Source organism: Aegilops tauschii, chromosome 5 (assembly GCF_002575655.3).
Source record: "Aegilops tauschii subsp. strangulata cultivar AL8/78 chromosome 5, Aet v6.0, whole genome shotgun sequence".
NCBI lineage: Eukaryota > Viridiplantae > Streptophyta > Magnoliopsida > Poales > Poaceae > Aegilops > Aegilops tauschii.
The window spans coordinates 574,929,300-575,001,388 of NC_053039.3; the positions used below are offsets into that span (position 1 = coordinate 574,929,300).

The 72,089-nt window shown below is 42.3% G+C and overlaps 2 protein-coding genes across 2 annotated transcripts; both read left to right on the forward strand.

The window, feature by feature from the left end:
• Positions 1-7,476: 7,476 nt before the first annotated feature.
• On the forward strand, positions 7,477-13,768 carry LOC141022206 (ABC transporter G family member 3-like). The gene is made up of 6 exons (XM_073498488.1): positions 7,477-7,690; positions 9,412-9,443; positions 9,826-9,954; positions 10,387-10,473; positions 10,641-10,913; positions 11,199-13,768. Exons 1-6 carry the CDS (start codon positions 7,477-7,479, stop codon positions 11,460-11,462), a joined length of 999 nt encoding a protein of 332 aa, XP_073354589.1. The 3' UTR covers positions 11,463-13,768.
• Positions 13,769-35,194: 21,426 nt separating this feature from the next.
• On the forward strand, positions 35,195-43,409 carry LOC141022207 (ABC transporter G family member 3-like). Its single transcript, XM_073498489.1, has 6 exons — positions 35,195-39,637; positions 41,359-41,390; positions 41,772-41,900; positions 42,333-42,419; positions 42,587-42,859; positions 43,146-43,409. Exons 1-6 carry the CDS (start codon positions 39,424-39,426, stop codon positions 43,407-43,409), a joined length of 999 nt encoding a protein of 332 aa, XP_073354590.1. The 5' UTR covers positions 35,195-39,423.
• The last annotated feature ends 28,680 nt before the right edge of the window (positions 43,410-72,089 follow it).

Here is a 72,089-nt window from a genome sequence, read left to right on the forward strand (position 1 = left end):
AAAGTTCGAGTATGCTAGCTGTCTTTGTGTATATAATCCTGGTACGGTCTTTGTAAAAGCAGGTTATATTTTGGAGTTTAGAAAACGTCATGTTTCGACCATGAAGCGGCCATCTTCGGGTGCCGCTGTTATTTATTTTGTATAAATTTTCTGTGTGAAAGTTACACTTCGCTCGAGGTTTGTCTTTTCCGACGGGTTGTGTGCTGGTAACGTCTAGTTCGATTGCAGGTTCTTTCGTGTGTCGAGGGATTATTCGTTGGTTATCGTTACCCCATCTTCCGGTTACGTGTACTGCTCGCGTAATTGAGAGATTTTATCAGCTGAATTCGGAGGAGTTCATTGCATCGTGAAAGATTGGGCCAAATTAGTAGAACGACGAGGTTGGGCTTTCATCAGTTGGTATTCAAAGCAATGGTTGTTCACGGTAAAATTGTTTTCTTCCAATTACAATTGATACTTTTATTTATCATGAGGAAAGATTGTAGTTCGCAAATGGTGATGGCGATGGAGAAGGATCCATTGCGCGTCTTGCCTTGGTACCAATGCTTTATGCGTGTGCATGTCGGACCAACTAGTTGTGCCCCGTTGATGAATTGCTATTCCAGTATGAATTTGGTGAGTGAGATAGTAGGTTATGCTTTGAACTTGCCGTTGATTGAACATCCAGAACCATACGAGCTTTGGTGGAAGGACAAGTTTTATCAAGATCATGCATCGCGTCGAAGGAGTTTCACTTTATGCGGATATGGTGATCTAGTTGTGTGTGATGTGCTTCCTATGCATATGCATGTGTGTTCTATATTGTTAGGAAAATCATGGATGGACATGAGACAATTAACTTATCATTATGATGGTGAATTTTCTTTTGTACGAAAGGGTCGACTTCGCCTGAGGTCTGTCATTTCCGATGGGTTGCGTGCTGGTTACGTCTACTTGGGCGGGAGGTTCTTGTGTCGAGGGATTGTGTACTACTAGCGTAATTGGGAGATTTTATCAGCTGATTTCGGAGGAGTTCATTGTATCGTGAAAGATCGGGCCAAATCAGTAGCACGATGACGTTGTGCTTTCATCGGATGGGGACCAGAGGAGACTTTGGTCGGCTGGTTCAGCCCAACATCGGCGACGGCTCTCGATGTCATTACCCTCCTTGTAGGCGAAGCCGACGTCCCTCCTATCCAGCCTCGACCACCTCCCGGAAGAGAGCCCAAAACCCGTCTTGGATTGGGCATTGACGGCCTGCACGTAGTACCCCTTCATTGGGGCGCCATCTTGGGAGGCTTGGGTGTTCGGGGGAGAGTTGCTATGGGTGGTGGAACCTACGTGGCAGGGGCTCCAGCGGCAACAATGGTGTGGAGGTTGGCAGGTGAAGCGCTGTCGCATTTACCGCGTCGACGACAGTTGATCTTGGCAGCATGGTGCAGCCTAGTCTTGGCGATAGATGCGTCTGAATGGACGAGCGCAAGGCGGCAGCGTTGTTCGTCGCCGTGGAGGCATCGATCGATGGCCGGCCTGGTAAGGATGATGTAGATCTCTTTTCTGGAGATGGGTCAGCGGTTCGATGGTGGTGACGGCTTCTAAAACATGTGTGTGTGTGGTGCATGCATTAGATTTGCTGCACCGAGTGTAGGCTCCTCATATGTCATGCGGGCAGATCAGCGGTGACCTCAGTTCTAAATGGTGGGAGAGAGGGCACTCCATATTGTCGAGTTGTTTGGTGTAAGTGGTGGCTTCGGATGGCTTGATGTATGTTATTGTCAGATCTTTGTTGAATAATTAATAAATATGAATGTATGCACCGACTGATGGAGAGGCCGGGGATTTAAATCACATTTTCGAAAAAATGTCACTAACAGAAGGCAATTTCCGGGAACCTCCAGATGGTGGCGTGCGCTCCGCGTTCAGCTACCGGTGTTGGCCATCTTGACCTTTTCCGCGGAATATTTTGGACTTAGACTGGCCATAGTGGGAGTAACTTCAAGAGTAACATCGGTTCCAACTCAGCAAATTTGCCTATGTGACAACGAGTTAATAAGGAGATGGGTGAATTGAGTAACTTAGCTAGTTATCGTAACATCACATATCCCAAGACGATACGAGTGTATAACGTAATAAATGAAGCTTTGCACGACACCACACATATGTTACTACCCACTATAGAGGTACTACCTACGTCCTGGTTTATTGGTCTCTATTGTATTCTTTGCCATATTTTGATCTTAAATTTAACAAACAAAATGTTCATGCATGTCATAAAAAATTATATCATTGAGAACTATGTTTAGATACGAATGGAACAATATAATTTTTGTTTGACATGCACTAACATTTTATCAGTTAAATCTTTGGTCAAAGTTTAGCACAAATTACAAAGGGGGCCAATAATCTAGGACGAAGGTAGTAATAAGATAGCCTAGAGTAGCGTGTATGTTATGGCTAGTCTCACTCATAGGAGCAGACTTTGTTATCCAGATCCAAGAAGGATGCTGTGCGCCTATAAATACCTATCTACTCTAGCTAGGAGTTCGATCTAACACAACCATCATATCCATATCCAGCCCAACAAATGGCGCCTCTCAAGGTGACTGTTGCCATGTGTGTCGTGCTGGTCCTGATGATCCAGCTGCAGGCGCCGGCGGCTGCGCAGGAGATACCATGCGACCAGTGCGGGCCGGGATGCGCCCAGGCGTGCAATGCGCAGGGCCCCTACTTCTGCAACAGCTTCTGCAACATCTTTCCCACCCTGTGCAACTACTGCTTCCTCATCCAATCCGGCTTGTGCATTCCCGAGTGCGCAAACCTCTGCAGGGTCAACTGCGAGTGATCGACCATGCAGGAACGCATCGACATGCATGGATTCGAGGGTGTCGATGAGCGTGCCTGCGTTGCCATTGTTATATTAGCTGCTCTATGTACAATAAGTCGATGCCGGTCAGGCTGCATGCATGTATTGCGTGCGAGTGCCTCGACTTAGCATTTGATACCGTGTTTAATTTGCTACTATTCCCTTCACTCAACATATTACATATTACCATGTTGTGCATCCAATGCATTTATGTTGTACGCCCACCATTTGGTTATGAAAAAGACTCGTTTGGAAAATCACATATCTACCAAGGCAAAGTTCAGGTTGCACCTACTTGTGTATAGTTCATCTGGAAAGGTCAAATGTTCTCTTGTTTGGAAGAAACAAAAAAGAGATTTTTTTTCATATAAGGATAACACGAATCTTGATGCAAACCGAGTGGTTTAGATAGATGGTACGCTGGTATGGGGGTACTAAAAATCCACACTCGAAGTATTCCTATATGCACATCATATAATTATCGTTTCTACCAAGTGTTTGGTTGTATAAGTAAATCAAGTAACTCCCACGATAACCCACGTAGCCCTTTTAAAGATAAAGAAGAGAATTATTCCACGATCTTTACTTGTGTTGTAGGTAAGTTACTCTTTTAGTATATATGATTCCTATTAAATCTATTAGGCTATGAAATTGTTAGAGTACCGCATGGGTTCACTCCTCTCGAACACCAATTTGGGTTACAAGAATTTATACAGGGGAATTGCTCATAGAAGTTCAAGAAACCGAGGAGGAAGAGGGGTGGAAGAAAGGTAGGAGAAGCCAGGGGAGCCGCCAATGACGTGATCCTACGCGGATTCCTTCTTCGTTGCTTCCTCCCCTATACTTGTAGCTCGTAGTAGCCGGTGATGCTCAACCAGACCCGGCTAGTGTGATATCCAAGGGCAAGCCCAAGTATATGTATGGGCTAGGGGAGGTCCCTAACACCCCCCTCCTTGAAATGCTGCTTGACCACAAGCTGACGCACCGAGGACCACCCGGTAAACATATATATGGGCTAGTAATGCATGCAGTATGTGCGGCTTCTACTAACGCACTACGTGTTGAACATCGCCCGGCACTCTTTTCACTCCTAAACAACCCGTGAAACCATTAATTATGTGTGATGAGTGCCATATATATGTTTGTTATTATAATGCACTTGTTACATTTTCTTTATAACTACTACTTTTTACTAGTAAGACATCATTGTAATGTGGTGTCTGTATATGTTGTATGTGGATCAATGTTAAAATTAGTATTTATGTATCCATGCATTTTGATGATGTGATCAAGGCGCAATATGCTGCAATAGCATCAATTTGAAATCAATTAATAGCAACTAGTCGTCAATCCGTGCATTCGCACGGGCCGGTTATGTATTATTTTCCATCAATCTATATTATGAACAACTATGCTTTTATGATATGAACCACTATAATTGAGATGTTCGTGAAGCATATAAGTTTAAAAACATAGAGATCTACAAATGGAGGTATGCATAAAGTTACACAAAATTAGAATCTAAAGCCAGAATAGTAATATGTTTTTATAACATAATATCACATTATATTTCTCAAAGTTCACTACATGAAGAGGAAATCATGCGTAAAACATATATCATAATAATATGTTTGTCGGTTTCACTTGGGAAGGATGTAGAGCCGCCTAATACACTGCTTATTTCCTCATGCATATGGTGTGATTTTTATTTTACATGTAACTATTTAAAATATATTTAAACAACACAATTCAGATAGTTGAGCAATGTGATTTTCATTTACCTAAATATTTGCCATGTACACTTAATTTAAATCAAATGACTTATGGTAATGAACTTATAAGACTCAAGCCATAGAACAGTATAATTTTTATGTGATATCTTTTAGTCAATGGATGACACACATAAAACGTGCAGGTAAACTTGTCTAACTTTGACACATATAAAAAGGATTCATTTCTTCTGGCTGCTAATACACGTGATACAGAAAATTGATGGCTAGTACTATGATCATACTACCCTACAACATCAGTCTCTGAACGGCAATGATGCAAGCTATCTTGATTCCTTTCGGATCCGATCTAGCAAGAAGCTAGCATGCTAGCTCATCCGGCAACATGCACAGGTAGAAAACTGACTTGTTTTGCCCTGAACATGCACGTACACAACCTCCTGAATATGCACTTGATCAATCCTTGCGGGTGGGGATGCAACACATGCGATCTGTTCATAAAAAAAAACCATTAAAGGTTGGAAGAAATAAGAATTAAAAGAGTGTGCACTGGACGGCAGGTGCTGATGCCTACATCCAATTTTGATGCGGCCGTGCGTAGACGTGATTGTAGTCTGGACGGATTCTTGAGAAAGAAGCCTCCCTGTATAGGTGCATGAGATATCAAGGCCTGATTACCCAAATAGAGAGACCTAAGAGAGAGAGAGAGAGAAAGAGAGAGAGAGAGAGAGAGAGAGAGAGAGAGAGAGAGAGAGAAACGTGAGAGATTGAGCTAGCACAAAAACAATATGATAGGACAGTAAAAAGAAGGTGTTTCTAATAATTAGAAAAATACGTGATAGAGATACGAGAGAGACGTGAAAAAGAGAGAGATACGTGAAATTAAGCCTTCAACCGTGACCCACTTGATGTAACGTGATGATATTGCCTCCCAGTCGTGATTATGCACAGTTTAATTAGATAGATCTTTTTTTAGGTTTTTTTAGGGGCTTAATTAGATAGATCTAAATTGTAATATATTTCACAAAAAAATTAGGTTCTAATTATTCCTTTTTCGGATTACGATTAAACTAAAACCTTCGCCGATTAATATTTAAAAAAACTTATCTAGGTTCTATTTGTTCTTTTTTGGATTAAGATTAAACTAAAACCTTCGCTAATTAAAGTTAAAAAAAACTTATCCGAGTAGATCCGAACCATTATAATTCGGACCCACTAAATCAATGGCATCTATTTTCTAATTTTCTCTAATTAACGTGGAAATTTCTTGGAAATGCCTAATTAGTATTAGTAAGTATAAATATAGATACGTGATAGAGATAGGAGAGAGACGTGAAAGAGAGAGATATGTGAAATTAAGCCTTCAACCACGACCCACTTGATGTAACCTGAGGATATTGCCTCCGGGTCGTGATTATGCACAGTTTAATTAGATAGATATTTTTAGGGGCTTAATTAGATAGATCTGAATTGTAATATATTTGACAAAAAAATTAGGTTCTATTTATTCTTTTCTTGGATTACGATTAAACTAAAACCTTCGCTGATTAATGTTTAAAGAAAACCTTATCTAGGTTCTATTTGTTCTTTTTTGGATTAAGGTTAAACTAAAACATTCGCTAATTAACGTTTTAAAAAAACCTTATCCGAGTAGATCTGAACAGTTATAATTCGGACCCACTAAATCAACGGCGTCTATTTTCTAATTTTCTCTAATTAACGTGGGAATTTCTTGGAAGTGCCTAATTAGTATAAGTATAGATATAGATGGCGGGCACCAAACACCGTGGCGAGCGGTGGAAAGGGCCCGCCATTGCTGCACAAAATTTCTGAGACGGGCGGTGGTGATAGCGCTCCACTGTAGATGGGCTACCACTGGCGGGCAGTGGTGATTGCCCACCAGTGAAGATGGGCTACCACTGGCGTGCGGCCGCCCGCCACTGTTTTTTTTGAAGGAGAATCAATTAATATCGCGAAGATACCAATTACACCCAGTCTCTGCACCAACAAGATGTCACAAAGACATCCAGGATGCACACAACCAAAGGAGAAAATTAAAAGAAAGGAAAAAAAGAATGATCTTGCCACAGCGGTCGGCTCCTCTCAACAGCAGCACACATACCACCACCTAATACAACAACCGAAATACATAAAAGGTCTCCAAAAACAATGCCTCCAAGAAGGAAACAGTGCACAAGTGCCGTCGTTGCCCGATCCAAAATCTTGGGTTTTCATCCTGGAGAAAGGCCGCACTCTCAAAACAATCCCTCTAGCAAGGCAATCGCCAGACACAACCAATGAAGATCAGACCTTAGGTTTTCACCGGTACTCGAGGAGTACCACCAAAACTGAAATCCGCCAGTGCTGCCACCCCCACTTATCACTGCTACTCCCGAGACTTATCTGACACCTGGCTGACTCCATCGCCACCAAGGCTCCGTCCGTCTAGTTGATCCTCCTATCGACCACCATGACCTTCTCCATCATTTTCTCCACCATGGAAATCAAGAAGCCGACATGTCCCAAGGTATCATCAACCAATAGAGCTTCGCACCATGCCCTCAGAACCTCGTAGGCAGATATGGACGTGCACGACTAGATTCTGTCCGATCCAGATATCCTGGGCAAAATCTCCAGCACCAGTTTCGGAACACGTCGGTGACTAGATTGAGGAGGACCGATCTTGGAGGACGTTTCCATGAAGCAAAAAGAGTACGAGGACCACCACCATAAGCATCATGGTAGTAGGCCACCATGGTGTCCAGCAGCATGCAGCACACATGTCCACAGACTTGTACGGGGAAAGATCCAAACTAGCACGGCTTGAGGACGTGCGCCGACCGCGCCGCAACACCATGCGGTCACGAGCGACCAACTTGCTGCCGACCAAGAGCAGCCCCACCGATGGACGAGGAAGATGCCGTCGGGATCTCGCGGAGCTGCCCAGATCTCAGCAGCTGCCGCGAGATGAGATGCCCGGCCGCCGCCGTCATAGGATCCCGTGCGAGCTTTGCCGATGGTCCCCTCATGCAGCGGGAAGATGAGGGGAAGGAGAGGCGGGCTCAGGAGTCATCGACGGTGGCGTTTCCCCCATGTAGCCAGATCGGGGCGACGCGGGGCGTGTCGCCAGATAGGGGCCGCCCGCCACTGTTGGCATATTAGTAGTGGCAGAGAGGCAGTTGCGGGCGCCCCTGAGAGCCTTGCTCGCCGCTACTAGGCTTTTTGAACTAAAGATGAGGACAACACCATGACCTAAAGACGAGGACAACACCAACTGAAACTGCATATCCAAACTTCATTGAAACCTGGCAGCGGTTACCTTCCCTTCTTCTGATCCTGCTTACTACTTATTGTCAAATGCATGGTAATTATGATAAAAGGCAAACAACAAAGATGCCACATCTAATAGTTGCCAAGGCCTAAATGACTTAGTAAACGAGTAATGTTGAATAAAGCTGATAAAGGAATCCTAGTCTTTTCTTTTCTTTGCTAGGATAATGAAGGCCGACGGGGTTATATAATTGTAATTTACGAACTAGGTCATACATTATTGAATTTTTTTATAAAAGGAGTAATATTTAAAAAAAAATCTTTAGGTCATGGGATGTGAGGAATGGGTAGAGGATTTTCCCCAGCTGGTTATTTTTCCCTGGAGCGGTGTAGAGAGAGTTTTGGATCTGTCTGCTTAGATGGTGTAAACTTTTTTAGCCGTGTGATTGTTTATTTGCTGGATTTTCCCAGCAATTTCTTCTCCACGGAAATTGGTAAAGCTATCCTCATAATTCAGTCACTGTATTTCTTGATTATTCTGTTATTCATTTTATTTTTACTGTTGCATATGGACTGTGTGCTTGTGAATTGTTGCAATTAGCTATGATGGGAACACACCATTTGCGCATAGATATGCTCATGTTTGCTCTCTTGATCCTGATTATTTTTTGCTTAATGACCGACTGCTTGGTAAATTGTTGGATAGAGTTTGTTATCGTCACAATGCCAATACAGAGAGACTAGAGTGCTCCAAGTAGGCTAGCAGTTACTTTTTTTAATGCAATTGTCAGTGGTTGTTGCCCGTGTGTTGTATCAAATCTTGTAGCTAGTGTCCACTACCGGGAAAGGGCTTATAGGTGAACTCAAATTAGTGCCGGGCGAAGCCGGACACCCGCCACAACTAATTTTGAAAACCAGCAGCGGCGGGTGACAGGGCGCACCGCCAGTGCTGGTGGTGTAGCAGTGGCGGGCGCGCCCGAATGACCGCCATAGCTGGACTAGCAAAATTTGCTAGCGTGTTGAAACCTGCCACTAGCGGGCGTTGCTACCCACCCGCCACTGCTACTTCGTCTTAGAGTGGCGGTCATGGAATACACCCAGTACAAACATAGTGGGATGACCCTCTCAAATTTTTTATTTTCCATATCAAGATGTTTGCAATGCGGGCAACAAAGGTACTCGTCACTTCCACAATGCAGTCACCCACGCAAAAAAATAATAATCAAGAAGTCAGGAGTGGCGGGCATCCTGTATAGCCCGCCACAGAACTTTACCGCCTTTTTTGCTTGCCCGAAATTCAGTTAATGCCGCGAAAATAACAAACCAACTCTAAAAGTTGTCAAATTATAGAGCGGGGCTTCTGGTGACGTATATTACAGATGGAAAAAAAATTCAAGTCCAAAATATGTTATAAAATTGAGTTATGTGTGTGAGGTGGCCATTTTGAAAGTCTATACACTTGGTGGGAGAGTGTCCTGTTTGCACACGTTATGCATCCGGTTATGAATTGAGTCATCAGCCATGGAGGAATCACGAACAATCTAATATCAATGAAAAATACATATGCAGGAAGCAAAATTAACAGCCTGGACCCTGGAGAGGTAAATAGAGAAGTAACCGGGGATTAATATAAGAGATGCAGGCTCATGTCCGAGGTCATTAACGCCATCGAAGGGAAGGTGCTCCTGGATGGCACAGTGCGCTGGCTGGATCGTGACGCACATGTGCCCTACTCCAAGGGGCGGGTGGAGTAAAGCCGGGGCACCAGCGCCGTTACCTTCTGGAGTTTTCTTACTTGGTCTTGTTCTGTTACAGCACTTCTCAAATGCTGGGTTTTCATGTCCAATCATGCAAAGTCCATCTGACCACACTTCGTGAGAGCAATCAATACAGACTTCGACAGAATCATAGCCATGTGCAAAAATCTGCAGGTGTCTTTTGATTTTTTTTGTGAGAGTTAAAAAGCTTTGTAGTTATTAACAGGATGATCAAGGGGATTTCTCTTCAGTGAGCATGGACACTGCTGTGGCGATCCGGACACTAGAAGCAACATACAAATCATCGGCTGAAGCTGCTGCTGTTGAATCCATGATTGCAAAATTGATTGACAAGGTACTACTGCTCTACACCCTAGGGTAATGAAAATCCCATCTATGTCACCCATTCCACAAACACACAACTGATACTTTAGATTGAGAAATTGGACACTGCAATATCCATGATAGTGAATAAACTATTATCTACATGGTGTGATGCACGAAGGTCCTTACTTGAAAAGTAAAGGCAAAGCAGTGATGCAGCGAGAATTGGGATTCTCACTTGGAGATCATTGCGAGTTATGTCAAGAGAATGGAAGTACTTCTGGAGCAGGCTTGCCTTGTATATGCTGCTTGCCCTGTATTTATCGATATTGGTCATTCATTGTCATCTGTAGTGGTCAGTGTCACTGCAGTATTACATTTCAATTTACTAGATATTTTTATTCTCAAGTAATTAACTGCATTTATGATTTGATGATGCTCAAAGGTCACATTGTTTTGACAGGTTAGGATTTCTGCGATATTTGTGTTTGTTTCATTTCTTGTCCTTCTGAGTGTTTGCGAAGTGCCTGCTCATATTGATGAGATCAAGGTCGGGTTTTTCTTCTTTAAAATGGAATTGCAACATTATGGCCACTTCCTTCCTAATAGTTTTAATTGTAGAATAATTTCAACGCGGATTCTGTTGGTGAAAACAATAAGCACCAAAATCATATGAACATCAGGTATGTTTGTAACATAATGCTCCCTCCTATGCAGATATATTCCCATGAGGATTCAAACCGGCATTATGGGACATTGGTTTTCCTACTAGGCCACTTCCTATCCAGCGTCTCCTTCCTATTTCTGGTGTCCATTTCGTCGTCGTTGGTTTTCTACTCCCTGATTGGCCTCAGGAATGAGTTCAGCTTCCTTATGTACTTTATAATCACCATCTTTATGTGCCTATTGGCGAACGAAGCGCTCATGATGATTGTTGCGTACATCTGGCTTGAGACTTACAAGTGCATCTTAACCTTGATTTGCTTATATGTGAGCTTCCATCTTGGTCTTCTTTCAAGTGGGCACACATATTGAATGAACCAACATTATTAAATAACCGTGGCTACTCAAGTTATCATGATGCTGGTGGCAGGGTATTTTCGGATCCAAGACGCAATACCAGCGCCCGTGTGGAACTATCCGATGTCCTACATTTCATTCCAGACATATGCTGTCCAGGTAAGTTATATATGGCCATCTTATGTAACCTACATAAACCCTATGCTCATCTTGCTTTTACCGGATCAGGCGTGCTAACAAGCAATGCTGCTGCAGGGCTTGGTCCAGAACGAGTCTGTCAGTACATCATTTGCAGTCGGGGCCACGAGGACGATACCCGGCGTGCAGGCTGTCCGAGGCTTGTATGGCATATCATCGTCGACGGGTGCCAAGTGGATGAATCTCCTTGTTTTGTTCCTGATGGCGATCGGCTACTGGGTCGTCTTGTATGTTTTGCTTCGTCTAGATGTGAGGAGACATGAGAGGCTTGGCAGGTGCTCCTGCTGGCCCAGCATCCACACCATTGCAGCTCCAAAGTGAGTTAGCCCTGAGCCACCGAGTGTGCTGATGTTGTAAGAAGGCTTTGTGTGTGTGTGTGTGTGTGTGTGTGTGTGTGTGTGTGTGTGTGTGTGTGTGTGTGTGTGTGTGTGTGTGTGTGTGTGTGTGTGTGTGTTTGGGTGTGTGACTGTTCATATGCATGTATACATGTGTGATAGCTTCCTAGGTAGGCATATCTGACGCATCCAAAGTAGAAGAGAAACATGAGGAGAATTGGGGTAACATATATACTGTATTTATCATGGTTAATTTGAGAATTGAAGAAATGAACCATGATTTGGTGATTTACTCTCTTGTCCATTCCTTTTTGGTACTCAGCATTGCTTCCTTTGTTGTCTTGTTGTCTCTCACACGTTTGATCTTCCTGGTTGGATCTGACTACATTGAAGGTCGAGTAGCGATCCTCTCTCGAAGGTGTTTTCTTCAAGTGTTGTAGATGATAGGGCTCGGCGCGTGCTGGGTTGTGCCAACATGCATTTCCATGTCAGTAGATTTGTGACATTGTAGACGATGTTGAATGTAGTTATTCATGCCTGAGATGAAGCTTGGCATAGTAGTCATTGAGCAATAACAGATTGTCTCTTCTCCTTAAATTCGTTCGTGCTTATAAATGTTGTTGGAGACGGTGGATAACTGAGTCAAGATATGAAGTGCATAAAAAAGTCAAGATATGAAAGGTTCTAACTGTGTAGGTGGAGAACAATCTCACCGGAGGATGATCTCAGAGGTGTCGGTGACATACACGATCAATAAAAGATGAGAAAATGCCATCCCAAATGAAAAATAAATCCATATATATAGACGAGGGGATCGTGACACTTCCACTTCAACCAAGAACCTAGTCTACACTAGTATAAAAGTTACGAGTTGCTGAAATCCAAACGATCTCAACCATCCGACACAATTAAAGCCAAGGACTCATGATGAATTTATTAAAAAGGTAAAAATGATGACACATGTGCAACCTAGTTTCCTGAAATCAGCAAATGATAGGAAACCTAGTGTATTGCCATACGCTTCCGCTAATCGACTATAGCGAGTTCAGTCTTTTATTTCTTCTTCTTGAGCGGAATGAGTTTGATCTTGTTGTTTGGCAGATTCCTCCGCACGCCCCTGAAAAACTTGACAAACGGATCGACAGAAGCATCACCATCTCGGTGTATGGTTTCAGTAAGCCTAAGGTTGTTGCACTTGAAACGCGCCATGCCCTTGGAATATGATTGGCGGCATTTCATCACCTCCTTTGTAGATTGGAAATCCGAGACCTGTTGAGCAGTGCAATGTTACGAGTATATTTTGGAATGGAATGCCAATATATTACGGAATGTTTCAAGTTATGGTAATTAGTTGTTGATGGAAGAAGTAGCAGCAGCACCTTGCAATGTCGCAAAGTGAGCTTCTGCAGGTTAGGCGAGTTGTACAGGTATTTGCGCAGCCCGAGGAAGTCGTCGTTGATACGGCACCCATCCAGAGAAAAGCTTGTCAGGTTCTCAAACTTGAATATAGGAAGATCCTCATGACTCCCAAAGAACAGCAACTGAAAACAAAAAACCCTACATGCACTCGTCTTATACTACTTTAAAAGAACGAAATAGCTGGCGAAAATCAAAATTCGAAGTAAAGGGCTCACAAGATCACTAGTTATTGACGAGACAACGCTTAAAAACTCGGAGATCGGGAGATTGGCCAGGACTTTCCTCCCTGCCGGCTGTTGTTCGGTCGTTCCTGCCGTATGCCTTCGTGCTCGGCTGCTCGCCTGCTCCTACCCTCCTGAATCTTGAAAAGGATCTACAACGTAGGAAGTTGGAACGGAGTTGCTGGATAGGAGATTCTTGAGCAAGGAAAGGTAGGAGGATTGGAGGAAGCCTAACCTGCCGTGGCGAGGGCCACCAGTGCCACACAGGAACAGACGAAGAGACGCCTCGTCGCTTCGCTCCTCTCCGTGAATCGAATAGATCAATCGTTGTTTTGTTTTTCTTTTTGATTTTGAGGGGAAGATTGCCACAATCGCTGGACGAGGCAGTTCCAGATCGGGGGGCTGCTCCAGGTTGCCAGTTGCCAGGCCGCCAGTTGCCAGGCCGAGCGTCTCACAAGCCCAATAGGTTAGATATTTTTCCAGAGGCCCAAAAGATTAGATGAGAAGTAGATTTGGAGGCCCCAGAAACGGGGGGTCTGTGCGGGTGCACAGGTCACACCCCCCCGGGGTCGGGCCTGAATACAAGACGTTGGTCTGGTTCAAGTTAAGGCAATTTCGCTCGTCACTGTTTGCGATAACGTGAGGCGTCTTGATCAGGGGGAAATAAAGGTTGAATTAGAATTATAATTTTCTGCTGTGCCAAAATACACAGTGCATGCTTGGATGTTGGAGAAAGAAAGAAAATAATTCCTACGCATACACGTTTGATCAAGGCATGCGTCAACTAGGTTGTTTCTTTTGGTTGCCACGTCCACAACAAGAGTATACAAGTACATGATACCTTTTGATTGAGACTAACGGAAGAATCCTAATTGGTTACTACTTCTCATGATCAAGGCCATAGGAGATTTATGTGTTCGTGCGCTGGTTTAAATGGTGAGATTTGCTGTCCTTGAGAAACATTGGATGGGGGCTTCCAGGAAATTATGTTTAATTACTTTAAGTATTTAAATTTCAATGATTACTTGCTAATTTAAAGGTTGTGAGCAGATTTACTTCCTTTGGTGTTGGTCGAGAGTGAGAGATAACGAAGTTTTTGTTTGGTCAACTTATTAGGCAAGTTTGAGTCGGCTAGCTGTACTGGTATATATAGTCATGGTACCCTCTTTGTAAAAGCAGGTTATATTTAGGATTTTAGACAACATCGTGTATCGTCAATGGAGCGGCCGTCTTCGGGTGTCGCTGTTATTTATTTTGTATAAACTTTCGGTGTGGAAGTTACACGTGGCTCGAGGTCTATCGTTTCCGACGGGTTGCGTGCTGGTTACGTCTACTTTGGCGGGAGGGATTGTCCGTTGGTTGTCCTTACCCCATCTTCCGGTTACATGTACTGCTCGCGTAATTGGGAGATTTTATCAGCCGAATTCAGAGGAGTACATTGTATCGTGAAAGATCGGGACAAATCAGTAGCACGACGAGGTTGTGCTTTCATCAGTTGGTATTCGGACCAAAGACTGTTCACGGTAAAATTGTTTTCTTTCAGTTACGATCGATATTTTGATTTATCATGAGAAAATATTGTAGTTTGCAAATGGTGATAGCGATGGAGAAGGATCTATTGCGTGCCTTGCCTTGGTACCAATGCTTTATGCGTGTGCGTGTCGGACCAGCTAGTTGTGCCATGTTAATTAATTGCTATTCCAGTATGAATTTTGTGAGTAAGACTGTAGTTGATGCCTTGAACTTGCCGTTGATTGAACATTCACAACCATATGAGTTTTGGTTGATGGACAAGTTTGATCAAGATCATGCATCCCGTCGAAGTAGTTTCCCTTTATGCGGATATGGTGATCTAGTCGTGTGTGATGTGCTTCCTATGCATATGCATGTGAGTTCTATACTGTTGGGAAAACCCTGGACAGACTTGAGACAATTAAGTTATCATTATGATGGTGAATTTTCTTTTGTATGGAAGGGTCGACTTATACTACTTGACTCATATACCCTGGAGCGATACAAGGCAGATCGCCAAAGACGTGATCATGCTCTGGAAGCAATTGATGTGAAGGTACTCAATGACCAAGAGAAAGCAGACGTGGACATTCAACATGCTGAATTTTTGGCATCGACAGTGTCTGCGGATGCATATGCTGAGATGATATACTTGACACCGAGGAGGGTTTCGTTTCAGGGAGGAGAGGATGATATGGCAAACACTAGATCTATTTGTACCGTCGACCACCATTACATACAAGAAGTTGGTCTGGTTTAAGTTAAGGCCGTTTCGCTCGTCACTGTTTGCGATAACATGAGGCGTATTGATCAGGAGAAAATGAAGGTTGAATTAGAATCACAATTTACTTCTTTGCCAAAATACACAATGCATGCTTGGATATTAGGAAAGGAAGAAAATAATTCCAACATATACCGTTTGATCAAAGCATGTGTCAACTTGGTTGTTTCTTTTGGTTGCCATGTCCACAACAAGACTATACTACATGGACATGATACCTTTTGATTGAGACTACCGAAAGTATCCTAATTGTTTACTACTTCTCAGGATCAAGGCCACAGGAGATATATGTGTAGGTGAGAAGGTCTAAATGGTGGGTTTTGCTGTCCTTGAGAAACGTTGGATGGGGGCTGCCAGGAAATTGTGTTTAATTACTTTAAGTATTGAAATTGTAAGGATTACTTGCTAAGTTAAAGCTTGTGATCATATTTACTTCCTTAGGTATTTTTCCGGAGTGTTGATTCATTTCCATTCCGACAAATTTGGGGCGCTCGATATGTCCTATTTTTAGCAAAGGTCATACCGGATTTTTCTGTGAATTTAAGCATGACTTGTGCTAGAATATGTAGGAAATATCGAGTCCCCAGATTTGCTAGAAAGAGAATTAAACGACATTTTGAGTTGACTTTAAGTCTATCGGGGCTCCATACATGACAGTCAAAAAATCGGTGAGGGAGAGTCTCCACCATATATGAGAGAAGAAGAATGCCAACTGTTGTGGTCGGGGTAGCTTCTCCTTCTTCTCTTTGTGCTAGACCTTTTTTATGCACTAGGGGAAGGAGGAGTAGCAACCATCATCGACTGTCGCAATATCAGAGAGGGAGTGCCCACCATATATGTGAGATGAGAGTTTAGGAAGGAAGACTCGACAGACCTAAATTTAACCCGTTGTATATTGATTAATAGCGATGTGTGTGTTGAGTTTCCTGGTAGTTGCCTTCGATCGATTTTCAATTAATTAATGTTTCAACTATGAACATAGGAAATGTCTGACGAAGAAAAGGATTTCGGTAAGTGCGAATACTGCGAAGACCAGCGCGGCCCGTGCGACAGGCCTCACCTAGTTGGTGGTAGGCACTTCAGCATCAAGATGGATGAGACCTTCGAAGTGGATACAGTAAGTCACAACGAGAAGTATTTTTTCGTAATTAAGCATGACTTCTGCTTCTTTTGCTTCAACTTATAATTTTATTTTATTTTTACGATTTTTACTAGCGTATCCCCTGCCATGCAAGAATGTATGTCTTGGATAAGGTTGGTTTCAGTAAAATGGAAACTATGGAGGTAAAGAGAGTTCAATTAAGGACCGGGCATGGTTATTCTTTCGCCGTAAAATTATACAATGCAGACATCTACACCTATTTTGAATGCAAAAATTGGAGAGCACTATGCAAGGCTTATGCATTTAAGCCTGATATGCTTATTATCACCTTTGATATTAGTCCAGAAGATGAAGTTGAAGGTAATATCGACATCTGGGTCGATGTGCAGACGCCTCCAGTTCTACCATTATTGGAGTTTCTCAATCATATTTATGTCTTGGATATTGTTTAAAAAAATTAGTTGACAACTAATTTCTACTGACAGCTTTCCATTCAAGCAAACATGTTCCGCGCTTAGTAGACATGACCTAGTACTGTCCCGGGGCTGAACTAAACTGCGAGGAGATAAGTCATTATGTTTCATGGCTTGAGGATCTTGATACTGTCAAGAAAAAAAATTCCTGGACATTAAAATATTACTACTCAAAACGTGCGGCCACTAGCGTGCGTATTGAACTACGGTCACATCTATTTAGGAAAGATGGTAAGATTTTTACTATTTGTCCTCAGTGCATCTTTTGCAAACATTATTTTTCAGGCTAAATTTCATTTCTAAGTATGTTACTATGATATTCTTCAATAGGGACTCCTGATGATAGTTGTGCCTCAATGGATCGAGCATAAAGTTCGCATGACAATGGTTAGCTTACGGCCAAGACATCATACATTGCACTTTAGTGCATTTAAGATTTCTCGAAGCGAGCAAGTCTTAATAGTCAAAGACTGGAGCAAAATTGTGAAGGATTGCAGCAGAGAAGTACTAGGGGGCAGCAATCAGAAGCACGGCCCACAATTAGGAGACATGTTCATCTGCATGCTCCAGTATGATGAAGCAGGAGTGCTACACATGTTCTATGCTATTTTACCTGAGAGAGAGCAGCAGGAGTGATTAGCTAGCTAGAATGAGTTTGAAGATGATGATGTGCTACACTATGACTATGATGATTAAATAGCTAGTGTTGGTGGTAATCACTATGATGATTGTTATTAGCTAGTGTTGGTGGTGATTAGATAGCTACACCATGACTATGATGATTAAATAGTGTTGGTGGTAATGACTATGATGATTATTAGCTAGTGCTGTTGGTGATGATATGATGCAAGAGTTTTTATATTAATATGATGATGATGATGATGAGTTATTATAACATTGGGTGAAAGAACCGCAGATTAGTTTCAAGTTAATCTATGAATTGGTCACTTAGGATCCATTCACTTGAAACTAATCCGCGGATCTTTCATCTAGTGATTTAATAACTCATTATAATGTAAAAACAATCTCTAAATTGCTACTGTATGAAAAATAGTATAAAGCTGTATGAATACGACATAAAATAATAAAGAAATAGAATACGAAATAATAGTAGTAGCGCGGGCAGTGAGACGCGCTACTAGTAATTACCAGTACCGCAGTTTGCTGGAAGCGCTACTACTAAGTTGATATAACAGTAGCGCGGGTGTGCAGACGCTACTGCTAACCTTTAGCTGTAGCGCCGTAGCAGTAGCGCGGCTCCCCGCGCTACTGCTAGGCCAAAAACCCGCGCTACTGCTAGGCTTTTCCCTAGTAGTGCTTTTTTGTATTGTCTTCAATTAAACCTCATCATTTTTTTAGTGTTTTTTAATACATTCTTCAATACTAGATACCTAATAGATGAAAAGAACAATAAAATTAACTATACGATTTTAAAAGAACGAAATAGTTGGCGAAAATCACAAATCAAAGTAAAGGCCTCACAGGATCACTGGTTATTGGCGCGACGAGGCTTTAAAACTCGGAGATCGGGAGATTGGCCTGGACTTTCCTCCCTGCCGGTTGCTGTGCGGTCGTTCCTACCTTGTGCCTTTGTGCTCGGCTGCTCGCCTGCTCCTACCCTCATGAATCTTGAAAAGGATCTACAATGTAGGAAGTTGGAACGGAGTTGCTGGATAGGAGATTCTTGAGCAAGGAAAGGAAGGAGGATTGGAGGAACCCTATCCTGCCGTGGCGAGGGCCGCCTGTGCCACACGAACAGACCAAGAGACGTCTCGTCACTTCGCTCCTTTCGATGAATCGAATAGATTAATTGTTCTTTTCTTTTTGGTTTCGATTTTGAGGGAAAGACTGCCACTATCGCTGGACGAGGCAGTTCTAGATCGGGGGGCTGCACCAGGTTGCCAGTTGCCAGGCCGAGCGTCTCACAAGCCCAATAGGTTAGATTTTTTTCAGAGGCCCAAAAGATTACATGAGTAGTAGATTTGGAGGCCCCGGAAAACGGGGGGCCCTGTGCAGGCGCACAGGTCGCACCCCCCAGGCTCGGGCCTGCATACAAGACGTTGGTCTGGTTCAAGTGAAGGCAGTTTTGCTCATCACTGTTTGCGGTAACGAGAGGCGTCTTGATCAGGAGAAAATGAAGGTTGAATTAGAATCATAATTTGCTGCTGTGCCAAAATACACAATACATGCTTCAATATTACAAAGAGAAGTAAAATAATTCCAACACATACACGTTTGAGCAAGGCATGCGTCAACTAGGTTGTTTCTTTTCGTTGCCACGTCCACAACAAGAGTATACAAGTACATGATACCTTTTGATTGAGACTAACGGAAGAATCCTAATTGGTTACTACTTCTCATGATCAAGGCCATAGGAGATTTATGTGTTCGTGAGCTGGTTTAAATGGTGGGATTTAATGTCCGTGAGAAACATTGGATGAGGGCTTCCAGGAAATTATGTTTAATTACTTTAAGTATTTAAATTTCAATGATTACTTGCTAATTTAAAGGTTGTGAGCAGATTTACTTCCTTTGGTGTTGGTCGAGAGTGAGAGATAACGAAGTTTTTGTTTGGTCAACTTATTAGGCAAGTTTGAGTCGGCTAGCTGTACTGTGATATATAGTCATGGTACCCTCTTTGTAAAAGCAGGTTATATTTAGGATTTTAGACAAAATCGTGTATCGTCAATGGAGCGGCCGTCTTTGGGTGCCGCTGTTATTTATTTTGTATAAATTTTCGGTGTGGAAGTTACACGTGGCTCGAGGTCTATCGTTTCCGACGGGTTGCGTGCTGGTTACGTCTACTTTGGCGGGAGGTTCTTCATGTGTCGAGGGATTGTCCGTTGGTTGTCCTTACCCCATCTTCCGGTTACATGTACTGCTCGCGTAATTGGGAGATTTTATCAGCCGAATTCAGAGGAGTACATTGTATCGTGAAAGATCGGGCCAAATCAGTAGCACGACGAGGTTGTGCTTTCATCAGTTGGTATTCGGACCAAAGACTGTTCACGGTAAAATTGTTTTCTTTCAGTTACGATCGATATTTTTATTTATCATGAGAAAATATTGTAGTTTGCAAATGGTGATAGCGATGGAGAAGGATCTATTGCGTGCCTTGCCTTGGTACCAATGCTTTATGCGTGTGCGTGTCGGACCAGCTAGTTGTGCCATGTTAATTAATTGCTATTCCAGTATGAATTTTGTGAGTAAGACTGTAGTTGATGCCTTGAACTTGCCGTTGATTGAACATTCACAACCATATGAGTTTTGGTTGATGGACAAGTTTGATCAAGATCATGCATCCTGTCGAAGTAGTTTCCCTTTATGCGGATATGGTGATCTAGTCATGTGTGATGTGCTTCCTATGCATATGCATGTGAGTTCTATACTGTTGGGAAAACCCTGGACAGACTTGAGACACTTAAGTTATCATTATGATGGTGAATTTTCTTTTGTATGGAAGGGTCGACTTATACTACTTGACTCATATACCCTGGAGCGATACAAGGCAGATCGCCAAAGACGTGATCATGCTTTGGAAGCAATTGATGTGAAGGTACTCAATGACCAAGAGAAAGCAGACGTGGACATTCAACATGCTGAATTTTTGGCATCGACAGTTTCTGCGGATGCATATGCTGAGACGATATACTTGACACCGAGGAGGGTTTCGTTTCAGGGAGGAGAGGATGATATGGCAAACACTAGATCTATTTGTACCGTCGACCACCATTACATACAAGAAGTTGGTCTGGTTTAAGTTAAGGCCGTTTCGCTCGTCACTGTTTGTGATAACATGAGGCGTCTTGATCAGGAGAAAGTGAAGGTTGAATTAGAAACAATATTTACTTCTTTGCCAAAATACACAATGCATGCTTGGATATTAGAAAAGGAAGAAAATAATTCCAACATATACCGTTTGATCAAAGCATGTGTCAACTTGGTTGTTTCTTTTGGTTGCCATGTCCACAACAAGACTATACTACATGGACATGATACCTTTTGATTGAGACTACCGAAAGTATCCTAATTGTTTACTACTTCTCAGGATCAAGGCCACAGGAGATATATGTGTAGGTGAGCAGGTCTAAATGGTGGGTTTTGCTGTCCTTGAGAAACGTTGGATGGGGGCTGCCAGGAAATTGTGTTTAATTACTTTAAGTATTGAAATTGTAAGGATTACTTGCTAAGTTAAAGCTTGTGATCATATGTACTTCCTTAGGTATTTTGTCCGGAGTGTTGATTCATGTCAATTCCGACAAATTTGGGGCGCTCGATATGTCCTATTTTTAGCAAAGGTCATACCGGATTTTTCTGTGAATTTAAGCATGACTTGTGCTAGAATATGTAGGAAATATCGAGTCCCCCAGATTTGCTAGAAAGAGAATTAAACGACATTTTGAGTGGACTTTAAGTCTATCGAGGCTCCATACATGACAGTCAAAAAATCGGTGAGGGAGAGTCTCCACCATATATGAGAGAAGAAGAATGCCAACTGTTGTGGTCGGGGTAGCTTCTCCTTCTTCTCTTTGTGCTAGACCTTTTTTATGGACTAGGGGAAGGAGGAGTAGCAACCATCACCGACTGTCGCAATATCAGAGAGGGAGTGCCCACCATATATGTGAGATGAGAGTTAAGGAAGGAAGACTCGACAGACCTAAAGTTAACCCGTTGTATATTGATTAATAGCGATGTGTGTGTTGAGTTTCCTGGTAGTTGCCTTCGATCGATTTTCAATTAATTAATGTTTCAACTATGAACATAGGAAATGTCTGACGAAGAAAAGGATTTCGGTAAGTGCGAATACTACGAAGACCAGCGCGGCCCGTGCGACAGGCCTCACCTAGTTGGTGGTAGGCACTTCAGCATCAAGATGGATGAGACCTTCGAAGTGGATACAGTAAGTCACAACGAGAAGTATTTTTTCGTAATTAAGCATGACTTCTGCTTCTTTTGCTTCAACTTATAATTTTAATATTTTTTTTACGATTTTTACTAGCGTATCCCCTGCCATGCAAGAATGTATGTCTTGGATAAGGTTGGTTTCAGTAAAATGGAAACTATGGAGGTAAAGAGAGTTCAATTAAGGACCGGGCATGGTTATTCTTTCGCCGTAAAATTATACAATGCAGACATCTACACCTATTTTGAATGCAAAAATTGGAGAGCACTATGCAAGGCTTATGCATTTAAGCCTGATATGCTTATTATCACCTTTGATATTAGTCCAGAAGATGAAGTTGAAGGTAATATCGACATCTGGGTCGATGTGCAGACGCCTCCAGTTCTACCATTATTGGAGTTTCTCAATCATATTTATGTCTTGGATATTGTTTAAAAAAATTAGTTGACAACTAATTTCTACTGACAGCTTTCCATTCAAGAAAACATGTTCCGCGCTTAGTAGACATGACCTAGTACTGTCCCGGGGCTGAACTAAACTGCAAGGAGATAAGTCATTATGTTTCATGGCTTGAGGATCTTGATACTGTCAAGAAAAAAAAATTCCTGGACATTAAAATATTACTACTCAAAACGTGCGGCCACTAGCGTGCGTATTGAACTACGGTCACATCTATTTAGGAAAGATGGTAAGATTTTTACTATTTGTCCTCAGTGCATCTTTTGCAAACATTATTTTTCAGGCTAAATTTCATTTCTAAGTATGTTACTATGATATTCTTCAATAGGGACTCCTGATGATAGTTGTGCCTCAATGGATCGAGCATAAAGTTCGCATGACAATGGTTAGCTTACGGCCAAGACATCATACATTGCACTTTAGTGCATTTAAGATTTCTCAAAGCAAGCAAGTCTTAATAGTCAAAGACTGGAGCAAAATTGTGAAGGATTGCAGCAGAGAAGTACTAGGGGGCAGCAATCATAAGCACGGCCCACAATTAGGAGACATGTTCATCTGCATGCTCCAGTATGATGAAGCGGGAGTGCTACACATGTTCTATGATATTTTACCTGAGAGAGAGCAGCAAGAGTGATTAGCTAGCTAGAATGAGTTTGAAGATGATGATGTGCTACACTATGACTATGATGATTAAATAGCTAGTGTTGGTGGTAATCACTATGATGATTGTTATTAGCTAGTGTTGGTGGTGATTAGATAGCTACACCATGACTATGATGATTAAATAGTGTTGGTGGTAATGACTATGATGATTATTAGCTAGTGTTGTTGGTGATGATATGATGCAAGAGTTTTTATATTAATATGATGATGATGATGATGATGATGAGTTATTATATCATTGGGTGAAAGAACCGCAGATTAGTTTCAAGTTAATCCATGAATTGGTCACTTAGGATCCATTCACTTGAAACTAATCCGCGGATCTTTCATCTAGTGATTTAATAACTCATTATAATGTAAAAACAATCTCTAAATTGTACTGTATGAAAAATAGTATAAAGCTGTATGAATACGACATAAAATAATAAAGAAATAGAATACGGAATAATAGTAGTAGCGCGGGCAGTGAGACGCGCTACTAGTAATTACCAGTACCGCAGTTTGCTGGAAGCGCTACTACTAAGTTGATATAACAGTAGCGCGGGTGTGCAGACGCTACTGCTAACCTTTAGCTGTAGCGCCGTAGCAGTAGCGCGGCTCCCCGCGCTACTGCTAGGCCAAAAACCCGCGCTACTGCTAGGCTTTTCCCTAGTAGTGCTTTTTTGTATTGTCTTCCATTACATTTTTTTAGTGTTTTTTGTAATATAGTCTTCAATACTAGATACCTAATAGATGAAAAGAACAATAAAATTAACTATACGATTTTAAGAGAACGAAATAGTTGGCGAAAATCACAAATCAAAGTAAAGGGCTCACAGGATCACTGGTTATTGGCGCGACGACGCTTTAAAACTCGGAGATCGGGAGATTGGCCTGGACTTTCCTCCCTGCCGGTTGCTGTGCGGTCGTTCCTACCTTGTGCCTTTGTGCTCGGCTGCTCGCCTGCTCCTACCCTCATGAATCTTGAAAAGGATCTACAATGTAGGAAGTTGGAACGGAGTTGCTGGATAGGAGATTCTTGAGCAAGGAAAGGAAGGAGGATTGGAGGAACCCTATCCTGCCGTGGCGAGGGCCGCCTGTGCCACACGAACAGACCAAGAGACGTCTCGTCACTTCGCTCCTTTCGATGAATCGAATAGATTAATTGTTCTTTTCTTTTTGATTTCGATTTTGAGGGAAAGACTGCCACTATCGCTGGACGAGGCAGTTCTAGATCGGGGGGCTGCACCAGGTTGCCAGTTGCCAGGCCGAGCGTCTCACAAGCCCAATAGGTTAGATTTTTTTCAGAGGCCCAAAAGATTACATGAGTAGTAGATTTGGAGGCCCCGGAAAACGGGGGGCCCTGTGCAGGCGCACAGGTCGCACCCCCCAGGCTCGGGCCTGCATACAAGACGTTGGTCTGGTTCAAGTTAAGGCAGTTTTGCTCGTCACTGTTTGCGATAACGAGAGGCGTCTTGATCAGGAAAAAATGAAGGTTGAATTAGAATCATAATTTGCTGCTGTGCCAAAATACACAATGCATGCTTCGATAATAGAAAAAGAAGTAAAATACTTCCAACACATACACGTTTGAGCAAGGCATGCGTCAACTAGGTTGTTTCTTTTGGTTGCCACGTCCACAACAAGAATATACAAGTACATGATACCTTTTGATTGAGACTAACGGAAGAATCCTAATTGGTTACTACTTCTCATGATCAAGGCTATAGGAGATTTATGTGTTCGTGAGCTGGTTTAAATGGTGGGATTTAATGTCCTTGAGAAACATTGGATGGGGGCTTCCAGGAAATTATGTTTAATTACTTTTAAGTATTTAAATTTTAATGATCGATTACTTGCTAATTTAAAGCTTGTGAGCAGATTAACTTCCTTAGGTGTTGGTCGAGAGTTAGAGATAAAGAAGTTTTTGTTCAGCCGACTTATTAGGCAAGTTGGAGTCGGCTAGCTGTACTGGTATATATAGTCATGTTACCCTCTTTGTAAAAGCAGGTTATATTTTGTAGTTTAGACAGCGTCGTGTATCGGCCATGAATCGCCCGTCTTCGGGTGTCGCTGTTATTTATTTTTTATAAATTTTCGGTGTGGAAGTTACACTTGGCTCGAGGTCTATCGTTTCCGACGGGTTGCGTGCTGGTTACGTCTACTTCGGCAGGAGGTTCTTTGTGTGTCGAGGGATTGTCCGTTGGTTATCGTTACCCCATCTTCCGGTTACCTGTACTGCTCGCGTAATTGGGAGATATTATCAGCTGAATTCAGAGGAGTACATTGTATTGTGAAAGATCGGGCCAAATCAGTAGCACGACGAGGTTGTGCTTTCATCAGTTGGTATTCGGACCAAAGATTGTTCACGGTAAAATTGTTTTCTTTCAGTTACGACTGATATTTTTATTTATCATGAGAAATGATTGTAGTTCGTAAATAGTGATGGCGATGGAGAAGGATCCATTGCGTGCCTTGCCTTGGTACCAATGCTTTATGCGTGTGTGTGTCAGACCAGCTAGTTGTGCCATGTTAATTAATTGCTATTCCAGTATGAATTTTGTGAGTAAGACTGTAGTTGATGCCTTGAACTTGCCGTTGATTGAACATTCAGAACCATACGAGTTTTGGTTGACGGACAAGTTTGATCAAGATCATGCATCGCGTCGAAGTAGTTTCCCTTTATGCGGATATGGTGATCTAGTCGTGTGTGATGTGCTTCCTATGCATATGCATGTGTGTTCTATACTGTTGAGAAAACCCTGGACAGACTTGAGACAATTAAGTTAGCATTATGATGGTGAATTTTCTTTTGTATGGAAGGGTCGACTTATACTACTTGACTCATATACCCTGGAGCGATACAAGGCATATCAGCAAAGGCGTGATCATGCTCAGGAAGCAATTGATGTGAAGGTACTCAATGACCAAGACAAAGCAGGCATGGACATTCAACATGCTGAATTTTTGGCATCGACAGTTTCTGCGGATGCATATGCTGAGAAGATAGACTTGACGCCGAGGAGGGTTTCGTTTCAGGGAGGAGAGGATGATATGGCAAACACTAGATCTATTTGTACCGTCGACCACCATTACATACAAGAAGTTGGTCTGGTTTAAGTTAAGGCCGTTTCGCTCGTCACTGTTTGCGATAACATGAGGCGTCTTGATCAGGAGAAAATGAAGGTTGAATTAGAATCACAATTTACTTCTTTGCCAAAATACACAATGCATGCTTGGATATTAGAAAAGGAAGAAAATAATTCCAACATATACCGTTTGATCAAAGCATGTGTCAACTTGGTTGTTTCTTTTGGTTGCCATGTCCACAACAAGACTATACTACATGGACATGATACCTTTTGATTGAGACTACAGAAAGTATCCTAATTGTTTACTCCTTCTCAGGATCAAGGCCACAGGAGATATATGTGTAGGTGAGCAGGTCTAAATGGTGGGTTTTGCTGTCCTTGAGAAACGTTGGATGGGGGCTGCCAGGAAATTGTGTTTAATTACTTTAAGTATTGAAATTGTAAGGATTACTTGCTAAGTTAAAGCTTGTGATCATATTTACTTCCTTAGGTATTTTGCCGGAGTGTTGATTCATTTTCATTCCGACAAATTTGGGGCGCTCGATATGTCCTATTTTTAGCAAAGGTCATACCGGATTTTTCTGTGAATTTAAGCATGACTTGTGCTAGAATATGTAGGAAATATCGAGTCCCCCAGATTTGCTAGAAAGAGAATTAAACGACATTTTGAGTTGACTTTATGTCTATCGGGACTCCATACATGACAGTCAAAAAATCGGTGAGGGAGAGTCTCCACCATATATGAGAGAAGAAGAAGGCCAACTGTTGTGGTCGGGGTAGCTTCTCCTTCTTCTCTTTGTGCTATACCTTTTTTATGCACTAGGGGAAGGAGGAGTAGCAACCATCACCGACTGTCGCAATATCAGAGAGGGAGTGCCCACCATATATGTGAGATGAGAGTTTAGGAAGGAAGACTCGACAGACCTAAAGTTAACCCGTTGTATATTGATTAATAGCGATGTGTGTGTTGAGTTTCCTGGTAGTTGCCTTCGATCGATTTTCAATTAATTAATGTTTCAACTATGAACATAGGAAATGTCTGACGAAGAAAAGGATTTCGGTAAGTGCGAATACTACGAAGACCAGCACGGCCCGTGCGACAGGCCTCACCTAGTTGGTGGTAGGCACTTCAGCATCAAGATGGATGAGACCTTCGAAGTGGATACAGTAAGTCACAACGAGAAGTATTTTTTCGTAATTAAGCATGACTTCTGCTTCTTTTGCTTCAACTTATAATTTTAATTTTTTTTACTATTTTTACTAGCGTATCCCCTGCCATGCAAGAATGTATGTCTTGGATAAGGTTGGTTTCAGTAAAATGGAAACTATGAAGGTAAAGAGAGTTCAATTAAGGACCGGGCATGGTTATTCTTTCGCCGTAAAATTATACAATGCAGACATCTACACCTATTTTGAATGCAAAAATTGGAGAGCACTATGCAAGGCTTATGCATTTAAGCCTGATATGCTTATTATCACCTTTGATATTAGTCCAGAAGATGAAGTTGAAGGTAATATCGACATCTGGGTCGATGTGCAGACGCCTCCAGTTCTGACATTATTGGAGTTTCTCAATCATATTTATGTCTTGGATATTGTTTAAAAAAATTAGTTGACAACTAATTTCTACTGACAGCTTTCCATTCAAGCAAACATGTTCCGCGCTTAGTAGACATGACCTAGTACTGTCCCGGGGCTGAACTAAACTACGAGGAGATAAGTCATTATGTTTCATGGCTTGAGGATCTTGATACTGTCAAGAAAAAAAAATTCCTGGACATTAAAATATTACTACTCAAAACGTGCGGCCACTAGCGTGCGTATTGAACTACGGTCACATCTATTTAGGAAAGATGGTAAGATTTTTACTATTTGTCCTCAGTGCATCTTTTGCAAACATTATTTTTCAGGCTAAATTTCATTTCTAAGTATGTTACTATGATATTCTTCAATAGGGACTCCTGATGATAGTTGTGCCTCAATGGATCGAGCATAAAGTTCGCATGACAATGGTTAGCTTACGGCCAAGACATCATACATTGCACTTTAGTGCATTTAAGATTTCTCGAAGCGAGCAAGCCTTAATAGTCAAAGACTGGAGCAAAATTGTGAAGGATTGCAGCAGAGAAGTACTAGGGGGCAGCAATCAGAAGCACGGCCCACAATTAGGAGACATGTTCATCTGCATGCTCCAGTATGATGAAGCAGGAGTGCTACACATGTTCTATGCTATTTTACCTGAGAGAGAGCAGCAGGAGTGATTAGCTAGCTAGAATGAGTTTGAAGATGATGATGTGCTACACTATGACTATGATGATTAAATAGCTAGTGTTGGTGGTAATCACTATGATGATTGTTATTAGCTAGTGTTGGTGGTGATTAGATAGCTACACCATGACTATGATGATTAAATAGTGTTGGTGGTAATGACTATGATGATTATTAGCTAGTGTTGTTGGTGATGATATGATGCAAGAGTTTTTATATTAATATGATGATGATGATGATGAGTTATTATAACATTGGGTGAAAGAACCGCAGATTAGTTTCAAGTTAATCCATGAATTGGTCACTTAGGATCCATTCACTTGAAACTAATCCGCGGATCTTTCATCTAGTGATTTAATAACTCATTATAATGTAAAAAAAATCTCTAAATTGCTACTATCTGAAAAATAGTATAAAGCTGTATGAATACGACATAAAATAATAAAGAAATAGAATACGGAATAATAGTAGTAGCGCGGGCAGTGAGACGCGGTACTACTAATTACCAGTACCGCAGTTTGCTGGAAGCGCTACTACTAAGTTGATATAACAGTAGCGCGGGTGTGCAGACGCTACTGCTAACCTTTAGCTGTAGCGCCGTAGCAGTAGCGCGGCTCCCCGCGCTACTGCTAGGCCAAAAACCCGCGCTACTGCTAGGCTTTTCCCTAGTAGTGCTTTTTTGTATTGTCTTCCATTAAACCTCATCATTTTTTTAGTGTTTTTTGTAATACAGTCTTCAATACTAGATACCTAATAGATGAAAAGAACAATAAAATTAACTATACGATTTTAAAACAACGAAATAGTTGGCGAAAATCACAAATCAAAGTAAAGGGCTCACAGGATCACTGGTTATTGGCGCGACGACGCTTTAAAACTCGGAGATCGGGAGATTGGCCTGGACTTTCCTCCCTGCCGGTTGCTGTGCGGTCGTTCCTACCTTGTGCCTTCGTGCTCGGCTGCTCGCCTGCTCCTACCCTCATGAATCTTGAAAATGATCTACAATGTAGGAAGTTGGAACGGAGTTGCTGGATAGGAGATTCTTGAGCAAGGAAAGGAAGGAGGATTGGAGGAACCCTATCCTGCCATGGCGAGGGCCGTCTGTGCCACACGAACAGACCAAGAGACGTCTCGGCGCTTCGCTCCTTTCGATGAATCGAATAGATTAATTGTTCTTTTCTTTTTTATTTCGATTTTGAGGGAAAGACTGCCACTATCGCTGGACGAGGCAGTTCTAGATCGGGGGGCTGCACCAGGTTGCCAGTTGCCAGGCCGAGCGTCTCACAAGCCCAATAGGTTAGATTTTTTTCAGAGGCCCAAAAGATTACATGAGTAGTAGATTTGGAGGCCCCGGAAAAGGGGGGGCCCTGTGCAGGCGCACAGGTCGCACCCCCAGGCTCGGGCCTGCATACAAGACGTTGGTCTGGTTCAAGTTAAGGCAGTTTTGCTCGTCACTGTTTGCGATAACGAGAGGCGTCTTGATCAGGAGAAAATGAAGGTTGAATTAGAATCATAATTTGCTGCTGTGCCAAAATACACAATGCATGCTTCGATAATAGAAAAAGAAGTAAAATAATTCCAACACATACACGTTTGAGCAAGGCATGCGTCAACTAGGTTGTTTCTTTTGGTTGCCACGTCCACAACAAGAATATAAAAGTACATGATACCTTTTGATTGAGACTAACGGAAGAATCCTAATTGGTTACTACTTCTCATGATCAAGGCTATAGGAGATTTATGTGTTCGTGAGCTGGTTTAAATGGTGGGATTTAATGTCCTTGAGAAACATTGGATGGGGGCTTCCAGGAAATTATGTTTAATTACTTTAAGTATTTAAATTTTAATGATCGATTACTTGCTAATTTAAAGCTTGTGAGCAGATTAACTTCCTTAGGTGTTGGTCGAGAGTTAGAGATAAAGACGTTTTTGTTCAGTCGACTTATTAGGCAAGTTGGAGTCGGCTAGCTGTACTGGTATATATAGTCATGTTACCCTCTTTGTAAAAGCAGGTTATATTTTGTAGTTTAGACAGCGTCGTGTATCGACCATGAATCGCCCGTCTTCGGGTGTCGCTGTTATTTATTTTGTATAAATTTTCGGTGTGGAAGTTACACTTGGCTCGAGGTCTATCGTTTCCGACGGGTTGCGTGCTGGTTACGTCTACTTCGGCAGGAGGTTCTTTGTGTGTCGAGGGATTGTCCGTTGGTTATCGTTACCCCATCTTCCGGTTACATGTACTGCTCGCGTAATTGGGAGATATTATCAGCTGAATTCAGAGGAGTACATTGTATTGTGAAAGATCGGGCCAAATCAGTAGCACGACGAGGTTGTGCTTTCATCAGTTGGTATTCGGACCAAAGATTGTTCACGGTAAAATTGTTTTCTTTCAGTTACGACTGATATTTTTATTTATCATGAGTAATGATTGTAGTTCGCAAATAGTGATGGCGATGGAGAAGGATCCATTGCGTGCCTTGCCTTGGTACCAATGCTTTATGCGTGTGTGTGTGTCAGACCAGCTAGTTGTGCCATGTTAATTAATTGCTATTCCAGTATGAATTTTGAGAGTAAGACTGTAGTTGATGCCTTGAACTTGCCTTTGATTGAACATTCAGAACCATACGAGTTTTGGTTGACGGACAAGTTTGATCAAGATCATGCATCACGTCGAAGTAGTTTCCCTTTATGCGGATATGGTGATCTAGTCGTGTGTGATGTGCTTCCTATGCATATGCATGTGTGTTCTATACTGTTGAGAAAACCCTGGACAGACTTGAGACAATTAAGTTAGCATTATGATGGTGAATTTTCTTTTGTATGGAAGGGTGGACTTATACTACTTTACTCATATACCCTGGAGCGATACAAGGCATATCACCAAAGGCGTGATCATGCTCAGGAAGCAATTGATGTGAAGGTACTCAATGACCAAGACAAAGCAGGCATGGACATTCAACATGCTGAATTTTTGGCATCGACAGTTTCTGCGGATGCATATGCTGAGAAGATAGACTTGACGCCGAGGAGGGTTTCGTTTCAGGGAGGAGAGGATGATATGGCAAACACTAGATCTATTTGTACCGTCGACCACCATTACATACAAGAAGTTGGTCTGGTTTAAGTTAAGGCCGTTTCGCTCGTCACTGTTTGCGATAACATGAGGCGTCTTGATCAAGAGAAAATGAAGGTTGAATTAGAATCACAATTTACTTCTTTGCCAAAATACACAATGCATGCTTGGATATTAGAAAAGGAAGAAAATAATTCCAACATATACCGTTTGATCAAAGCATGTGTCAACTTGGTTGTTTCTTTTGGTTGCCATGTCCACAACAAGACTATACTACATGGACATGATACGTTTTGATTGAGACTACCGAAAGTATCCTAATTGTTTACTACTTCTCACGATCAAGGCCACAGGAGATATATGTGTACGTGAGCAGGTCTAAATGGTGGGTTTTGCTGTCCTTGAGAAACGTTGGATGGGGGCTGCCAGGAAATTGTGTTTAATTACTTTAAGTATTGAAATTGTAAGGATTACTTGCTAAGTTAAAGCTTGTGATCATATTTACTTCCTTAGGTGTTGGTCAAGAGTTAGAGATAAAGATGTTTTTGTTTGTTTAACTTATTAGGAAAGTTCGAGTATGCTAGCTGTCTTGGTGTATATAATCCTGGTACGGTCTTTGTAATAGCAGGTTATATTTTGGAGTTTAGAAAACGTCATGTTTCGACCATGAAGCGTTTCTGTGTGAAAGTTACACTTCGCTCGAGGTTTGTCTTTTCCGACGGGTTGTGTGCTGGTAACGTCTAGTTCGATTGCAGGTTCTTTCGTGTGTCGAGGGATTATTCGTTGGTTATCGTTACCCCATCTTCCGGTTACGTGTACTGCTCGCGTAATGGAGAGATTTTATCAGCTGAATTCGGAGGAGTTCATTGCATCGTGAAAGATTGGGCCAAATTAGTAGAACGACGAGGTTGGGCTTTCATCAGTTGGTATTCAAAGCAATGGTTGTTCACGGTAAAATTGTTTTCTTCCAATTACAATTGATACTTTTATTTATCATGAGGAAAGATTGTAGTTCGCAAATGGTGATGGCGATGGAGAAGGATCCATTGCGCGTCTTGCCTTGGTACCAATGCTTTATGCGTGTCCATGTCGGACCAACTAGTTGTGCCCCGTTGATGAATTGCTATTCCAGTATGAATTTGGTGAGTGAGATAGTAGGTTATGCTTTGAACTTGCCGTTGATTGAACATCCAGAACCATACGAGCTTTGGTGGAAGGACAAGTTTTATCAAGATCATGCATCGCGTCGAAGGAGTTTCACTTTATGCGGATATGGTGATCTAGTTGTGTGTGATGTGCTTCCTATGCATATGCATGTGTGTTCTATATTGTTGGGAAAATCATGGATGGACATGAGACAATTAACTTATCATTATGATGGTGAATTTTCTTTTGTACGAAAGGGTCGACTTCGCCTGAGGTCTGTCATTTCCGATGGGTTGCGTGCTGGTTACGTCTACTTGGGCGGGAGGTTCTTGTGTCGAGGGATTGTGTACTACTAGCGTAATTGGGAGATTTTATCAGCTGATTTCGGAGGAGTTCATTGTATCGTGAAAGATCGGGCCAAATCAGTAGCACGATGACGTTGTGCTTTCATCGGATGGGGACCAGAGGAGACTTTGGTCGGCTGGTTCAGCCCAACATCGGCGACGGCTCTCGATGTCATTACCCTCCTTGTAGGCGAAGCCGACGTCCCTCCTATCCAGCCTCGACCACCTCCCGGAAGAGAGCCCAAAACCCGTCTTGGATTGGGCACTGACGGCCTGCACGTAGTACCCCTTCATTGGGGCGCCATCTTGGGAGGCTTGGGTGTTCGGGGGAGAGTTGCTATGGGTGGTGGAACCTACGTGGCAGGGGCTCCAGCGGCAACAATGGCGTGGAGGTTGGCAGGTGAAGCGCTGTCGCATGTACCGCGTCGACGACAGTTGATCTTGGCAGCATGGTGCAGCCTAGTCTTGGCGATAGATGCGTCTGAATGGACGAGCGCAAGGCGGCAGCGTTGTTCGTCGCCGTGGAGGCATCGATCGATGGCCGGCCTGGTAAGGATGATGTAGATCTCTTTTCTGGAGATGGGTCAGCGGTTCGATGGTGGTGACGGCTTCTAAAACATGTGTGTGTGTGGTGCATGCATTAGATTTGCTGCACCGAGTGTAGGCTCCTCATATGTCATGCGGGCAGATCAGCGGTGACCTCAGTTCTAAATGGTGGGAGAGAGGGCACTCCATATTGTCGAGTTGTTTGTTGTAAGTGGTGGCTTCGGATGGCTTGATGTATGTTATTGTCAGATCTTTGTTAAATAATTAATAAATATGAATGTATGCACCGACTGATGGAGAGGCCGGGGATTTAAATCACATTTTCGAAAAAATGTCACTAACAGAAGGCAATTTCCGGGAACCTCCAGATGGTGGCGTGCGCTCCGCGTTCAGCTACCGGTGTTGGCCATCTTGACCTTTTCCGCGGAATATTTTGGACTTAGACTGGCCATAGTGGGAGTAACTTCAAGAGTAACATCGGTTCCAACTCAGCAAATTTGCCTATGTGACAACGAGTTAATAAGGAGATGGGTGAATTGAGTAACTTAGCTAGTTATCGTAACATCACATATCCCAAGACGATACGAGTGTATAACGTAATAAATGAAGCTTTGCACGACACCACACTTATGTTACTACCCACTATAGAGGTACTACCTACGTCCTGGTTTATTGGTCTCTATTGTATTCTTTGCCATATTTTGATCTTAAATTTAACAAACAAAATGTTCATGCATGTCATAAAAAATTATATCATTGAGAACTATGTTTAGATACGAATGGAACAATATAATTTTTGTTTGACATGCACTAACATTTTATCAGTTAAATCTTTGGTCAAAGTTTAGCACAAATTACAAAGGGGGCCAATAATCTAGGACGAAGGTAGTAATAAGATAGCCTAGAGTAGCGTGTATGTTATGGCTAGTCTCACTCATAGGAGCAGACTTTGTTATCCAGATCCAAGAAGGATGCTGTGCGCCTATAAATACCTATCTACTCTAGCTAGGAGTTCGATCTAACACAACCATCATATCCATATCCAGCCCAACAAATGGCGCCTCTCAAGGTGACTGTTGCCATGTGTGTCGTGCTGGTCCTGATGATCCAGCTGCAGGCGCCGGCGGCTGCGCAGGAGATACCATGCGACCAGTGCGGGCCGGGATGCGCCCAGGCGTGCAATGCGCAGGGCCCCTACTTCTGCAACAGCTTCTGCAACATCTTTCCCACCCTGTGCAACTACTGCTTCCTCATCCAATCCGGCTTGTGCATTCCCGAGTGCGCAAACCTCTGCAGGGTCAACTGCGAGTGATCGACCATGCAGGAACGCATCGACATGCATGGATTCGAGGGTGTCGATGAGCGTGCCTGCGTTGCCATTGTTATATTAGCTGCTCTATGTACAATAAGTCGATGCCGGTCAGGCTGCATGCATGTATTGCGTGCGAGTGCCTCGACTTAGCATTTGATACCGTGTTTAATTTGCTACTATTCCCTTCACTCAACATATTACATATTACCATGTTGTGCATCCAATGCATTTATGTTGTACGCCCACCATTTGGTTATGAAAAAGACTCGTTTGGAAAATCACATATCTACCAAGGCAAAGTTCAGGTTGCACCTACTTGTGTATAGTTCATCTGGAAAGGTCAAATGTTCTCTTGTTTGGAAGAAACAAAAAAGAGATTTTTTTTTCATATAAGGATAACACGAATCTTGATGCAAACCGAATGGTTTAGATAGATGGTACGCTGGTATGGGGGTACTAAAAATCCACACTCGAAGTATTCCTATATGCACATCATATAATTATCGTTTCTACCAAGTGTTTGGTTGTATAAGTAAATCAAGTAACTCCCACGATAACCCACGTAGCCCTTTTAAAGATAAAGAAGAGAATTATTCCACGATCTTTACTTGTGTTGTAGGTAAGTTACTCTTTTAGTATATATGATTCCTATTAAATCTATTAGGCTATGAAATTGTTAGAGTACCGCATGGGTTCACTCCTCTCGAACACCAATTTGGGTTACAAGAATTTATACAGGGGAATTGCTCATAGAAGTTCAAGAAACCGAGGAGGAAGAGGGGTGGAAGAAAGGTAGGAGAAGCCAGGGGAGCCGCCAATGACGTGATCCTACGCGGATTCCTTCTTCGTTGCTTCCTCCCCTATACTTGTAGCTCGTAGTAGCCGGTGATGCTCAACCAGACCCGGCTAGTGTGATATCCAAGGGCAAGCCCAAGTATATGTATGGGCTAGGGGAGGTCCCTAACACCCCCCTCCTTGAAATGCTGCTTGACCACAAGCTGACGCACCGAGGACCACCCGGTAAACATATATATGGGCTAGTAATGCATGCAGTATGTGCGGCTTCTACTAACGCACTACGTGTTGAACATCGCCCGGCACTCTTTTCACTCCTAAACAACCCGTGAAACCATTAATTATGTGTGATGAGTGCCATATATATGTTTGTTATTATAATGCACTTGTTACATTTTCTTTATAACTACTACTTTTTACTAGTAAGACATCATTGTAATGTGGTGTCTGTATATGTTGTATGTGGATCAATGTTAAAATTAGTATTTATGTATCCATGCATTTTGATGATGTGATCAAGGCGCAATATGCTGCAATAGCATCAATTTGAAATCAATTAATAGCAACTAGTCGTCAATCCGTGCATTCGCACGGGCCGGTTATGTATTATTTTCCATCAATCTATATTATGAACAACTATGCTTTTATGATATGAACCACTATAATTGAGATGTTCGTGAAGCATATAAGTTTAAAAACATAGAGATCTACAAATGGAGGTATGCATAAAGTTACACAAAATTAGAATCTAAAGCCAGAATAGTAATATGTTTTTATAACATAATATCACATTATATTTCTCAAAGTTCACTACATGAAGAGGAAATCATGCGTAAAACATATATCATAATAATATGTTTGTCGGTTTCACTTGGGAAGGATGTAGAGCCGCCTAATACACTGCTTATTTCCTCATGCATATGGTGTGATTTTTATTTTACATGTAACTATTTAAAATATATTTAAACAACACAATTCAGATAGTTGAGCAATGTGATTTTCATTTACCTAAATATTTGCCATGTACACTTAATTTAAATCAAATGACTTATGGTAATGAACTTATAAGACTCAAGCCATAGAACAGTATAATTTTTATGTGATATCTTTTAGTCAATGGATGACACACATAAAACGTGCAGGTAAACTTCTCTAACTTTGACACATATAAAAAGGATTCATTTCTTCTGGCTGCTAATACACGTGATACAGAAAATTGATGGCTAGTACTATGATCATACTACCCTACAACATCAGTCTCTGAACGGCAATGATGCAAGCTATCTTGATTCCTTTCGGATCCGATCTAGCAAGAAGCTAGCATGCTAGCTCATCCGGCAACATGCACAGGTAGAAAACTGACTTGTTTTGCCCTGAACATGCACGTACACAACCTCCTGAATATGCACTTGATCAATCCTTGCGGGTGGGGATGCAACACATGCGATCTGTTCATAAAAAAAAACCATTAAAGGTTGGAAGAAATAAGAATTAAAAGAGTGTGCACTGGACGGCAGGTGCTGATGCCTACATCCAATTTTGATGCGGCCGTGCGTAGACGTGATTGTAGTCTGGACGGATTCTTGAGAAAGAAGCCTCCCTGTATAGGTGCATGAGATATCAAGGCCTGATTACCCAAATAGAGAGACCTAAGAGAGAGAGAGAGAGAAAGAGAGAGAGAGAGAGAGAAAGAGAGAGAGAGAGAGAGAAACGTGAGAGATTGAGCTAGCACAAAAACAATATGATAGGACAGTAAAAAGAAGGTGTTTCTAATAATTAGAAAAATACGTGATAGAGATACGAGAGAGACGTGAAAAAGAGAGAGATACGTGAAATTAAGCCTTCAACCGTGACCCACTTGATGTAACGTGATGATATTGCCTCCCAGTCGTGATTATGCACAGTTTAATTAGATAGATCTTTTTTTAGGTTTTTTTAGGGGCTTAATTAGATAGATCTAAATTGTAATATATTTCACAAAAAAATTAGGTTCTAATTATTCCTTTTTCGGATTACGATTAAACTAAAACCTTCGCCGATTAATATTTAAAAAAACTTATCTAGGTTCTATTTGTTCTTTTTTGGATTAAGATTAAACTAAAACCTTCGCTAATTAAAGTTAAAAAAAACTTATCCGAGTAGATCCGAACCATTATAATTCGGACCCACTAAATCAATGGCATCTATTTTCTAATTTTCTCTAATTAACGTGGAAATTTCTTGGAAATGCCTAATTAGTATTAGTAAGTATAAATATAGATACGTGATAGAGATAGGAGAGAGACGTGAAAGAGAGAGATATGTGAAATTAAGCCTTCAACCACGACCCACTTGATGTAACCTGAGGATATTGCCTCCGGGTCGTGATTATGCACAGTTTAATTAGATAGATATTTTTAGGGGCTTAATTAGATAGATCTGAATTGTAATATATTTGACAAAAAAATTAGGTTCTATTTATTCTTTTCTTGGATTACGATTAAACTAAAACCTTCGCTGATTAATGTTTAAAGAAAACCTTATTTAGGTTCTATTTGTTCTTTTTTGGATTAAGGTTAAACTAAAACATTCGCTAATTAACGTTTTAAAAAAACCTTATCCGAGTAGATCTGAACAGTTATAATTCGGACCCACTAAATCAACGGCGTCTATTTTCTAATTTTCTCTAATTAACGTGGGAATTTCTTGGAAGTGCCTAATTAGTATAAGTATAGATATAGATGGCGGGCACCAAACACCGTGGCGAGCGGTGGAAAGGGCCCGCCATTGCTGCACAAAATTTCTGTGACGGGCGGTGGTGATAGCGCTCCACTGTAGATGGGCTACCACTGGCGGGCAGTGGTGATTGCCCACCAGTGAAGATGGGCTACCACTGGCGTGCGGCCGCCCGCCACTGTTTTTTTTGAAGGAGAATCAATTAATATCGCGAAGATACCAATTACACCCAGTCTCTGCACCAACAAGATGTCACAAAGACATCCAGGATGCACACAACCAAAGGAGAAAATTAAAAGAAAGGAAAAAAAGAATGATCTTGCCACAGCGGTCGGCTCCTCTCAACAGCAGCACACATACCACCACCTAATACAACAACCGAAATACATAAAAGGTCTCCAAAAACAATGCCTCCAAGAAGGAAACAGTGCACAAGTGCCGTCGTTGCCCGATCCAAAATCTTGGGTTTTCATCCTGGAGAAAGGCCGCACTCTCAAAACAATCCCTCTAGCAAGGCAATCGCCAGACACAACCAATGAAGATCAGACCTTAGGTTTTCACCGGTACTCGAGGAGTACCACCAAAACTGAAATCCGCCAGTGCTGCCACCCCCACTTATCACTGCTACTCCCGAGACTTATCTGACACCTGGCTGACTCCATCGCCACCAAGGCTCCGTCCGTCTAGTTGATCCTCCTATCACGACCACCATGACCTTCTCCATCATTTTCTCCACCATGGAAATCAAGAAGCCGACATGTCCCAAGGTATCATCAACCAATAGAGCTTCGCACCATGCCCTCAGAACCTCGTAGGCAGATATGGACGTGCACGACTAGATTCTGTCCGATCCAGATATCCTGGGCAAAATCTCCAGCACCAGTTTCGGAACACGTCGGTGACTAGATTGAGGAGGACCGATCTTGGAGGACGTTTCCATGAAGCAAAAAGAGTACGAGGACCACCACCATAAGCATCATGGTAGTAGGCCACCATGGTGTCCAGCAGCATGCAGCACACATGTCCGCAGACTTGTACGGGCAAAGATCCAAACTAGCACGGCTTGAGGACGTGCGCCGACCGCGCCGCAACACCATGCGGTCACGAGCGACCAACTTGCTGCCGACCAAGAGCAGCCCCACCGATGGACGAGGAAGATGCCGTCGGGATCTCGCGGAGCTGCCCAGATCTCAGCAGCTGCCGCGAGATGAGATGCCCGGCCGCCGCCGTCATAGGATCCCGTGCGAGCTTTGCCGATGGTCCCCTCAGGCAGCGGGAAGATGAGGGGAAGGAGAGGCGGGCTCAGGAGTCATCGACGGTGGCGTTTCCCCCATGTAGCCAGATCGGGGCGACGCGGGGCGTGTCGCCAGATAGGGGCCGCCCGCCACTGTTGGCATATTAGTAGTGGCAGAGAGGCAGTTGCGGGCGCCCCTGAGAGCCTTGCTCGCCGCTACTAGGCTTTTTGAACTAAAGATGAGGACAACACCATGACCTAAAGACGAGGACAACACCAACTGAAACTGCATATCCAAACTTCATTGAAACCTGGCAGCGGTTACCTTCCCTTCTTCTGATCCTGCTTCATACTTATTGTCAAATGCATGGTAATTATGATAAAAGGCAAACAACAAAGATGCCACATCTAATAGTTGCCAAGGCCTAAATGACTTAGTAAACGAGTAATGTTGAATAAAGCTGATAAAGGAATCCTAGTCTTTTCTTTTCTTTGCTAGGATAATGAAGGCCGACGGGGTTATATAATTGTAATTTACGAACTAGGTCATACATTATTGAATTTTTTTATAAAAGGAGTAATATTTTAAAAAAAAATCTTTAGGTCATGGGATGTGAGGAATGGGTAGAGGATTTTCCCCAGCTGGTTATTTTTCCCTGGAGCGGTGTAGAGAGAGTTTTGGATCTGTCTGCTTAGATGGTGTAAACTTTTTTAGCCGTGTGATTGTTTATTTGCTGGATTTTCCCAGCAATTTCTTCTCCACGGAAATTGGTAAAGCTATCCTCATAATTCAGTCACTGTATTTCTTGATTATTCTGTTATTCATTTTATTTTTACTGTTGCATATGGACTGTGTGCTTGTGAATTGTTGCAATTAGCTATGATGGGAACACACCATTTGCGCATAGATATGCTCATGTTTGCTCTCTTGATCCTGGTTATTTTTTGCTTAATGACCGACTGCTTGGTAAATTGTTGGATAGAGTTTGTTATCGTCACAATGCCAATACAGAGAGACTAGAGTGCTCCAAGTAGGCTAGCAGTTACTTTTTTTAATGCAATTGTCAGTGGTTGTTGCCCGTGTGTTGTATCAAATCTCGTAGCTAGTGTCCACTACCGGGAAAGGGCTTATAGGTGAACTCAAATTAGTGCCGGGCGAAGCCGGACACCCGCCACAACTAATTTTGAAAACCAGCAGCGGCGGGTGACAGGGCGCACCGCCAGTGCTGGTGGTGTAGCAGTGGCGGGCGCGCCCGAATGACCGCCATAGCTGGACTAGCAAAATTTGCTAGCGTGTTGAAACCTGCCACTAGCGGGCGTTGCTACCCACCCGCCACTGCTACTTCGTCTTAGAGTGGCGGTCATGGAATACACCCAGTACAAACATAGTGGGATGACCCTCTCAAATTTTTTATTTTCCATATCAAGATGTTTGCAATGCGGGCAACAAAGGTACTCGTCACTTCCACAATGCAGTCACCCACGCAAAAAAATAATAATCAAGAAGTCAGGAGTGGCGGGCATCCTGTATAGCCCGCCACAGAACTTTACCGCCTTTTTTGCTTGCCCGAAATTCAGTTAATGCCGCGAAAATAACAAACCAACTCTAAAAGTTGTCAAATTATAGAGCGGGGCTTCTGGTGACGTATATTACAGATGGAAAAAAATTCAAGTCCAAAATATGTTATAAAATTGAGTTATGTGTGTGAGGTGGCCATTTTGAAAGTCTATACACTTGGTGGGAGAGTGTCCTGTTTGCACACGTTATGCATCCGGTTATGAATTGAGTCATCAGCCATGGAGGAATCACGAACAATCTAATATCAATGAAAAATACATATGCAGGAAGCAAAATTAACAGCCTGGACCCTGGAGAGGTAAATAGAGAAGTAACCGGGGATTAATATAAGAGATGCAGGCTCATGTCCGAGGTCATTAACGCCATCGAAGGGAAGGTGCTCCTGGATGGCACAGTGCGCTGGCTGGATCGTGACGCACATGTGCCCTACTCCAAGGGGCGGGTGGAGTAAAGCCGGGGCACCAGCGCCGTTACCTTCTGGAGTTTTCTTACTTGGTCTTGTTCTGTTACAGCACTTCTCAAATGCTGGGTTTTCATGTCCAATCATGCAAAGTCCATCTGACCACACTTCGTGAGAGCAATCAATACAGACTTCGACAGAATCATAGCCATGTGCAAAAATCTGCAGGTGTCTTTTGATTTTTTTGTGAGAGTTAAAAATCTTTGTAGTTATTAACAGGATGATCAAGGGGATTTCTCTTCAGTGAGCATGGACACTGCTGTGGCGATCCGGACACTAGAAGCAACATACAAATCATCGGCTGAAGCTGCTGCTGTTGAATCCATGATTGCAAAATTGATTGACAAGGTACTACTGCTCTACACCCTAGGGTAATGAAAATCCCATCTATGTCACCCATTCCACAAACACACAACTGATACTTTAGATTGAGAAATTGGACACTGCAATATCCATGATAGTGAATAAACTATTATCTACATGGTGTGATGCACGAAGGCCCTTACTTGAAAAGTAAAGGCAAAGCAGTGATGCAGCGAGAATTGGGATTCTCACTTGGAGATCATTGCGAGTTATGTCAAGAGAATGGAAGTACTTCTGGAGCAGGCTTGCCTTGTATATGCTGCTTGCCCTGTATTTATCGATATTGGTCATTCATTGTCATCTGTAGTGGTCAGTGTCACTGCAGTATTACATTTCAATTTACTAGATATTTTTATTCTCAAGTAATTAACTGCATTTATGATTTGATGATGCTCAAAGGTCACATTGTTTTGACAGGTTAGGATTTCTGCGATATTTGTGTTTGTTTCGTTTCTTGTCCTTCTGAGTGTTTGCAAAGTGCCTGCTCATATTGATGAGATCAAGGTCGGGTTTTTCTTCTTTAAAATGGAATTGCAACATTATGGCCACTTCCTTCCTAATAGTTTTAATTGTAGAATAATTTCAACGCGGATTCTGTTGGTGAAAACAATAAGCACCAAAATCATATGAACATCAGGTATGTTTGTAACATAATGCTCCCTCCTATGCAGATATATTCCCATGAGGATTCAAACCGGCATTATGGGACATTGGTTTTCCTACTAGGCCACTTCCTATCCAGCGTCTCCTTCCTATTTCTGGTGTCCATTTCGTCGTCGTTGGTTTTCTACTCCTTGATTGGCCTCAGGAATGAGTTCAGCTTCCTTATGTACTTTATAATCACCATCTTTATGTGCCTATTGGCGAACGAAGCGCTCATGATGATTGTTGCGTACATCTGGCTTGAGACTTACAAGTGCATCTTAACCTTGATTTGCTTATATGTGAGCTTCCATCTTGGTCTTCTTTCAAGTGGGCACACATATTGAATGAACCGACATTATTAAATAACCGTGGCTACTTCAAGTTATCATGATGCTGGTGGCAGGGTATTTTCGGATCAAAGACGCAATACCAGCGCCCGTGTGGAACTATCCGATGTCCTACATTTCATTCCAGACATATGCCGTCCAGGTAAGTTATATATGGCCATCTTATGTAACCTACATAAACCCTATGCTCATCTTGCTTTTACCGGATCAGGCGTGCTAACAAGCAATACTGCTGCAGGGCTTGGTCCAGAACGAGTATGTCAGTACATCATTTGCAGTCGGGGCCACGAGGACGATACCCGGCGTGCAGGCTGTCCGAGGCTTGTATGGCATATCATCGTCGACGGGTACCAAGTGGATGAATCTCCTTGTTTTGTTCCTGATGGCGATCGGCTACTGGGTCGTCTTGTATGTTTTGCTTCGTCTAGATGTGAGGAGACATGTGAGGCTTGGCAGGTGCTCCTGCTGGCCCAGCATCCACACCATTGCAGCTCCAAAGTGAGTTAGCCCTGAGCCACCGAGTGTGCTGATGTTGTAAGAAGGCTTTGTGCGTGTGTGTGTGTGTGTGTGTGTGTGTGTGTGTGTGTGTGTGTGTGTGTGTGTGTGTGTGTGTGTGTGTGTGTGTGTGTGTGTTTGGGTGTGTGACTGTTCATATGCATGTATACATGTGTGATAGCTTCTTAGGTAGGCATATCTGACGCATCCAAAGTAGAAGAGAAACATGAGGAGAATTGGGGTAACATATATACTGTATTTATCATGGTTAATTTGAGAATTGAAGAAATGAACCATGATTTGGTGATTTACTCTCTTGTCCATTCCTTTTTGGTACTCAGCATTGCTTCCTTTGTTGTCTTGTTGTCTCTCACACGTTTGATCTTCCTGGTTGGATCTGACTACATTGAAGGTCGAGTAGCGATCCTCTCTCGAAGGTGTTTTCTTCAAGTGTTGTAGATGATAGGGCTCAGCGCGTGCTGGGTTGTGCCAACATGCATTTCCATGTCAGTAGATTTGTGACATTGTAGACGATGTTGAATGTAGTTATTCATGCCTGAGATGAAGCTTGGCATAGTAGTCATTGAGCAATAACAGATTGTCTCTTCTCCTTAAATTTGTTCGTGCTTATAAATGTTGTTGGAGACGGTGGATAACTGAGTCAAGATATGAAGTGCATAAAAAAGTCAAGATATGAAAGGTTCTAACTGTGTAGGTGGAGAACAATCTCACCGGAGGATGATCTCAGAGGTGTCGGTGACATACACGATCAATAAAAGATGAGAAAATGCCATCCCAAATGAAAAATAAATCCATATATATAGACGAGGGGATCGTGACACTTCCACTTCAACCAAGAACCTAGTCTACACTAGTATAAAAGTTACGAGTTGCTGAAATCCAAACGATCTCAACCATCCGACACAATTAAAGCCAAGGACTCATGATGAATTTATTAAAAAGGTAAAAATGATGACACATGTGCAACCTAGTTTCCTGAAATCAGCAAATGATAGGAAACCTAGTGTATTGCCATACGCTTCCGCTAATCGACTATAGCGAGTTCAGTCTTTTATTTCTTCTTCTTGAGCGGAATGAGTTTGATCTTGTTGTTTGGCAGATTCCTCCGCACGCCCCTGAAAAACTTGACAAACGGATCGACAGAAGCATCACCATCTCGGTGTATGGTTTCAGTAAGCCTAAGGTTGTTGCACTTGAAACGCGCCATGCCCTTGGAATATGATTGGCGGCATTTCATCACCTCCTTTGTAGATTGGAAATCCGAGACCTGTTGAGCAGTGCAATGTTACGAGTATATTTTGGAATGGAATGCCAATATATTACGGAATGTTTCAAGTTATGGTAATTAGTTGTTGATGGAAGAAGTAGCAGCAGCACCTTGCAATGTCGCAAAGTGAGCTTCTGCAGGTTAGGCGAGTTGTACAGGTATTTGCGCAGCCCGAGGAAGTCGTCGTTGATACGGCACCCATCCAGAGAAAAGCTTGTCAGGTTCTCAAACTTGAATATAGGAAGATCCTCATGACTCCCAAAGAACAGCAACTGAAAACAAAAAACCCTACATGCACTCGTCTTATACTACTTTAAAAGAACGAAATAGCTGGCGGAAATCAAAATTTGAAGTAAAGGGCTCACAAGATCACTAGTTATTGACGAGACGACGCTTAAAAACTCGGAGATCGGGAGATTGGCCAGGACTTTCCTCCCTGCCGGCTATTGTTCGGTCGTTCCTGCCGTATGCCTTCGTGCTCGGCTGCTCGCCTGCTCCTACCCTCCTGAATCTTGAAAAGGATCTACAACGTAGGAAGTTGGAACGGAGTTGCTGGATAGGAGATTCTTGAGCAAGGAAAGGTAGGAGGATTGGAGGAAGCCTAACCTGCCGTGGCGAGGGCCACCAGTGCCACACAGGAACAGACGAAGAGACGCCTCGTCGCTTCGCTCCTCTCCGTGAATCGAATAGATCAATCGTTGTTTTGTTTTTCTTTTTGATTTTGAGGGAAAGATTGCCACAATCGCTGGACGAGGCAGTTCCAGATCGGGGGGCTGCTCCAGGTTGCCAGTTGCCAGGCCGCCAGTTGCCAGGCCGAGCGTCTCACAAGCCCAATAGGTTAGATATTTTTCCAGAGGCCCAAAAGATTAGATGAGAAGTAGATTTGGAGGCCCCAGAAACGGGGGGTCTGTGCGGGTGCACAGGTCACACCCCACCGGGGTCGGGCCTGAATACAAGACGTTGGTCTGGTTCAAGTTAAGGCAATTTCGCTCGTCACTGTTTGCGATAACGTGAGGCGTCTTGATCAGGGGAAAATAAAGGTTGAATTAGAATTATAATTTTCTGCTGTGCCAAAATACACAGTGCATGCTTGGATGTTGGAGAAAGAAAGAAAATAATTCCTACGCATACACGTTTGATCAAGGCATGTGTCAACTAGGTTGTTTCTTTTGGTTGCCACGTCCACAACAAGAGTATACAAGTACATGATACCTTTTGATTGAGACTAACGGAAGAATCCTAATTGGTTACTACTTCTCATGATCAAGGCCATAGGAGATTTATGTGTTCGTGAGCTGGTTTAAATGGTGAGATTTGCTGTCCTTGAGAAACATTGGATGGGGGCTTCCAGGAAATTATGTTTAATTACTTTAAGTATTTAAATTTCAATGATTACTTGCTAATTTAAAGGTTGTGAGCAGATTTACTTCCTTTGGTGTTGGTCGAGAGTGAGAGATAACGAAGTTTTTGTTTGGTCAACTTATTAGGCAAGTTTGAGTCGGCTAGCTGTACTGGCATATATAGTCATGGTACCCTCTTTGTAAAAGCAGGTTATATTTAGGATTTTAGACAACATCGTGTATCGTCAATGGAGCGGCCGTCTTCGGGTGTCGCTGTTATTTATTTTGTATAAATTTTCGGTGTGGAAGTTACACGTGGCTCGAGGTCTATCGTTTCCGACGGGTTGCGTGCTGGTTACGTCTACTTTGGCGGGAGGTTCTTCATGTGGCGAGGGATTGTCCGTTGGTTGTCCTTACCCCATCTTCCGGTTACATGTACTGCTCGCGTAATTGGGAGATTTTATCAGCCGAATTCAGAGGAATACATTGTATCGTGAAAGATCGGGCCAAATCAGTAGCACGACGAGGTTGTGCTTTCCTGAGTTGGTATTCAGACCAAAGGTTGTTCACGGTAAAATTGTTTTCTTTCAGTTACGATCGATATTTTTATTTATCATGAGAAAATATTGTAGTTTGCAAATGGTGATAGCGATGGAGAAGGATCTATTGCGTGCCTTGCCTTGGTACCAATGCTTTATGCGTGTGCGTGTCGGACCAGCTAGTTGTGCCATGTTAATTAATTGCTATTCCAGTATGAATTTTGTGAGTAAGACTGTAGTTGATGCCTTGAACTTGCCGTTGATTGAACATTCAAAACCATATGAGTTTTGGTTGATGGACAAGTTTGATCAAGATCATGCATCCCGTCGAAGTAGTTTCCCTTTATGCGGATATGGTGATCTAGTCGTGTGTGATGTGCTTCCTATGCATATGCATGTGAGTTCTATACTGTTGGGAAAACCCTGGACAGACTTGAGACAATTAAGTTATCATTATGATGGTGAATTTTCTTTGGTATGGAAGGGTCGACTTATACTACTTGACTCATATACCCTGGAGCGATACAAGGCAGATCGCCAAAGACGTGATCATGCTCTGGAAGCAATTGATGTGAAGGTACTCAATGACCAAGAGAAAGCAGACGTGGACATTCAACATGCAGAATTTTTGGCATCGACAGTTTCTGCGGATGCATATGCTGAGACGATATACTTGACACCGAGGAGGGTTTCGTTTCAGGGAGGAGAGGATGATATGGCAAACACTAGATCTATTTGTACCGTCGACCACCATTACATACAAGAAGTTGGTCTGGTTTAAGTTAAGGCCGTTTCGCTCGTCACTGTTTGCGATAACATGAGGCATATTGATCAGGAGAAAATGAAGGTTGAATTAGAATCACAATTTACTTCTTTGCCAAAATACACAATGCATGCTTGGATATTAGGAAAGGAAGAAAATAATTCCAACATATACCGTTTGATCAAAGCATGTGTCAACTTGGTTGTTTCTTTTGGTTGCCATGTCCACAACAAGACTATAATACATGGACATGATACCTTTTGATTGAGACTACCGAAAGTATCCTAATTGTTTACTCCTTCTCAGGATCAAGGCCACAGGAGATATATGTGTAGGTGAGCAGGTCTAAATGGTGGGTTTTGCTGTCCTTGAGAAACGTTGGATGGGGGCTGCCAGGAAATTGTGTTTAATTACTTTAAGTATTGAAATTGTAAGGATTACTTGCTAAGTTAAAGCTTGTGATCATATTTACTTCCTTAGGTATTTTGCCGGAGTGTTGATTCATTTCCATTCCGACAAATTTGGGGCGCTCGATATGTCCTATTTTTAGCAAAGGTCATACCGGATTTTTCTGTGAATTTAAGCATGACTTGTGCTAGAATATGTAGGAAATATCGAGTCCCCCAGATTTGCTAGAAAGAGAATTAAACGACATTTTGAGTTGACTTTATGTCTATCGGGGCTCCATACATGACAGTCAAAAAATCGGTGAGGGAGAGTCTCCACCATATATGAGAGAAGAAGAATGCCAACTGCTGTGGTCGGGGTAGCTTCTCCTTCTTCTCTTTGTGCTATACCTTTTTTATGCACTAGGGGAAGGAGGAGTAGCAACCATCACCGACTGTCGCAATATCAGAGAGGGAGTGCCCACCATATATGTGAGATGAGAGTTTAGGAAGGAAGACTTGACAGACCTAAAGTTAACCCGTTGTATATTGATTAATAGCGATGTGTGTGTTGAGTTTCCTGGTAGTTGCCTTCGATCGATTTTCAATTAATTAATGTTTCAACTATGAACATAGGAAATGTCTGACGAAGAAAAGGATTTCGGTAAGTGCGAATACTGCGAAGACCAGCGCGGCCCGTGCGACAGGCCTCACCTAGTTGGTGGTAGGCACTTCAGCATCAAGATGGATGAGACCTTCGAAGTGGATACAGTAAGTCACAACGAGAAGTATTTTTTCGTAATTAAGCATGACTTCTGCTTCTTTTGCTTCAACTTATAATTTTAATTTTTTTTTACTATTTTTACTAGCGTATCCCCTGCCATGCAAGAATGTATGTCTTGGATAAGGTTGGTTTCAGTAAAATGGAAACTATGAAGGTAAAGAGAGTTCAATTAAGGACCGGGCATGGTTATTCTTTCGCCGTAAAATTATACAATGCAGATATCTACACCTATTTTGAATGCAAAAATTGGAGAGCACTATGCAAGGCTTATGCATTTAAGCCTGATATGCTTATTATCACCTTTGATATTAGTCCAGAAGATGAAGTTGAAGGTAATATCGACATCTTGGTCGATGTGCAGACGCCTCCAGTTCTACCATTATTGGAGTTTCTCAATCATATTTATGTCTTGGATATTGTTTAAAAAAATTAGTTGACAACTAATTTCTACTGGCAGCTTTCCATTCAAGCAAACATGTCCCGCGCTTAGTAGACATGACCTAGTACTGTGCCGGGGCTGAACTAAACTACGAGGAGATAAGTCATTATGTTTCATGGCTTGAGGATCTTGATACTGTCAAGAAAAAAAAATCCTGGACATTAAAATATTACTACTCAAAACGTGCGGCCACTAGCGTGCGTATTGAACTACGGTCACATCTATTTAGGAAAGATGGTAAGATTTTTACTATTTGTCCTCAGTGCATCTTTTGCAAACATTATTTTTCAGGCTAAATTTCATTTCTAAGTATGTTATTATGATATTCTTCAATAGGGACTCCTGATGATAGTTGTGCCTCAATGGATCGAGCATAAAGTTCGCATGACAATGGTTAGCTTACGGCCAAGACATCATACATTGCACTTTAGTGCATTTAAGATTTCTCGAAGCGAGCAAGTCTTAATAGTCAAAGACTGGAGCAAAATTGTGAAGGATTGCAGCAGAGAAGTACTAGGGGGCAGCAATCAGTAGCACGGCCCACAATTAGGAGACATGTTCATCTGCATGCTCCAGTATGATGAAGCAGGAGTGCTACACATGTTCTATGCTATTTTACCTGAGAGAGAGCAGTAGGAGTGATTAGCTAGCTAGAATGAGTTTGAAGATGATGATGTGCTACACTATGACTATGATGATTAAATAGCTAGTGTTGGTGGTAATCACTATGATGATTGTTATTAGCTAGTGTTGGTGGTGATTAGATAGCTACACCATGACTATGATGATTAAATAGTGTTGGTGGTAATGACTATGATGATTATTAGCTAGTGTTGTTGGTGATGATATGATGCAAGAGTTTTTATATTAATATGATGATGATGATGATGAGTTATTATAACATTGGGTGAAAGAACCGCAGATTAGTTTCAAGTTAATCCATGAATTGGTCACTTAGGATCCATTCACTTGAAACTAATCCGCGGATCTTTCATCTAGTGATTTAATAACTCATTATAATGTAAAAAAAATCTCTAAATTGCTACTGTCTGAAAAATAGTATAAAGCTGTATGAATACGACATAAAATAATAAAGAAATAGAATACGGAATAATAGTAGTAGCGCGGGCAGTGAGACGCGCTACTAGTAATTACCAGTACCGCAGTTTGCTGGAAGCGCTACTACTAAGTTGATATAACAGCAGCGCGGGTGTGCAGACGCTACTGCTAACCTTTAGCTGTAGCGCCGTAGCAGTAGCGCGGCTCCCCGCGCTACTGCTAGGCCAAAAACCCGCGCTACTGCTAGGCTTTTCCCTAGTAGTGCTTTTTTGTATTGTCTTCCATTAAACCTCATCATTTTTTTAGTGTTTTTTGTAATACAGTCTTCAATACTAGATACCTAATAGATGAAAAGAACAATAAAATTAACTATACGATTTTAAAAGAACGAAATAGTTGGCGAAAATCACAAATCAAAGTAAAGGGCTCACAGGATCACTGGTTATTGGCGCGACGACGCTTTAAAACTCGGAGATCGGGAGATTGGCCTGGACTTTCCTCCCTGCCGGTTGCTGTGCGGTCGTTCCTACCTTGTGCCTTCGTGCTCGGCTGCTCGCCTGCTCCTACCCTCATGAATCTTGAAAATGATCTACAATGTAGGAAGTTGGAACGGAGTTGCTGGATAGGAGATTCTTGAGCAAGGAAAGGAAGGAGGATTGGAGGAACCCTATCCTGCCATGGCGAGGGCCGTCTGTGCCACACGAACAGACCAAGAGACGTCTCGGCGCTTCGCTCCTTTCGATGAATCGAATAGATTAATTGTTCTTTTCTTTTTGATTTCGATTTTGAGGGAAAGACTGCCACTATCGCTGGACGAGGCAGTTCTAGATCGGGGGGCTGCACCAGGTTGCCAGTTGCCAGGCCAAGCGTCTCACAAGCCCAATAGGTTAGATTTTTTTCAGAGGCCCAAAAGATTACATGAGTAGTAGATTTGGAGGCCCCGGAAAACGGGGGGCCCTGTGCAGGCGCACAGGTCGCACCCCCCAGGCTCGGGCCTGCATACAAGACGTTGGTCTGGTTCAAGTTAAGGCAGTTTTGCTCGTCACTGTTTGCGATAACGAGAGGCGTCTTGATCAGGAGAAAATGAAGGTTGAATTAGAATCATAATTTGCTGCTGTGCCAAAATACACAATGCATGCTTCAATAATAGAAAAAGAAGTAAAATAATTCCAACACATACACGTTTGAGCAAGGCATGCGTCAACTAGGTTGTTTCTTTTGGTTGCCACGTCCACAACAAGAATATACAAGTACATGATACCTTTTGATTGAGACTAACGGAAGAATCCTAATTGGTTACTACTTCTCATGATCAAGGCTATAGGAGATTTATGTGTTCGTGAGCTGGTTTAAATGGTGGGATTTAATGTCCTTGAGAAACATTGGATGGGGGCTTCCAGGAAATTATGTTTAATTACTTTAAGTATTTAAATTTTAATGATCGATTACTTGCTAATTTAAAGCTTGTGAGCAGATTAACTTCCTTAGGTGTTGGTCGAGAGTTAGAGATAAAGAAGTTTTTGTTCAGTCGACTTATTAGGCAAGTTGGAGTCGGCTAGCTGTACTGGTATATATAGTCATGTTACCCTCTTTGTATCGACCATGAATCGCCCGTCTTCGGGTGTCGCTGTTATTTATTAGGTATAAATTTTCGGTGTGGAAGTTACACTTGGCTCGAGGTCTATCGTTTCCGACGGGTTGCGTGCTGGTTACGTCTACTTCGGCAGGAGGTTCTTTGTGTGTCGAGGGATTGTCCGTTGGTTATCGTTACCCCATCTTCCGGTTACATGTACTGCTCGCGTAATTGGGAGATATTATCAGCTGAATTCAGAGGAGTACATTGTATTGTGAAAGATCGGGCCAAATCGGTAGCACGACGAGGTTGTGCTTTCATCAGTTGGTATTCGGACCAAAGATTGTTCACGGTAAAATTGTTTTCTTTCAGTTACGACTGATATTTTTATTTATCATGAGAAATGATTGTAGTTCGCAAATAGTGATGGCGATGGAGAAGGATCCATTGCGTGCCTTGCCTTGGTACCAATGCTTTATGCGTGTGTGTGTCAGACCAGCTAGTTGTCCCATGTTAATTAATTGCTATTCCAGTATGAATTTTGTGAGTAAGACTGTAGTTGATGCCTTGAACTTGCCGTTGATTGAACATTCAGAACCATACGAGTTTTGGTTGACGGACAAGTTTGATCAAGATCATGCATCACGTCGAAGTAGTTTCCCTTTATGCGGATATGGTGATCTAGTCGTGTGTGATGTGCTTCCTATGCATATGCATGTGTGTTCTATACTGTTGAGAAAACCCTGGACAGACTTGAGACAATTAAGTTAGCATTATGATGGTGAATTTTCTTTTGTATGGAAGGGTCGACTTATACTACTTGACTCATATACCCTGGAGCGATACAAGGCATATCACCAAAGGCGTGATCATGCTCAGGAAGCAATTGATGTGAAGGTACTCAATGACCAAGACAAAGCAGGCATGGACATTCAACATGCTGAATTTTTGGCATCGACAGTTTCTGCGGATGCATATGCTGAGAAGATAGACTTGACGCCGAGGAGGGTTTCGTTTCAGGGAGGAGAGGATGATATGGCAAACACTAGATCTATTTGTACCGTCGACCACCATTACATAGAAGAAGTTGGTCTGGTTTAAGTTAAGGCCGTTTCGCTCGTCACTGTTTGCGATAACATGAGGCGTCTTGATCAAGAGAAAATGAAGGTTGAATTAGAATCACAATTTAATTCTTTGCCAAAATACACAATGCATGCTTGGATATTAGAAAAGGAAGAAAATAATTCCAACATATACCGTTTGATCAAAGCATGTGTCAACTTGGTTGTTTCTTTTGGTTGCCATGTCCACAACAAGACTATACTACATGGACATGATACGTTTTGATTGAGACTACCGAAAGTATCCTAATTGTTTACTACTTCTCACGATCAAGGCCACAGGAGATATATGTGTACGTGAGCAGGTCTAAATGGTGGGTTTTGCTGTCCTTGAGAAACGTTGGATGGGGGCTGCCAGGAAATTGTGTTTAATTACTTTAAGTATTGAAATTGTAAGGATTACTTGCTAAGTTAAAGCTTGTGATCATATTTACTTCCTTAGGTGTTGGTCAAGAGTTAGAGATAAAGATGTTTTTGTTTGTTTAACTTATTAGGAAAGTTCGAGTATGCTAGCTGTCTTGGTGTATGTAATCCTGGTACGGTCTTTGTAAAAGCAGGTTATATTTTGGAGTTTAGAAAACGTCATGTTTCGACCATGAAGCGGCCATCTTCGGGTGCCGCTGTTATTTATTTTGTATAAATTTTCTGTGTGAAGGTTACACTTCGCTCGAGGTTTGTCTTTTCCGACAAGTTGTGTGCTGGTAACGTCTAGTTCGATTGCAGGTTCTTTCGGGTGTCGAGGGATTATTCGTTGGTTATCGTTACCCCATCTTCCGGTTACGTGTACTGCTCGCGTAATTGAGAGATTTTATCAGCTGAATTCGGAGGAGTTCATTGCATCGTGAAAGATTGGGCCAAATTAGTAGAACGACGAGGTTGGGCTTTCATCAGTTGGTATTCAAAGCAATGGTTGTTCACGGTAAAATTGTTTTCTTCCAATTACAATTGATACTTTTATTTATCATGAGGAAAGATTGTAGTTCGCAAATGGTGATGGCGATGGAGAAGGATCCATTGCGCGTCTTGCCTTGGTACCAATGCTTTATGCGTGTGCATGTCGGACCAACTAGTTGTGCCCCGTTGATGAATTGCTATTCCAGTATGAATTTGGTGAGTGAGATAGTAGGTTATGCTTTGAACTTGCCGTTGATTGAACATCCAGAACCATACGAGCTTTGGTGGAAGGACAAGTTTTATCAAGATCATGCATCGCGTCGAAGTAGTTTCACTTTATGCGGATATGGTGATCTAGTCGTGTGTGATGTGCTTCCTATGCATATGCATGTGTGTTCTATATTGTTGGGAAAATCATGGATGGACATGAGACAATTAACTTATCATTATGATGGTGAATTTTCTTTTGTACGAAAGGGTCGACTTCGCCCGAGGTCTGTCGTTTCCGATGGGTTGCGTGCTGGTTACGTCTACTAGGGCGGGAGGTTCTTGTGTCGAGGGATTGTGTACTACTAGCGTAATTGGGAGATTTTATCAGCTGATTTCGGAGGAGTTCATTGTATCGTGAAAGATCGGGCCAAATCAGTAGCACGATGACGTTGTGCTTTCATCGGATGGGGACCAGAGGAGACTTTGGTCGGCTGGTTCAGCCCAACATCGGCGACGGCTCTCGATGTCATTACCCTCCTTGTAGGCGAAGCCGACGTCCCTCCTATCCAGCCTCGACCACCTCCCGGAAGAGAGCCCAAAACCCGTCTTGGATTGGGCATTGACGGCCTGCACGTAGTACCCCTTCATTGGGGCGCCATCTTGGGAGGCTTGGGTGTTCGGGGGAGAGTTGCTATGGGTGGTGGAACCTACGTGGCAGGGGCTCCAGCGGCAACAATGGCGTGGAGGTTGGCAGGTGAAGCGCTGTTGCATCTACCGCGTCGATGACAGTTGATCTTGGCAGCATGGTGCAGCCTAGTCTTGGCGATAGATGCGTCTGAATGGACGAGCGCAAGGCGGCAGCGTTGTTCGTCGCCGTGGAGGCATCGATCGATGGCCGGCCTGGTAAGGATGATGTAGATCTCTTTTCTGGAGATGGGTCAGCGGTTCGATGGTGGTGACGGCTTCTAAAACATGTGTGTGTGTGGTGCATGCATTAGATTTGCTGCACCGAGTGTAGGCTCCTCATATGTCATGCGGGCAGATCAGCGGTGACCTCAGTTCTAAATGGTGGGAGAGAGGGCACTCCATATTGTCGAGTTGTTTGGTGTAAGTGGTGGCTTCGGATGGCTTGATGTATGTTATTGTCAGATCTTTGTTGAATAATTAATAAATGTGAATGTATGCACCGACTGATGGAGAGGCCGGGGATTTAAATCACATTTTCGAAAAAATGTCACTAACAGAAGGCAATTTCCGGGAACCTCCAGATGGTGGCGTGCGCTCCGCGTTCAGCTACCGGTGTTGGCCATCTTGACCTTTTCCGCGGAATATTTTGGACTTAGACTGGCCATAGTGGGAGTAACTTCAAGAGTAACATCGGTTCCAACTCAGCAAATTTGCCTATGTGACAACGAGTTAATAAGGAGATGGGTGAATTGAGTAACTTAGCTAGTTATCGTAACATCACATATCCCAAGACGATACGAGTGTATAACGTAATAAATGAAGCTTTGCACGACACCACACATATGTTACTACCCACTATAGAGGTACTACCTACGTCCTGGTTTATTGGTCTCTATTGTATTCTTTGCCATATTTTGATCTTAAATTTAACAAACAAAATGTTCATGCATGTCATAAAAAATTATATCATTGAGAACTATGTTTAGATACGAATGGAACAATATAATTTTTGTTTGACATGCACTAACATTTTATCAGTTAAATCTTTGGTCAAAGTTTAGCACAAATTACAAAGGGGGCCAATAATCTAGGACGAAGGTAGTAATAAGATAGCCTAGAGTAGCGTGTATGTTATGGCTAGTCTCACTCATAGGAGCAGACTTTGTTATTCAGATCCAAGAAGGATGCTGTGCGCCTATAAATACCTATCTACTCTAGCTAGGAGTTCGATCTAACACAACCATCATATCCATATCCAGCCCAACAAATGGCGCCTCTCAAGGTGACTGTTGCCATGTGTGTCGTGCTGGTCCTGATGATCCAGCTGCAGGCGCCGGCGGCTGCGCAGGAGATACCATGCGACCAGTGCGGGCCGGGATGCGCCCAGGCGTGCAATGCGCAGGGCCCCTACTTCTGCAACAGCTTCTGCAACATCTTTCCCACCCTGTGCAACTACTGCTTCCTCATCCAATCCGGCTTGTGCATTCCCGAGTGCGCAAACCTCTGCAGGGTCAACTGCGAGTGATCGACCATGCAGGAACGCATCGACATGCATGGATTCGAGGGTGTCGATGAGCGTGCCTGCGTTGCCATTGTTATATTAGCTGCTCTATGTACAATAAGTCGATGCCGGTCAGGCTGCATGCATGTATTGCGTGCGAGTGCCTCGACTTAGCATTTGATACCGTGTTTAATTTGCTACTATTCCCTTCACTCAACATATTACATATTACCATGTTGTGCATCCAATGCATTTATGTTGTACGCCCACCATTTGGTTATGAAAAAGACTCGTTTGGAAAATCACATATCTACCAAGGCAAAGTTCAGGTTGCACCTACTTGTGTATAGTTCATCTGGAAAGGTCAAATGTTCTCTTGTTTGGAAGAAACAAAAAAGAGATTTTTTTCATATAAGGATAACACGAATCTTGATGCAAACTGAATGGTTTAGATATATGGTACGCTGGTATGGGGGTACTAAAAATCCACACTCGAAGTATTCCTATATGCACATCATATAATTATCGTTTCTACCAAGTGTTTGGTTGTATAAGTAAATCAAGTAACTCCCACGATAACCCACGTAGCCCTTTTAAAGATAAAGAAGAGAATTATTCCACGATCTTTACTTGTGTTGTAGGTAAGTTACTCTTTTAGTATATATGATTCCTATTAAATCTATTAGGCTATGAAATTGTTAGAGTACCGCATGGATTCACTCCTCTCGAACACCAATTTGGGTTACAAGAATTTATACAGGGGAATTGCTCATAGAAGTTCAAGAAACCGAGGAGGAAGAGGGGTGGAAGAAAGGTAGGAGAAGCCAGGGGAGCCGCCAATGACGTGATCCTACGCGGATTCCTTCTTCGTTGCTTCCTCCCCTATACTTGTAGCTCGTAGTAGCCGGTGATGCTCAACCAGACCCGGCTAGTGTGATATCCAAGGGCAAGCCCAAGTATATGTATGGGCTAGGGGAGGTCCCCAACACCCCCCTCCTTGAAATGCTGCTTGACCACAAGCTGACGCACCGAGGACCACCCGGTAAACATATATATGGGCTAGTAATGCATGCAGTATGTGCGGCTTCTACTAACGCACTACGTGTTGAACATCGCCCGGCACTCTTTTCACTCCTAAACAACCCGTGAAACCATTAATTATGTGTGATGAGTGCCATATATATGTTTGTTATTATAATGCACTTGTTACATTTTCTTTATAACTACTACTTTTTACTAGTAAGACATCATTGTAATGTGGTGTCTGTATATGTTGTATGTGGATCAATGTTAAAATTAGTATTTATGTATCCATGCATTTTGATGATGTGATCAAGGCGCAATATGCTGCAATAGCATCAATTTGAAATCAATTAATAGCAACTAGTCGTCAATCCGTGCATTCGCACGGGCCGGTTATGTATTATTTTCCATCAATCTATATTATGAACAACTATGCTTTTATGATATGAACCACTATAATTGAGATGTTCGTGAAGCATATAAGTTTAAAAACATAGAGATCTACAAATGGAGGTATGCATAAAGTTACACAAAATTAGAATCTAAAGCCAGAATAGTAATATGTTTTTATAACATAATATCACATTATATTTCTCAAAGTTCACTACATGAAGAGGAAATCATGCGTGAAACATATATCATAATAATATGTTTGTCGGTTTCACTTGGGAAGGATGTAGAGCCGCCTAATACACTGCTTATTTCCTCATGCATATGGTGTGATTTTTATTTTACATGTAACTATTTAAAATATATTTAAACAACACAATTCAGATAGTTGAGCAATGTGATTTTCATTTACCTAAATATTTGCCATGTACACTTAATTTAAATCAAATGACTTATGGTAATGAACTTATAAGACTCAAGCCATAGAACAGTATAATTTTTATGTGATATCTTTTAGTCAATGGATGACACACATAAAACGTGCAGGTAAACTTGTCTAACTTTGACACATATAAAAAGGATTCATTTCTTCTGGCTGCTAATACACGTGATACAGAAAATTGATGGCTAGTACTATGATCATACTACCCTACAACATCAGTCTCTGAACGGCAATGATGCAAGCTATCTTGATTCCTTTCGGATCCGATCTAGCAAGAAGCTAGCATGCTAGCTCATCCGGCAACATGCACAGGTAGAAAACTGACTTGTTTTGCCCTGAACATGCACGTACACAACCTCCTGAATATGCACTTGATCAATCCTTGCGGGTGGGGATGCAACACATGCGATCTGTTCATAAAAAAAACCATTAAAGGTTGGAAGAAATAAGAATTAAAAGAGTGTGCACTGGACGGCAGGTGCTGATGCCTACATCCAATTTTGATGCGGCCGTGCGTAGACGTGATTGTAGTCTGGACGGATTCTTGAGAAAGAAGCCTCCCTGTATAGGTGCATGAGATATCAAGGCCTGATTACCCAAATAGAGAGACCTAAGAGAGAGAGAGAGAGAAAGAGAGAGAGAGAGAGAGAGAGAGAGAGAGAGAGAAACGTGAGAGATTGAGCTAGCACAAAAACAATATGATAGGACAGTAAAAAGAAGGTGTTTCTAATAATTAGAAAAATACGTGATAGAGATACGAGAGAGACGTGAAAAAGAGAGAGATACGTGAAATTAAGCCTTCAACCGTGACCCACTTGATGTAACGTGATGATATTGCCTCCCAGTCGTGATTATGCACAGTTTAATTAGATAGATCTTTTTTTAGGTTTTTTTAGGGGCTTAATTAGATAGATCTAAATTGTAATATATTTCACAAAAAAATTAGGTTCTAATTATTCCTTTTTCGGATTACGATTAAACTAAAACCTTCGCCGATTAATATTTAAAAAAACTTATCTAGGTTCTATTTGTTCTTTTTTGGATTAAGATTAAACTAAAACCTTCGCTAATTAAAGTTAAAAAAAACTTATCCGAGTAGATCCGAACCATTATAATTCGGACCCACTAAATCAATGGCATCTATTTTCTAATTTTCTCTAATTAACGTGGAAATTTCTTGGAAATGCCTAATTAGTATTAGTAAGTATAAATATAGATACGTGATAGAGATAGGAGAGAGACGTGAAAGAGAGAGATATGTGAAATTAAGCCTTCAACCACGACCCACTTGATGTAACCTGAGGATATTGCCTCCGGGTCGTGATTATGCACAGTTTAATTAGATAGATATTTTTAGGGGCTTAATTAGATAGATCTGAATTGTAATATATTTGACAAAAAAATTAGGTTCTATTTATTCTTTTCTTGGATTACGATTAAACTAAAACCTTCGCTGATTAATGTTTAAAGAAAACCTTATCTAGGTTCTATTTGTTCTTTTTTGGATTAAGGTTAAACTAAAACATTCGCTAATTAACGTTTTAAAAAAACCTTATCCGAGTAGATCTGAACAGTTATAATTCGGACCCACTAAATCAACGGCGTCTATTTTCTAATTTTCTCTAATTAACGTGGGAATTTCTTGGAAGTGCCTAATTAGTATAAGTATAGATATAGATGGCGGGCACCAAACACCGTGGCGAGCGGTGGAAAGGGCCCGCCATTGCTGCACAAAATTTCTGTGACGGGCGGTGGTGATAGCGCTCCACTGTAGATGGGCTACCACTGGCGGGCAGTGGTGATTGCCCACCAGTGAAGATGGGCTACCACTGGCGTGCGGCCGCCCGCCACTGTTTTTTTTGAAGGAGAATCAATTAATATCGCGAAGATACCAATTACACCCAGTCTCTGCACCAACAAGATGTCACAAAGACATCCAGGATGCACACAACCAAAGGAGAAAATTAAAAGAAAGGAAAAAAAGAATGATCTTGCCACAGCGGTCGGCTCCTCTCAACAGCAGCACACATACCACCACCTAATACAACAACCGAAATACATAAAAGGTCTCCAAAAACAATGCCTCCAAGAAGGAAACAGTGCACAAGTGCCGTCGTTGCCCGATCCAAAATCTTGGGTTTTCATCCTGGAGAAAGGCCGCACTCTCAAAACAATCCCTCTAGCAAGGCAATCGCCAGACACAACCAATGAAGATCAGACCTTAGGTTTTCACCGGTACTCGAGGAGTACCACCAAAACTGAAATCCGCCAGTGCTGCCACCCCCACTTATCACTGCTACTCCCGAGACTTATCTGACACCTGGCTGACTCCATCGCCACCAAGGCTCCGTCCGTCTAGTTGATCCTCCTATCACGACCACCATGACCTTCTCCATCATTTTCTCCACCATGGAAATCAAGAAGCCGACATGTCCCAAGGTATCATCAACCAATAGAGCTTCGCACCATGCCCTTAGAACCTCGTAGGCAGATATGGACGTGCACGACTAGATTCTGTCCGATCCAGATATCCTGGGCAAAATCTCCAGCACCAGTTTCGGAACACGTCGGTGACTAGATTGAGGAGGACCGATCTTGGAGGACGTTTCCATGAAGCAAAAAGAGTACGAGGACCACCACCATAAGCATCATGGTAGTAGGCCACCATGGTGTCCAGCAGCATGCAGCACACATGTCCGCAGACTTGTACGGGCAAAGATCCAAACTAGCACGGCTTGAGGACGTGCGCCGACCGCGCCGCAACACCATGCGGTCACGAGCGACCAACTTGCTGCCGACCAAGAGCAGCCCCACCGATGGACGAGGAAGATGCCGTCGGGATCTCGCGGAGCTGCCCAGATCTCAGCAGCTGCCGCGAGATGAGATGCCCGGCCGCCGCCGTCATAGGATCCCGTGCGAGCTTTGCCGATGGTCCCCTCAGGCAGCGGGAAGATGAGGGGAAGGAGAGGCGGGCTCAGGAGTCATCGACGGTGGCGTTTCCCCCATGTAGCCAGATCGGGGCGACGCGGGGCGTGTCGCCAGATAGGGGCCGCCCGCCACTGTTGGCATATTAGTAGTGGCAGAGAGGCAGTTGCGGGCGCCCCTGAGAGCCTTGCTCGCCGCTACTAGGCTTTTTGAACTAAAGATGAGGACAACACCATGACCTAAAGACGAGGACAACACCAACTGAAACTGCATATCCAAACTTCATTGAAACCTGGCAGCGGTTACCTTCCCTTCTTCTGATCCTGCTTACTACTTATTGTCAAATGCATGGTAATTATGATAAAAGGCAAACAACAAAGATGCCACATCTAATAGTTGCCAAGGCCTAAATGACTTAGTAAACGAGTAATGTTGAATAAAGCTGATAAAGGAATCCTAGTCTTTTCTTTTCTTTGCTAGGATAATGAAGGCCGACGGGGTTATATAATTGTAATTTACGAACTAGGTCATACATTATTGAATTTTTTATAAAAGGAGTAATATTTAAAAAAAAAATCTTTAGGTCATGGGATGTGAGGAATGGGTAGAGGATTTTCCCCAGCTGGTTATTTTTCCCTGGAGCGGTGTAGAGAGAGTTTTGGATCTGTCTGCTTAGATGGTGTAAACTTTTTTAGCCGTGTGATTGTTTATTTGCTGGATTTTCCCAGCAATTTCTTCTCCACGGAAATTGGTAAAGCTATCCTCATAATTCAGTCACTGTATTTCTTGATTATTCTGTTATTCATTTTATTTTTACTGTTGCATATGGACTGTGTGCTTGTGAATTGTTGCAATTAGCAATGATGGGAACACACCATTTGCGCATAGATATTCTCATGTTTGCTCTCTTGATCTTGGTTATTTTTTGCTTAATGACCGACTGCTTGGTAAATTGTTGGATAGAGTTTGTTATCGTCACAATGCCAATACAGAGAGACTAGAGTGCTCCAAGTAGGCTAGCAGTTACTTTTTTTAATGCAATTGTCAGTGGTTGTTGCCCGTGTGTTGTATCAAATCTCGTAGCTAGTGTCCACTACCGGGAAAGGGCTTATAGGTGAACTCAAATTAGTGCCGGGCGAAGCCGGACACCCGCCACAACTAATTTTGAAAACCAGCAGCGGCGGGTGACAGGGCGCACCGCCAGTGCTGGTGGTGTAGCAGTGGCGGGCGCGCCCGAATGACCGCCATAGCTGGACTAGCAAAATTTGCTAGCGTGTTGAAACCTGCCACTAGCGGGCGTTGCTACCCACCCGCCACTGCTACTTCGTCTTAGAGTGGCGGTCATGGAATACACCCAGTACAAACATAGTGGGATGACCCTCTCAAATTTTTTATTTTCCATATCAAGATGTTTGCAATGTGGGCAACAAAGGTACTCGTCACTTCCACAATGCAGTCACCCACGCAAAAAAATAATAATCAAGAAGTCAGGAGTGGCGGGCATCCTGTATAGCCCGCCACAGAACTTTACCGCCTTTTTTTCTTGCCCGAAATTCAGTTAATGCCGCGAAAATAACAAACCAACTCTAAAAGTTGTCAAATTATAGAGCGGGGCTTCTGGTGACGTATATTACAGATGGAAAAAAAATTCAAGTCCAAAATATGTTATAAAATTGAGTTATGTGTGTGAGGTGGCCATTTTGAAAGTCTATACACTTGGTGGGAGAGTGTCCTGTTTGCACACGTTATGCATCCGGTTATGAATTGAGTCATCAGCCATGGAGGAATCACGAACAATCTAATATCAATGAAAAATACATATGCAGGAAGCAAAATTAACAGCCTGGACCCTGGAGAGGTAAATAGAGAAGTAACCGGGGATTAATATAAGAGATGCAGGCTCATGTCCGAGGTCATTAACGCCATCGAAGGGAAGGTGCTCCTGGATGGCACAGTGCGCTGGCTGGATCGTGACGCACATGTGCCCTACTCCAAGGGGCGGGTGGAGTAAAGCCGGGGCACCAGCGCCGTTACCTTCTGGAGTTTTCTTACTTGGTCTTGTTCTGTTACAGCACTTCTCAAATGCTGGGTTTTCATGTCCAATCATGCAAAGTCCATCTGACCACACTTCGTGAGAGCAATCAATACAGACTTCGACAGAATCATAGCCATGTGCAAAAATCTGCAGGTGTCTTTTGATTTTTTTTGTGAGAGTTAAAAAGCTTTGTAGTTATTAACAGGATGATCAAGGGGATTTCTCTTCAGTGAGCATGGACACTGCTGTGGCGATCCGGACACTAGAAGCAACATACAAATCATCGGCTGAAGCTGCTGCTGTCGAATCCATGATTGCAAAATTGATTGACAAGGTACTACTGCTCTACACCCTAGGGTAATGAAAATCCCATCTATGTCACCCATTCCACAAACACACAACTGATACTTTAGATTGAGAAATTGGACACTGCAATATCCATGATAGTGAATAAACTATTATCTACATGGTGTGATGCACGAAGGTCCTTACTTGAAAAGTAAAGGCAAAGCAGTGATGCAGCGAGAATTGGGATTCTCACTTGGAGATCATTGCGAGTTATGTCAAGAGAATGGAAGTACTTATGGAGCAGGCTTGCCTTGTATATGCTGCTTGCCCTGTATTTATCGATATTGGTCATTCATTGTCATCTGTAGTGGTCAGTGTCACTGCAGTATTACATTTCAATTTACTAGATATTTTTATTCTCAAGTAATTAACTGCATTTATGATTTGATGATGCTCAAAGGTCACATTGTTTTGACAGGTTAGGATTTCTGCGATATTTGTGTTTGTTTCATTTCTTGTCCTTCTGAGTGTTTGCGAAGTGCCTGCTCATATTGATGAGATCAAGGTCGGGTTTTTCTTCTTTAAAATGGAATTGCAACATTATGGCCACTTCCTTCCTAATAGTTTTAATTGTAGAATAATTTCAACGCGGATTCTGTTGGTGAAAACAATAAGCACCAAAATCATATGAACATCAGGTATGTTTGTAACATAATGCTCCCTCCTATGCAGATATATTCCCATGAGGATTCAAACCGGCATTATGGGACATTGGTTTTCCTACTAGGCCACTTCCTATCCAGCGTCTCCTTCCTATTTCTGGTGTCCATTTCGTCGTCGTTGGTTTTCTACTCCCTGATTGGCCTCAGGAATGAGTTCAGCTTCCTTATGTACTTTATAATCACCATCTTTATGTGCCTATTGGCGAACGAAGCGCTCATGATGATTGTTGCGTACATCTGGCTTGAGACTTACAAGTGCATCTTAACCTTGATTTGCTTATATGTGAGCTTCCATCTTGGTCTTCTTTCAAGTGGGCACACATATTGAATGAACCAACATTATTAAATAACCGTGGCTACTTCAAGTTATCATGATGCTGGTGGCAGGGTATTTTCGGATCAAGGCCATAGGAGATTTATGTGTTCGTGAGCTGGTTTAAATGGTGAGATTTGCTGTCCTTGAGAAACATTGGATGGGGGCTTCCAGGAAATTATGTTTAATTACTTTAAGTATTTAAATTTCAATGATTACTTGCTAATTTAAAGGTTGTGAGCAGATTTACTTCCTTTGGTGTTGGTCGAGAGTGAGAGATAACGAAGTTTTTGTTTGGTCAACTTATTAGGCAAGTTTGAGTCGGCTAGCTGTACTGGTATATATAGTCATGGTACCCTCTTTGTAAAAGCAGGTTATATTTAGGATTTTAGACAACATCGTGTATCGTCAATGGAGCGGCCGTCTTCGGGTGTCGCTGTTATTTATTTTGTATAAATTTTCGGTGTGGAAGTTACACGTGGCTCGAGGTCTATCGTTTCCGACGGGTTGCGTGCTGGTTACGTCTACTTTGGCGGGAGGTTCTTCATGTGGCGAGGGATTGTCCGTTGGTTGTCCTTACCCCATCTTCCGGTTACATGTACTGCTCGCGTAATTGGGAGATTTTATCAGCCGAATTCAGAGGAATACATTGTATCGTGAAAGATCGGGCCAAATCAGTAGCACGACGAGGTTGTGCTTTCCTGAGTTGGTATTCAGACCAAAGGTTGTTCACGGTAAAATTGTTTTCTTTCAGTTACGATCGATATTTTTATTTATCATGAGAAAATATTGTAGTTTGCAAATGGTGATAGCGATGGAGAAGGATCTATTGCGTGCCTTGCCTTGGTACCAATGCTTTATGCGTGTGCGTGTCGGACCAGCTAGTTGTGCCATGTTAATTAATTGCTATTCCAGTATGAATTTTGTGAGTAAGACTGTAGTTGATGCCTTGAACTTGCCGTTGATTGAACATTCAAAACCATATGAGTTTTGGTTGATGGACAAGTTTGATCAAGATCATGCATCCCGTCGAAGTAGTTTCCCTTTATGCGGATATGGTGATCTAGTCGTGTGTGATGTGCTTCCTATGCATATGCATGTGAGTTCTATACTGTTGGGAAAACCCTGGACAGACTTGAGACAATTAAGTTATCATTATGATGGTGAATTTTCTTTGGTATGGAAGGGTCGACTTATACTACTTGACTCATATACCCTGGAGCGATACAAGGCAGATCGCCAAAGACGTGATCATGCTCTGGAAGCAATTGATGTGAAGGTACTCAATGACCAAGAGAAAGCAGACGTGGACATTCAACATGCAGAATTTTTGGCATCGACAGTTTCTGCGGATGCATATGCTGAGACGATATACTTGACACCGAGGAGGGTTTCGTTTCAGGGAGGAGAGGATGATATGGCAAACACTAGATCTATTTGTACCGTCGACCACCATTACATACAAGAAGTTGGTCTGGTTTAAGTTAAGGCCGTTTCGCTCGTCACTGTTTGCGATAACATGAGGCATATTGATCAGGAGAAAATGAAGGTTGAATTAGAATCACAATTTACTTCTTTGCCAAAATACACAATGCATGCTTGGATATTAGGAAAGGAAGAAAATAATTCAAACATATACCGTTTGATCAAAGCATGTGTCAACTTGGTTGTTTCTTTTGGTTACCATGTCCACAACAAGACTATACTACATGGACATGATACCTTTTGATTGAGACTACCGAAAGTATCCTAATTGTTTACTACTTCTCAGGATCAAGGCCACAGGAGATATATGTGTAGGTGAGCAGGTCTAAATGGTGGGTTTTGCTGTCCTTGAGAAACGTTGGATGGGGGCTGCCAGGAAATTGTGTTTAATTACTTTAAGTATTGAAATTGTAAGGATTACTTGCTAAGTTAAAGCTTGTGATCATATTTACTTCCTTAGGTATTTTGCCGGAGTGTTGATTCATTTCAATTCCGACAAATTTGGGGCGCTCGATATGTCCTATTTTTAGCAAAGGTCATACCGGATTTTTCTGTGAATTTAAGCATGACTTGTGCTAGAATATGTAGGAAATATCGAGTCCCCAAATTTGCTAGAAAGAGAATTAAACGACATTTTGAGTTGACTTTAAGTCTATCGGGGCTCCATACATGACAGTCAAAAAATCGGTGAGGGAGAGTCTCCACCATATATGAGAGAAGAAGAATGCCAACTGTTGTGGTCGGGGTAGCTTCTCCTTCTTCTCTTTGTGCTAGACCTTTTTTATGCACTAGGGGAAGGAGGAGTAGCAACCATCACCGACTGTCGCAATATCAGAGAGGGAGTGCCCACCATATATGTGAGATGAGAGTTTAGGAAGGAAGACTCGACAGACCTAAAGTTAACCCGTTGTATATTGATTAATAGCGATGTGTGTGTTGAGTTTCCTGGTAGTTGCCTTCGATCGATTTTCAATTAATTAATGTTTCAACTTTGAACATAGGAAATGTCTGACGAAGAAAAGGATTTCGGTAAGTGCGAATACTGCGAAGACGAGCGCGGCCCGTGCGACAGGCCTCACCTAGTTGGTGGTAGGCACTTCAGCATCAAGATGGATGAGACCTTAAGTGGATACAGTAAGTCACAACGAGAAGTATTTTTTCGAAATTAAGCATGACTTCTGCTTCTTTTGCTTCAACTTATAATTTTAAATTTTTTTACTATTTTTACTAGCGTATCCCCTGCCATGCAAGAATGTATGTCTTGGATAAGGTTGGTTTCAGTAAAATGGAAACTATGGAGGTAAAGAGAGTTCAATTAAGGACCGGGCATGGTTATTCTTTCGCCGTAAAATTATACAATGCAGACATCTACACCTATTTTGAATGCAAAACTTGAAGAGCACTATGCAAGGCTTATGCATTTAAGCCTGATATGCTTATTATCACCTTTGATATTAGTCCAGAAGATGAAGTTGAAGGTAATATCGACATCTGGGTCGATGTGCAGACGCCTCCAGTTCTACCATTATTGGAGTTTCTCAATCATATTTATGTCTTGGATATTGTTTAAAAAAATTAGTTGACAACTAATTTCTACTGACAGCTTTCCATTCAAGCAAACATGTTCCGCGCTTAGTAGACATGACCTAGTACTGTTCCGGGGCTGAACTAAACTGCGAGGAGATAAGTCATTATGTTTCATGGCTTGAGGATCTTGATACTGTCAAGAAAAAAATTCCTGGACATTAAAATATTACTACTCAAAACGTGCGGCCACTAGCGTGCGTATTGAACTACGGTCACATCTATTTAGGAAAGATGGTAAGATTTTTACTATTTGTCCTCAGTGCATCTTTTGCAAACATTATTTTTCAGGCTAAATTTCATTTCTAAGTATGTTACTATGATATTCTTCAATAGGGACTCCTGATGATAGTTGTGCCTCAATGGATCGAGCATAAAGTTCGCATGACAATGGTTAGCTTACGGCCAAGACATCATACATTGCACTTTAGTGCATTTAAGATTTCTCGAAGCGAGCAAGTCTTAATAGTCAAAGACTGGAGCAAAATTGTGAAGGATTGCAGCAGAGAAGTACTAGGGGGCAGCAATCAGAAGCACGGCCCACAATTAGGAGACATGTTCATCTGCATGCTCCAGTATGATGAAGCAGGAGTGCTACACATGTTCTATGCTATTTTACCTGAGAGAGAGCAGCAGGAGTGATTAGCTAGCTAGAATGAGTTTGAAGATGATGATGTGCTACACTATGACTATGATGATTAAATAGCTAGTGTTGGTGGTAATCACTATGATGATTGTTATTAGCTAGTGTTGGTGGTGATTAGATAGCTACACCATGACTATGATGATTAAATAGTGTTGGTGGTAATGACTATGATGATTATTAGCTAGTGTTGTTGGTGATGATATGATGCAAGAGTTTTTATATTAATATGATGATGATGATGATGAGTTATTATAACATTGGGTGAAAGAACCGCAGATTAGTTTCAAGTTAATCTATGAATTGGTCACTTAGGATCCATTCACTTGAAACTAATCCGAGGATCTTTCATCTAGTGATTTAATAACTCATTATAATGTAAAAACAATCTCTAAATTTCTACTTTATGAAAAATAGTATCAAGCTGTATGAATACGACATAAAATAATAAAAAATAGAATACGGAATAATAGTAGTAGTGCGGGCAGTGAGACGCGCTACTAGTAATTACCAGTACCGCAGTTTGCTGGAAGCGCTACTACTAAGTTGATATAACAGTAGCGCGGGTGTGCAGACGCTACTGCTAACCTTTAGCTGTAGCGCCGTAGCAGTAGCGCGGCTCCCCGCGCTACTGCTAGGCCAAAAACCCGCGCTACTGCTAGGCTTTTCCCTAGTACTGCTTTTTTGTATTGTCTTCCATTACATTTTTTTAGTGTTTTTTGTAATACAGTCTTCAATACTAGATACCTAATAGATGAAAAGAATATAAAATTAACTATACGATTTTAAGAGAACGAAATAGTTGGCGAAAATCACAAATCAAAGTAAAGGGCTCACAGGATCACTGGTTATTGGCGCGACGACGCTTTAAAACTCGGAGATCGGGAGATTGGCCTGGACTTTCCTCCCTGCCGGTTGCTGTGCGGTCGTTCCTACCTGGTGCCTTTGTGCTCGGCTGCTCGCCTGCTCCTACCCTCATGAATCTTGAAAAGGATCTACAATGTAGGAAGTTGGAACGGAGTTGCTGGATAGGAGATTCTTGAGCAAGGAAAGGAAGGAGGATTGGAGGAACCCTATCCTGCCGTGGCGAGGGCCGCCTGTGCCACACGAACAGACCAAGAGACGTCTCGTCACTTCGCTCCTTTCGATGAATCGAATAGATTAATTGTTCTTTTCTTTTATATTTCGATTTTGAGGGAAAGACTGCCACTATCGCTGGACGAGGCAGTTCTAGATCGGGGGGCTACACCAGGTTGCCAGTTGCCAGGCCGAGCGTCTCACAAGCCCAATAGGTTAGATTTTTTTCAGAGGCCCAAAAGATTACATGAGTAGTAGATTTGGAGGCCCCGGAAAACGGGGGGGCCCTGTGCAGGCGCACAGGTCGCACCCCCCAGGCTCGGGCCTGCATACAAGACGTTGGTCTGGTTCAAGTTAAGGCAGTTTTGCTCATCACTGTTTGCGATAACGAGAGGCGTCTTGATCAGGAGAAAATGAAGGTTGAATTAGAATCATAATTTGCTGCTGTGCCAAAATACACAATACATGCTTCGATAATAGAAAGAGAAGTAAAATAATTCCAACACATACACGTTTGAGCAAGGCATGCGTCAACTAGGTTGTTTCTTTTGGTTGCCACGTCCACAACAAGAGTATACAAGTACATGATACCTTTTGATTGAGACTAATGGAAGAATCCTAATTGGTTACTACTTCTCATGATCAAGGCCATAGGAGATTTATGTGTTCGTGAGCTGGTTTAAATGGTGGGATTTAATGTCCTTGAGAAACATTGGATGAGGGCTTCCAGGAAATTATGTTTAATTACTTTAAGTATTTAAATTTCAATGATTACTTGCTAATTTAAAGGTTGTGAGCTGATTTACTTCCTTTGGTGTTGGTCGAGAGTGAGAGATAACGAAGTTTTTGTTTGGTCAACTTATTAGGCAAGTTTGAGTCGGCTAGCTGTACGGGTATATATAGTCATGGTACCCTCTTTGTAAAAGCAGGTTATATTTAGGATTTTAGACAAAATCGTGTATCGTCACTGGAGCGGCCGTCTTCGGGTGTCGCTGTTATTTATTTTGTATAAATTTTCGGTGTGGAAGTTACACGTGGCTCGAGGTCTATCGTTTCTGACGGGTTGCGTGCTGGTTACGTCTACTTTGGCGGGAGGTTCTTCATGTGTCGAGGGATTGTCCGTTGGTTGTCCTTACCCCATCTTCCGGTTACATGTACTGCTCGCGTAATTGGGAGATTTTATCAGCCGAATTCAGAGGAGTACATTGTATCGTGAAAGATCGGGCCAAATCAGTAGCACGACGAGGTTGTGCTTTCATCAGTTGGTATTCGGACCAAAGACTGTTCACGGTAAAATTGTTTTCTTTCAGTTACGATCGATATTTTTATTTATCATGAGAAAATATTGTAGTTTGCAAATGGTGATAGCGATGGAGAAGGATCTATTGCGTGCCTTGCCTTGGTACCAATGCTTTATGCGTGTGCGTGTCGAACCAGCTAGTTGTGCCATGTTAATTAATTGCTATTCCAGTATGAATTTTGTGAGTAAGACTGTAGTTGATGCCTTGAACTTGCCGTTGATTGAACATTCACAACCATATGAGTTTTGGTTGATGGACAAGTTTGATCAAGATCATGCATCCCGTCGAAGTAGTTTCCCTTTATGCGGATATGGTGATCTAGTCATGTGTGATGTGCTTCCTATGCATATGCATGTGAGTTCTATACTGTTGGGAAAACCCTGGACAGACATGAGACACTTAAGTTATCATTATGATGGTGAATTTTCTTTTGTATGGAAGGGTCGACTTATACTACTTGACTCATATACCCTGGAGCGATACAAGGCAGATCGCCAAAGACGTGATCATGCTCTGGAAGCAATTGATGTGAAGGTACTCAATGACCAAGAGAAAGCAGACGTGGACATTCAACATGCTGAATTTTTGGCATCGACAGTTTCTGCGGATGCATATGCTGAGACGATATACTTGACACCGAGGAGGGTTTCGTTTCAGGGAGGAGAGGATGATATGGCAAACACTAGATCTATTTGTACCGTCGACCACCATTACATACAAGAAGTTGGTCTGGTTTAAGTTAAGGCCGTTTCGCTCGTCACTGTTTGCGATAACATGAGGCGTCTTGATCAGGAGAAAATGAAGGTTGAATTAGAATCACAATTTACTTCTTTGCCAAAATACACAATGCATGCTTGGATATTAGAAAAGGAAGAAAATAATTCCAACATATACCGTTTGATCAAAGCATGTGTCAACTTGGTTGTTTCTTTTGGTTGCCATGTCCACAACAAGACTATACTACATGGACATGATACCTTTTGATTGAGACTACCGAAAGTATCCTAATTGTTTACTACTTCTCAGGATCAAGGCCACAGGAGATATATGTGTAGGTGACCAGGTCTAAATGGTGGGTTTTGCTGTCCTTGAGAAACGTTGGATGGGGGCTGCCAGGAAATTGTGTTTAATTACTTTAAGTATTGAAATTGTAAGGATTACTTGCTAAGTTAAAGCTTGTGATCATATGTACTTCCTTAGGTATTTTGCCGGAGTGTTGATTCATGTCAATTCCGACAAATTTGGGGCGCTCGATATGTCCTATTTTTAGCAAAGGTCCTACCGGATTTTTCTGTGAATTTAAGCATGACTTGTGCTAGAATATGTAGGAAATATCGAGTCCCCCAGATTTGCTAGAAAGAGAATTAAACGACATTTTGAGTGGACTTTAAGTCTATCGAGGCTCCATACATGACAGTCAAAAAATCGGTGAGGGAGAGTCTCCAGCATATATGAGAGAAGAAGAATGCCAACTGTTGTGGTCGGGGTAGCTTCTCCTTCTTCTCTTTGTGCTAGACCTTTTTTATGCACTAGGGGAAGGAGGAGTAGCAACCATCACCGACTGTCGCAATATCAGAGAGGGAGTGCCCACCATATATGTGAGATGAGAGTTTAGGAAGGAAGACTCGACAGACCTAAAGTTAACCCGTTGTATATTGATTAATAGCGATGTGTGTGTTGAGTTTCCTGGTAGTTGCCTTCGATCGATTTTCAATTAATTAATGTTTCAACTATGAACATAGGAAATGTCTGACGAAGAAAAGGATTTCGGTAAGTGCGAATACTGCGAAGACGAGCGCGGCCCGTGCGACAGGCCTCACCTAGTTGGTGGTAGGCACTTCAGCATCAAGATGGATGAGACCTTCGAAGTGGATA

What these genes read in the sequence shown, in the direction of transcription:
- LOC141022206 (XM_073498488.1), top strand. Translation starts at nt 7,477, where the DNA reads ATGGACGAGGAAGATGCCGTCGGGATCTCGCGGAGCTGCCCAGATCTC. An exon ending in ACAGCCTGGACCCTGGAGAG is followed by an intron (nt 9,444 to 9,825) that starts GTAAATAGAGAA and finishes AGTTATTAACAG; the next exon opens with GATGATCAAGGGGATTTCTC. An exon ending in TTGCAAAATTGATTGACAAG is followed by an intron (nt 9,955 to 10,386) that starts GTACTACTGCTC and finishes TTGTTTTGACAG; the next exon opens with GTTAGGATTTCTGCGATATT.
- LOC141022207 (XM_073498489.1), top strand. Translation starts at nt 39,424, where the DNA reads ATGGACGAGGAAGATGCCGTCGGGATCTCGCGGAGCTGCCCAGATCTC. An exon ending in ACAGCCTGGACCCTGGAGAG is followed by an intron (nt 41,391 to 41,771) that starts GTAAATAGAGAA and finishes AGTTATTAACAG; the next exon opens with GATGATCAAGGGGATTTCTC. An exon ending in TAACCTTGATTTGCTTATAT is followed by an intron (nt 42,860 to 43,145) that starts GTGAGCTTCCAT and finishes ATACTGCTGCAG; the next exon opens with GGCTTGGTCCAGAACGAGTA.